General features: G+C 42.4%; 5 protein-coding genes across 10 annotated transcripts in view; 1 reads left to right on the top strand and 4 right to left on the bottom strand.

Annotated features, from left to right (window-relative positions):
* egfra (epidermal growth factor receptor a (erythroblastic leukemia viral (v-erb-b) oncogene homolog, avian)) overlaps window positions 1-11,561 on the bottom strand; it is an 81,833-nt gene extending 70,272 nt beyond the window's left edge. Inside the window, exon 1 of the mRNA XM_079488729.1 lies at window positions 11,472-11,561. Within this exon, the coding sequence (XP_079344855.1) occupies window positions 11,472-11,481 (10 nt within the window). The 5' untranslated portion in view covers window positions 11,482-11,561. The remainder of the gene's footprint in view (window positions 1-11,471) is intronic.
* mmp16b (matrix metallopeptidase 16b (membrane-inserted)) overlaps window positions 1-21,831 on the top strand; it is a gene marked incomplete at both ends in the record, with an annotated part of 27,703 nt that extends 5,872 nt beyond the window's left edge. Inside the window, 7 exons of the mRNA XM_079488736.1 lie at window positions 1,142-1,446; window positions 9,880-10,041; window positions 10,549-10,766; window positions 15,223-15,361; window positions 17,660-17,810; window positions 20,133-20,248; window positions 21,452-21,831. Coding sequence (XP_079344862.1) covers window positions 1,142-1,446; window positions 9,880-10,041; window positions 10,549-10,766; window positions 15,223-15,361; window positions 17,660-17,810; window positions 20,133-20,248; window positions 21,452-21,831 — 1,471 coding nt within the window. The remainder of the gene's footprint in view (window positions 1-1,141; window positions 1,447-9,879; window positions 10,042-10,548; window positions 10,767-15,222; window positions 15,362-17,659; window positions 17,811-20,132; window positions 20,249-21,451) is intronic.
* Window positions 21,832-31,422: 9,591 nt separating this feature from the next.
* Window positions 31,423-52,196, bottom strand: LOC306943956 (uncharacterized protein). Of its 5 annotated transcripts, XR_013792471.1 has the most exons (7): window positions 51,659-52,196; window positions 50,746-50,811; window positions 50,229-50,474; window positions 48,593-48,719; window positions 40,945-41,106; window positions 31,629-31,790; window positions 31,423-31,464 (listed from the first exon to the last, which is right to left on the bottom strand). XR_013792471.1 is itself a non-coding variant. In XM_079530525.1 (5 exons), the coding sequence occupies exons 1-5, from the start codon at window positions 52,049-52,051 to the stop codon at window positions 41,048-41,050; spliced, it is 891 nt and encodes a 296-aa protein (XP_079386651.1). In that variant the 5' UTR covers window positions 52,052-52,196; the 3' UTR covers window positions 39,763-41,047. The 5 variants fall into 5 exon arrangements, 4 of the variants coding, with proteins under 4 accessions (XP_079386651.1, XP_079386652.1, XP_079386649.1 ...); XM_079530525.1 differs by lacking the exons at window positions 31,423-31,464; window positions 31,629-31,790 and having other exon boundaries at window positions 39,763-41,106; XM_079530526.1 differs by lacking the exons at window positions 31,423-31,464; window positions 31,629-31,790; window positions 40,945-41,106 and adding an exon at window positions 45,968-46,380.
* A 1,694-nt stretch (window positions 52,197-53,890) lies between these two features.
* Window positions 53,891-63,031, bottom strand: LOC306943955 (uncharacterized protein). 2 transcript variants are annotated; one of them, XR_013792470.1, is made up of 6 exons: window positions 62,452-63,031; window positions 62,281-62,361; window positions 58,916-61,854; window positions 56,884-56,949; window positions 56,394-56,630; window positions 53,891-55,709 (listed from the first exon to the last, which is right to left on the bottom strand). XR_013792470.1 is itself a non-coding variant. In XM_079530522.1 (4 exons), exons 1-4 carry the CDS (start codon window positions 59,297-59,299, stop codon window positions 54,666-54,668), a joined length of 1,731 nt encoding a protein of 576 aa, XP_079386648.1. In that variant the 5' UTR covers window positions 59,300-59,929; the 3' UTR covers window positions 53,891-54,665. The 2 variants fall into 2 exon arrangements, 1 of the variants encoding a protein (XP_079386648.1); XM_079530522.1 differs by lacking the exons at window positions 62,281-62,361; window positions 62,452-63,031 and having other exon boundaries at window positions 58,916-59,929.
* Window positions 63,032-63,312: 281 nt separating this feature from the next.
* LOC306943426 (uncharacterized protein) lies at window positions 63,313-67,884 on the bottom strand. Its single transcript, XM_079529739.1, has 3 exons — window positions 67,578-67,884; window positions 66,440-66,512; window positions 63,313-66,194 (listed from the first exon to the last, which is right to left on the bottom strand). Exons 1-3 carry the CDS (start codon window positions 67,799-67,801, stop codon window positions 64,812-64,814), a joined length of 1,680 nt encoding a protein of 559 aa, XP_079385865.1. The 5' UTR covers window positions 67,802-67,884; the 3' UTR covers window positions 63,313-64,811.
* Window positions 67,885-68,211: the final 327 nt, after the last annotated feature.

Below are 68,211 nucleotides of genomic sequence, written 5' to 3'. Positions count from 1 at the left end.
AATAAAGCTCAACAAATCACCCTGGGGATTGTCCACCGCTCTGCCTCCGTGCAGTGGTGGAGAAAGTACTCAATTTAGTTACTTAATGGCCTGGGCCGTGGCTCAGCGGTCCAGGCACCTTGGCTGGTAATCCAGTCTGGCAGTGTGCCGCGGGTTCGACTCCCGATCCCGACGGCCTTTACTGCATGTCACCCCCCATCTCTCTCCCCATCTCCTGTCAGCCTACTGTCTGTCCCTCCATAAAAAATATAAAATAAAGGCGAATGCCACAAAAAATGTTTTAAAAAAATAAATAAATTTAGTTACTTAATTAAGTAAAAGTATCAATACTCCAATGTAGAATTACTCCGTTACTAAGTAAAAGTCCGGAATTCAAAATTTACTTGAGTAAAAGGACGAAAGTATTGGCATCAAAATGTACTTAGAGTACCAAAAGTAGAAAGTATACTCATTGTGCAGAATGTCTCATTTCGAGTTTTCAAATGTATAAAATTAGGCGTGCACGATTATGAAATGATATCCGATCTCCGATTATTAACAGAGGACCACAATGGAAACTCTTTTTTCCAAGTGTCTGTTTTCACTACTGAATGACTACTTATACTGAATGAGATGAGTACACAAATTAAATGTATAGAATTTAGCCATTGACGGTCACATTATTATTGCGTCATCAATATCGATGAAAATAATCTGGGTTATTCTGAGGCCGATACGATACCGATATGGCCGATTCCGATACGCTACCGATTATATTATGCTTCTCTATATAACATCTTTTGAAAATAGCAGATCTACAACCTTTGTGAGCTTGTAGATTGGTGATGTTCAATTGCCAGAGAATGTAGGGCTGAAGTGGAAGTGGTTAAAAGAAGTGGTTTCTAATAATAATCAAAATAGTAACTAGCAACTAAAGTTTTTAAATAATTGTAGTGGAGTAAAAGTACAATATTTGGATCTGAGATGTAGTGGAGTAGATGTAAAAGTATTGGAAATACCTAAACATTTTACTTAAGTAAATGTACTTAGTTACTTTCCACCACTGCCGCCGTACACACAGCTCATGACCTGCTCAGCCGTGACTAACCCCCCCCCCCCCTCTGCCCCCCCCACCCCCCTCGTCCTCCCCCCCACCCCGCAGCATCAAGAACGTCACGCCGAAGGTGGGGCCCCAGGAGACCCACAGTGCCATCCGGCGGGCCTTCGACGTGTGGCAGGGCGTGACTCCGCTGCGCTTCGAGGCCGTGCCCTACAGCGCCCTGGAGAGCGGCCGGCGCGACGTCGACATCACCATCATCTTCGCCTCGGGTTTCCACGGCGACAGCTCGCCCTTCGACGGCGAGGGCGGCTTCCTCGCCCACGCCTACTTCCCGGGGCCCGGCATCGGGGGCGACACGCACTTCGACTCCGACGAGCCCTGGACCCTGGGGAACCCCAATCACGATGGTACGTATCGCAGGGATGGAGGGAGGAATGGGGGGATTGATTGATTGATTGATTGATTGTCAGAAATGTAAACAGCACAAGGTACTGTACAGTCACCGTCAGACATTTTAGGCTAAAAGGATACAGTAACATGAAAAGGTCCCGCAGGGACTTGTTTCCACTGTGGGTCCTATGTAATCAATTCATCAACATAGCATCAAATTAACACAGGAATAGTTAAATATCATCAACAAATATAAACTCTCAATGTACAAAGGAGAAAAAAATAATGCAGAAGTATAGTTTAAGTTTCCTATTTATATCACAATGGGAACTCATTTGGCGAGGTTTTAAAGAATGTTACTGCAAAATCTTAGTGTTTTGCAAATTATTTGGGGGCCCACTTGCAATATAGTGTGTGTGTGTGTGTGTGTGTGTGTGTGTGTGTGTGTGTGTGTGCGTGCGTGCGTGCGTGCGTGCGTGCGTGCGTGCGTGCGTGCGTGCGTGCGTGCGTGCGTGCGTGCGTGCGTGCGTGCATGCGTGCGTGCGTGTTGGGGGAGACAACGAACCTGCAAACTGAGATGATATGTGAGAGAGAAGGTGGATGAATGCTATAAGAGGGATAGAAAGAATAAATTATAAGGGAGGGGAAGGGTCAAGCAAGTTATCTTTGCAAGTTGATTTTCATACTGTACTGTCACTGAAATGAATGGGAAAACTTTGGCTTCCTCGAAGACCAAACAAACCACGGCAAATGGTTGGCAGTGAGACAGTGAGAGGTCGTCAATAAAGACAAGCAGGCCAGAACACCGGTATGGTCCTTTAATCAAGTGGGAGGAAGAGGAGGTGGAGACAGCGGTGGAGGAAGACAAGTGAAGGACAAGGAGAGAAAGAGAACGGTGCATTTAGTCAGTGAGATAGCAAAGGAACGGGAGAGAGTAGATATCAGCTAATGGAAAGTATAGATAACGAACAAAGACAGAAGATTTTGCAGAGCAGGAGGTACGCTGGGAAAAAAAAATCAGACCAGTCTGAAGTGAGTGGTGCTGTACTGTACTCGTGCTGTAGTACAAGCCCTCCTCCCTGGCCTCTGCGTGTGTATGTGTGTGTGTGTGTGTGTGTGTGTGTGTGTGTGTTAGGCTGCGCAACAGTGACACTTGGTGGTCAACAAATGCTATTTCCGTACTCAGATGGACAGACATTGCCAGGATGTCTATAGGAGTGGCTAGCACCACTCAAAAATGAAGAATGCAGAAATTGTTTTTATTATTCATATGGAGAATTCTTTAGTTTAGATGACTGTGTCGAAACGGACACTATTTTATGTCATGTTATTGTCTCCACCAGCCGAAGGCATGGGGAGAGTATGTTTAGCAGTGTGTGTGTGTCCGTCCGTGTGTCCGTCCGTCCGCGTACAGCTAATCTCCGGCACCGTTGGCCCAGTCGATGCCAACGACGAACCTCTGCCATGAGGCAGATTTTTGCAAAACACATTTCTTATTACTCATTACACATTTGATCTATACAATACATCACGCAAATCGGTATACACCATCTCTATAGTCATGTGATCAACACGGACCTATCCACTATCCCCATTGGCTAAGAAGTGCCTCAAATCATGAACACAGAGTGCAGTTTGAGGGAAATCTTTCATGCACATTCCCACTATGCCGAGGAAGAAATGCCACTTGAAAATGTACTCATCAGCCTCATAGTGGTAGCCTGGCTAATAAGCCAGACCAAAAAGAAAATTGCCTGCCGGCGGATTACGGTCTGGAGAGGCTCAATTGTACGCCCATTTCCTACACCAGAGAACTGGTGTAGCCAATCGGGACACGGTATGCAATATGGGCGGGCTTTGGTACAGTGACGTTCAATGCTTGAGACCTTTGACTGACAGTAGCTCTGACCAATTGCGTCAAAGAGAACATTTTTGAACCCGCCCCCCAGGAAACAAGATCCATACACAGCATCTCCAGACTCAAATACCACACGACAGTGTGATTTGAGTCTGGCTTATTAGCCAGGCTATCATAGTGGTGCTATAACTTGCCCATTCCTGTTTTTACCTATAACGGCACTGATCTGTGTAAAACGTTTACATGTACACTAGTGTGCATGTAAACCCTAGAGGCAAAGGACAAACCTTTGACCTGCATTTTTCACATATACTCATTATAGCGCCACCAGGAGGCTGACTTATGTAAAACACATTTGTTTTATATTACTCCTTCAGATTTTATCCAAATATCCCGCAAATTGGTACACATGATCTCTATAGTCATGTGATGAGGCGGGTCTGTTTGATTTCTCATAATCCATGCTGATTGGCTACGATTCGCTTCCAAAGTTTTCAGGAGTGGCCCGTTTTGTACAAAATGCCGTAAATCATGAACACAGCGTCCGATTGCGGTGAAACTGTGCATGCATGCATATTCCCACTAGGCCTGAGGAAGAAATGCAACTTGCGACATTTTTCCAAAAACGCTCCTATCCTGCTTATACTTTCTCTTTGGTTTATAGTGAATGTGATAGCTCAATCGTAGGTTCCAAGAGAATTCTACATGGAAGCACAAAAAAAAATCCAATGACTGTAGCAATTTAGCCCATCAAATTGATGTTATTAACCCATTCTGGGCGGGAACCCCTTTTGGTGTTTTAAGCATTATGTAATGCTTTAGCTATTGAAAAATAGCAGATCTACAAGCTCATAGCGCGCCACCGAGTGGCGCGCTATGAACTTGTAGGTCTGCTATTTTTGAAAAATCGCGAGAATATTTATGGGATTTTGAATAATTTTTAAAAATGTTGAGGTCAGGCCTAAATGGGTTAAGATACGTAGGCCTGGCCTGGGCCATGGCTCAGTGGTCCAGGCACCTTGGCTGGTAATCCAGTCTGGCAGTGTGCCGTGGGTTCGACTCCCGATCCCGACAGCCTTTACTGCATGTCTTCCCCCCATCTCTCTCCCCATTTCCTGTCAGCCTACTGTCTGTCCCTCCATAGAAAGATATGGAATAAAGGCGAAAGCCAAAAAAAAAAAACATAAAAAAAAAAAAAAAAAGATACGTAGGCCTAGAAACAAACTGTATGGATGTACATGTTGAGTACCGTAGTGTTACGTTGTGTACTGTTAATGCAGTGCTGTGTAGGCTGTAGCTAGTGGTCACCACTGTAAACACAACAGGGTAGTGTTAAAGAGGAACCGTGGAAGAGCAGCGGTCTGGCCACAGAGGGGGCAACATGTTGCAGTGGGCCCTAACGTTTCATTATACAGTAACCATTGCAAAAATGGATCAATTAGAGCCTACATTCCTCAACCGTATCAAAAGGCACACTATTGATTGATTGATTGATTATTTTATTAGACAATAACAAATGCAAAACAGTACATGGTACAGTCAAAGCACATTGATCCAAAAGGATAGCACCGGGAAAAAAAGACCTTGCGGTCTTGTTTCCATTCGGGTGCCATGCATTCATTCACAACACAATGATGACAATAATCGAGATATCTCAAAAACATGATAACTATGTACAGGTGGAAGTACACATAAAATCACACCCGTGTGAACTGAGTGGTGTAAGGTCTTATATAGCCTGATCAGCTGTGGTCTGACGTAATGTCTGACGTAATGAAATCACACCCGGGTGAACTGGGTGACCGTAGCAACCATGCTCATTTTTTGGTACGAACAGACAGACAGACAGACAGACAGACAGACACGTAAACTAACAAAGCCAGTCGTAGGAGTGGTTTACACCACTCAAAAATCAAAATACAAATAAATCACTCGGAGGGGTGTATAGGGAGGTTGTATAGGGGGTATAGGGAGGGGGTATAGGGAGGTTGGGCAGTCATCTTCCCTCCTTTTGACCCGCTGACATTGATAGGTGATTTTTCAGAGCGGTTTTAAAGGAAGCCAGTGATTTGTTTGTTTTGAGGGAAGGGGGCAGGGCATTCCACACCTGAGTGGCAGTGCTGTGGAAAGTGAATTTACCCATATTTGTTCTATATGTGGGTGGCACCAGATCATTATTTATACTCATTATTTATACTCCCTCTAGTGTTAACCTAACTAACTAAACCGATTAAATGCCAGGAACGTGGGGTTCCGTGCTATATTCTATTCTCCACCCCCGCCTGTGCCAGAACGTAAAAGTCTGTCTTTCTTTAATGTAATTTAATCCGGTTTACTCACATGTCCAACGTGCATGCGTGCCCGCTTATTACAACCTTTTCTGCTCAAAATGATCCAAAGTTTTTGGAAGGTTATTATTCTCTATGCTTACATCGCGCGGTCGATAACTCCTCCATTACGGTTCCTACGCTGCCAACACTGTGTGTGGACACAGTGGGCCGGGGGGCTGCACTTCAACTGCGCATGTTTCTTTCCTTCCATGGAGCACCATGGAGCAACATGGCGTCGCCCGTACGGTCTTCGCGTCTCGTCCTCTTTAGACAGTCCTTGGTTGTTGGAGGATCTCTTCTTCTACTTTGGTATTTTGTACATTTGACTGGCACTGGCCTCCCCTTGTGGCGGGAGGGATTGTGCTAACTATGCAGTATCTTAGTAGACAGTTAGATGGGAATATCCAGAGTAGACACCAGCTTATTAGACAGCAGTTGCCTCCCTCAAAATCACATTGTTTAGTGTCAGTCAGCCCTTTTGGACTGCTCCTCACATACAGTACAGTACACAGGAGGTCAACCAATCAACCTGCTCAATCGGTTCCTGCCACCCCTCATCGCCTCATCAGAAGGGTAGGGGGCCAGTCAATTAATGACTTTTTTGTTTATATTTTTACTGTACCGTACAATGTTTGAATGGTTTGGCCAAAGAGTAGGCCTCTTACCACTTCACCCCGTCCCCCCCAAGGTGGACGCACACCATGGAGCCACAGAGAGGCTAATGAAATGCTCCCTCTCTCGGCTCTCCGTGTATCCACAACCACTTTAATTACCTCGCTTGCTTGTCAGAGCGCCACGAGGCTGCTTCAACCTCCGCGCTCGCAAATACCACATGCTCCGCTAATGCTCCGCTCACACTTCTATTCCACGCGCGGCGGCTGTCAGCGAGAGATGGTAATAGCTATAGCGTGTTTGTTTGTTTCCTGTCATCATCATTTTTGTCCTCCTGCCACCCACAGTATATCAATTCACCCCCACCCCAACCCCTGTCTCTTTTGTTCTCTCTCTCTCTCTATCTCTCTCTCCAACGGTAATTGTCTCAGATTCCCCGAGTCAAATTCCTGTCCAGTGTCCCATATGGCAAGCTGCCGCTAGTGCGCTTAGAGCCCGTACGGGATTCCGGGAGAAAAAAAAATCCCTTTTTTACTTGTGTTTGAAACACTGTGTGCAGCCTTTAATGGGCTTTCACGGTAGTGCACATGTAAATGTTGCATGTTGACATGTATGCTAATGGTAGCTCAGGCCTCGCTCTCTCCCGTGGGTGGTGGTGTTGTTCCTAGAGGCTTTTGGGTTAGCTGGAAGAAGGCAGAGAGTTGTGGCGGCAACGCTGGCAGAGGAAGAGGAGGGGGTATAGGGCTGGGTAATTAACCCCAAATTATCAAAACTGACATTTAAAACCAATAACCAACTTGCTATTGTTTATGTAGGTTCATCAAATAATTTAGTTTTTATATTGTATATTTCTTATATCAACGAATCTACAAAGAATGTCTGTCTGTCTGTCTGTATATATATATATATATATATATATATATATATATATATATATATATATATATATATATATATATTTATTAATCATAATCAAGGAAAAGGTGTGGAATAATGGTGATACAGTATTGATTTGAAGTCATATTGCCCAGCCCTGGGCGAGGGGGTGTAACCTTTTAGCGGCCGCTGGCAGAGAGGCAGCGGTTGTTCTATGCAGCGCTGCTGCTCGCAGCCACGCTGGATATCATGTTTTAAAGGGCAGCAATCTCCTGAGGCCATCTTCAGTCACATGCTGCACCGTTGCACAGACGCGGTATATACCTAAATCAAGCTGATGCTATCAGCTAAATGCTGAGTGACCATAGTATGACATGTGTGTGCGTGTGTGTGCGTGTGCGTGCGTGTGTGTGTGTGTGTGTGTGTGAGCTCGTGCGCATGCAGCTGTATGTACAGTATACATGCACAGCAAAAAAATACCCAGAATTAGATGAGGAATGTGTGAGTATGCTATTTATTATTCTCATGCGGCGGCGCTGACTCGTGCTTTTACCCTGCACCTGACATTAGGTTCAGGTGGACAGGCTATTTGATTCACTGGCTGAATGTACTGTATGTCGACATACCTTTCTTTCTCTCAAGCTGTCTCAGTTTAAGTCTAAGCCCTGCATACATACATTTTACAATATAAATAGGGGTCCCAGAGATAGAGATGCCATTAAATGGGGGTCAGTAGACTAATATGCACGTTGAAAGTGTTAACTTCTTACCTTCTCCATGCTTGTCTGGTTTAGTCACACAACCTCTCAAGACAAATCAAAGCTGGAAAGAGTAGTACGTCGCGCATCAAAAACCATTGGATGTAGCCTCCCTACACTTTCCTCACTCTATTCCACCAGAATAATTAGGAAGGCAAAAAAAATCATTGCAGACAACTCTCATCCTGCACATTACCTCTTCAATCTCCTCCCATCAGGCAGGAGATATAGAAGCATCAAGAGCTCAACATCTCGCTTCAGAGATAGCACTTACCTCGTAGCCATTAGACATCTGAACTAGATGTATGTATGTAGCAATATGCATATTGCACTTTAAAAACTGAATGTAATTCCCTATGCTGCTGGTTTTTGTATTGTATTGTCCTTTTTGTTTTTGTACTATGGTTGTCTGTATATGTTGAGTATGAACCAAGACAAATTCCTATCAACTTGTTGACATGGCAAATAAATTCTTGAATCTTGAATCTTGAATCTTGAAACTGGGGGTCCTTGAAATTAAACGGGTTGAGAATCACTGCTAGAGCAGGTAAAAATCTTCTCTTATATGGGGGTCCCTGGCATATCGTTTCAAATGGGGGTCCACGGGCTAATTAGTGTCAAATGTGGGGGTCATTGACATGAAAAAGTTTGGGAACGACTGAGTTAGGGTCAGGCTCAAGGTTAACACTGTCACACTTGGATACAATGTCGACAGTGCAGTGTCGACTCTGTCGAGTGTGACGCTGATTGGATGAGCGTTCCTTGAGAACAGCCATAACGTGGTCAACAACAGCACTTTCCAGGAGCAAAGCAATCAGTCTTTTCTGAAGGGGTGAACGTGTTCAAAACAGTGGTTGTAATTAGAGGTCAGGGAACGTCGAATGGATGTGAGTCAATGCAATGTCCCTAAACGTTTCCAGCGTGTGTGCTTGTGTGTGCGCGCGCATGTGTGTGCGTGCATGCGTGTGTGTGCGTGCGTGCGTGTGTGTGCGTGTGTGTGTATCCAATTTCTATTATCTTGTACTGTACAGTATATGTCACCTTTACATTTGATTTCACTAGACATGGGCGATGTCCGTTGGGAACGCGCCATGCCTCCGTGTATATGCACTTAAGTGCCCGTTGTCAGAGTACTTAGTGCAGTACCCACTTGGAGGCCATTCTAAGTAGGGATTCATTGTCCCAATCACGTGTTTTTTGCTCCCGATCCGATCATTTGATTCTGCCGATACCGATTTTTCCCCGATCTGATATTTATTTAATGCCATATCACAATAGTACAATATCTAAAATAACAGACAATATCCAGTCTAATATTATGATGTGGATATAATATTGATACTATAGGGATGTCCCGATCACGGTTTTGTTTTAGCTCCCGATCCGATTCCGATCATTTGATTTCCGATCACGTGATTGGATCGGGACAACCCTAATTCTAAGACTTCAGTACTATACTTTGATGGCATGGTGGATCTCCATATGGGACACAGACACATTTATAGATAGATTTCTGTACAACCCTTAGAGTATAAATATAATGGAGATGTCACCGAGAGGAAATTAACCCTGAGGCAAAATGGACATAGTGGGCGAATTTGGTATTGCAGCCAGCTCGAGCCAGCGCTGGGCCGTTGACTATCATTGCGCACGTTCATGTTATTGGGGCAATGACACGTGAACGCTATGTTTCATACGTGAACGCGTGCAAATGGCACAATGATAGTCAACAGCCAGCGCGTTCATGTGTTTGGGCCCAATCCATCCCAGAATGGGAGACGTAAAAATCACCTCATGCGCTTTTGAGCAACGTAATGCAAGTGGATGGGAGGAGAAATCCGGTGACGTCTCTATTCATTTCTAATTTTTAACTTCCCACTCGGCACTGCACTTCCTTGGTCGATCAGTCGGACAGTTCTTGAGATATGCGGACACACACGCGCACGCACGCACACACACACACACACACACGAATGGAGAGTACATTCTTCTCCTCTGTTCTCTCCCCTCGCTAAGGTAATGACCTGTTCTTGGTGGCGGTTCACGAGCTGGGCCACGCGCTCGGTCTGGAGCACTCCAACGACCCCACCGCCATCATGGCCCCCTTCTACCAGTACATGGACACGGAGAACTTCAAACTACCTCACGACGACCTTCAGGGCATCCAGAAGATATACGGTAAAAATGGTAAAATGGTAAAATGGTGCATTTATATAGCGCCTTTATCCAAGGCACTTTACATAGATTGTGCATTACATTCACACACACATTCACACACCGATTGCGGCGGAAGCCATGCAAGGTACCAACCAGCACATCGGGAGCAATTTGAGGTTCAGTGTCTTGCCCAAGGACACTTCGACATGTAGACAGGAGGAGCCGGGATTTGAACCGCCGACCCATGGATCATTGGACGACCTGCTCTACCTCTTGAGCCACTGTTTGGGAATCAGTGCTCTAACCTCTAGAATCTAGAACGAAGACACCGTTGTTGTTTTTAAATATATTTTTTGGGCTTTTTTTGCCTTTATTGATAGATCACGTAGGTAGACAGGGAACGGGGAGAGAGATGGAGGGAAAGACACACAGCAAAGTTGGTCGGGATCGGGACTCGAACCTGTGACACACTGTCATGCTGGACTACCAACTACATACAGGAGCTGATGTCCATCTTTTTGCCTTCAGGTCCACCAGAAAGGGCTCCACATCCTACCAGGCCCCCGCCGACAGCCCCTCCCCCCCGCTTCCACCCCCCGTCGGACCCCCGCAAGCACGACCGCCAGGTTCGGCCCCACCGCCCGCCCCAGGGGGCCAAGCCTTCCAACCCCAACTCCAAACCCAATATCTGCGATGGAGGCTTCAACACCCTGGCCATCCTCCGACAAGAACTGTTTGTTTTCAAGGTATGTTGGTCAGTGCCGAATGTGTTACATACATACTTGCTATCCTCTGCGTACACAATTGAGCAAATGCAATCATTCACATTTATTCATCTTCCCATGTTGGCATATCAGCAGGATTGTCATTACCAATATGTTTTTGGAACTTACTATATATTTGTGCAAATGTTAATTCTGTCGTTATTCAATGTAATGCGCAAACATACTTTACCTGGCAATGAAAATAGTTCATGATATTGTTACTGTACGGAACAAGTCAATACCAGGCCCTGGGGTGGAGCACAGTGCACAGTACGAAACAATGCATTCTGGTGCGATAGAATAATCCATCAAAGCTTGACGTTACATCGCTTTCAAACAAACACATCCCCGCAACTGCGGGTCTTACAAGCCTCGGCTACTGCAGTTTTCTCTCACACAAATTAAAAACAATTGGGAGTTAAGAGTTCAGCACCACAGTGCACAGCGGACCCACTTCAACTAATTAACTCAAATGTTTATAAGAATTGGCACGGCGGCCAAACAGTTCCAAGTACAAGCACTATTTAAGGGCATGATAAACAGACTACTGTAAGTCAACTTCAATTTAATGTCACAGTGTGCAGTACTGTACTGTAGCTTACCTGTTAATGTTTTTTTGGGCAGCTGTTCTTGATAATGATTTTACCAGCGTGAGCCAGCATGAGACTTATACAATGAACTACTCACCTAATGCCATGGAGGTTCCATGTTTAATAGAGCACCGAAGTCCTGACGTCACTCGCTCATCCCCTGGTTCTGTCTGGTTCACGGAAGTAATTTCTCTATGGAGAATAACATGGGGTCATCTTAAAATCGTTTCATATAAGCATTGTGGGCCACAAATAAACAAGCTGTCTCTGCGTTATTGTCAGGGAGGTGTCTCTGTATCGTTTGCGACAGTCAGTCACTCATATTCTGTTTCTAACGAAAATTAACTAATTCAGTAGCAGTAACAATAGTGTTTTCTCTCAGTCAGTTGATTCTTCATATCAATATGAGTGAAACGGCCGGGATGGGTGTTTATTTTGCAAACACAGTTCTTATATGAGGGCCGCGGTCTAAAATCCCCCTGTATGGGGATTACAATGCAAATAAAAAGTACATGAACCAGTGGATTTGCGCCCTCTACCAATACTGGGCCTCATGCGCCAACCGTTCTTAAGAAGTTCTTAAGAGGAAATTTGTTCTTAGACCCACTTAGGAAGTTTTTAAGAAGGTTTTGGGATCCCTCAATCTTTTCTTAGCTGTGATTTGTTCGTAGGTAAGAACAGAATCTACGCACACTGTGGAGCACTCTTAGGGTGCCTTTTCCGTTCTTAAGTGCAATCTGAAAACATAAAGGGAAAACAGCGCCATCTGCATGATGCTCAAAGTTTGGTCTGAGGACCTCAAGGGGTCCTTGAGGAAGTTCCAGGCAGTCCACAGCAAAATATGGAATATTTTACCACTTTAATCCCATTTTATACTTTGAAAATAGCCAATATACAAGCTCACAAACGCGTCCCATTACTGCCCATTTTGAGCTTGTAGATCGGCTATTTTCAAAACATTTTGATAAATCTTCAAAACATTACCCTAGCAGAAAATATTTTCATATGGGGGTCTGCAGAATGGTCCTTGACATGAAAATGTTTGAGAACCACTGGTTTAGCGTTCACAACCCAACCCAAACAAACGCACCATACCCACCACATAACCCCCCCCCCCCCCCCCCCCCAGTTGACTATTGTGAGATAAATAATAAAATACATTCATGAATATTGAAAATATTAAAATATTGAAATATTGAAAATGTGAAAATTTCTGTTCACTTCAGTACCTCCACAGTATTATTGATTTTTAATGTTTGGAGTCTGGTGTTCCACCATATTTAGACTTTAGTTTAGGTATTCTTGACTTCACTCAACTTTATTTCTATGTGTGAGGTCCTGTGAGCTGCAATCACACACAGGTGTGACTGCAGGCAAGGCCATGGAGTCATGCAAAACCACACCCACCTGGGTGAACACAGGTAGGAAAGTGAATTCCCAATGCCTTATATGGGATTGGTGGGGCGGTTCCCTATGGTAATTAGGATGCTAATTAGGATATGTGGGGCGTCTACCTATGATAATTTGAATGAACTGGCACACCCCTTCAAGTTACGAGGATTTGGATTCATCATCATAAGAACATGCTTACGAACAATTCTGCCTACTTAAGAACGTTTCATGAATCTGACTGGACTTCTCTTAGGAATTCACTTAGGAAGAAATGTAAGAGGAAAAGTTAGGAACTTATTGGCGCATGAGGCCCACAGACGTCAGACTTTGGTGCTCTATGTAGGCTACTTCCAAAGTGTGTACATTGTCTAAGTCACAGATGCATCCGAATCAACTTTATTTTCGTATCACAGTTGTCAAGTAAAATAGTGGGTGAAATTATTTTCCAATTATTATCGTTTCCAAGAAAAAACAAGAAAGGGAAGAAGCAAGAGGGTGGGGGGAGTAAGGATATCAAGGCAGGAAAGAAGAGGGTAAAGGGTAAAGGGTTTCAGATCATTTAGGAACTTGTTCCACGAACGGCACAGCCGTTGGGTTTCTCTTAGCTTCACAACCTATCATGGGGCAGCTTGGCTACAACCGAAACAGACTTCCTCTTCAAACTAAAAGCCACTTGTAATGATTAGTCAACACTAGTTATCTAGTCTACTTGAATGGGCCTGCTGCTCGTACCAAGATACAGGGCTTGCAAAGTGCGAACAAGTAAAGGTCTATGACTTTGTGATCGCGATCATCCGACAGCTGGAAGGCCAGCTCCCCCTGACCCCTGGTCAGGGCCGGTTGAGACCTAGGTGGCGCTGCAAAAGAGATCCGTAGCGGCCGCCCCCGCACATGCACGCACGCACGCGAATGCAGGGAGTCGGATTTCTAGAACCATCTATCCTCGTGGAGAATTTAATACATTTTATTTTTGACTTACCATTTTTTGTATTATTAGTCCTTTTCCATCTGCAAACAACTAGAACAAAGTGAGCCAACTGTCCATCTTGGTCCGAGAGTAACTTTTTAACTCCTTTTAACGTTCAAACGTCCACACTAATCCTCGTCGCCAATGTTGTGTGCCTAACTTATAACTTATTAGTTAGTGCAACTTGCATTGAGTCATACTGTCATACACAAATCTTTTCATTCATTTATTAAGTAAGCCACACTTCTCTCGACTGGTCTCATAACATACCATTACGTTACATAACATTGTGTGTATCTACACAATTCTGTTACCTGCTTCCTGGTACCTGTTTCTGGTCATGTGACCCAAGCAACCAATACACAATAGACTAACAGGGCTTTTTTTGGGAGTTGCCAGTTTGGTTAAGTGTGTGACGATATCCCCCACTTGCAAATAGTGCAGCAAATGCAACATTGTTGTTGTGAGGAGCAGAACAGGGGTGCAAAGTGTATTTATTCTTGTTTATTTAATTATTTCAAAAATATTTTTTTTGTGCTTCAGCGCCGCCCCTATGGACCTGGCGCCCCAGGCGGCTGCGTGCCCCGCTTGCTGTTTGGGCAGGCGCTGCCCCTGGTACACCGTCCAGCACAGTAAAATCCTCAATTCATGATTAGTTCAACATAACATAACATAGTTTAACATTGAGGAGTGTTGAGTACAGTATGCCAGGTGGAGACTAATATGTAGCATAACGTCAGTAAAAAACACAGACTATTCAAAAAAGGCCAGGAGGCAGCCATGGGCTTGGAGAAGAACTAAAGATTTTTAATTGCATCCAGGCCAGGACAACAAAAATGTACAAGAAGATGCAACGCAGAATTCAAACTACTTAAATTGTAATGAATGAATTGGCAGTTTCAACCTCTCTCCATGGCAGCCTTCACTCCTGCTGTTCTGTTCCCCTTACGTATATACTCTGCCAACTCCACCCTTGGCTTCTAATCAACCAGACACAAGTACAATAGCAATCCACCCAAGATGCTCCCCATGTTCTAATCAATCAGCTAGGCAGCTCTCAATAAGCTCTTCAGGCACCAATCACCCAACTACACGGCTAAGGCTTCAACAGGCCGCTCCCATATAACAGCATCTTCCTGTGCAGATAAACAAAAACACATTAGCGATTCCAGTCACAACAGAATGTGCACCTTCTGTCTGTGGGACTGGGGAAAGTCACAAGCATGACATACATTTCAAATTCAATATGAACATGTGCGGCTGAAAATAGAGAAAATTAGTCTCAGAGAGGCTGCTCTGTGACACATTTTAAAATAGTGAAAATAGCCGACCTACAAGCTTGTGTGCTATTTTCACAATTTTAACCAAACATTGGTTCATATATCATATCATATATCATATCATATAATGAGAGGAGTTTTATAATTAATTAAATCAATTGATCTGATGAACTGTTACACCTCTTCATAAGTCATGTCCATTTCTACAGGACCAGTGGTTCTGGAGAGTGCGCGACAACTCGGTAGTCCCAGGCTACCCCATGCAGATCAACTACTTCTGGAGAGGACTGCCTTCCAAAATAGACGCCGTCTATGAAAACAGTGAAGGGAAGTTTGTATTTTTTAAAGGTAAGAAACAAGAAACAGCAAATCTACAATACAAGCTGCACCGTGCGTCACAATGCGATGCACTGTAGCTTCAATGTTACCCTATTAACCAACATGAAAACTGACTGTGGCATATAGTCAGTTATAGTGGAATCTGAATGCGTCGTGTCCATCTGTTGGTGTTTTAACCATTTAGATTATTGATCGATTATTTTATGCAAGCATTGATTATTTTCCTTCACAATCAGTTGTATCCGTGGTGAGGTTGCTCCGTTGTTTGCGAAGCTGTTTGCATGTGAGTGTGTGTGTGTGTGTGTGTGTGCGTGTGTGTGTGTGTGTGTGTGTGAGTGTGTGTGTGTGTGTGTGTGTGTGTGTGTGTGTGTGTGTGTGTGTGTGTACTATAGCTGTATGCTAGCAGAGCGGGTTGAGGGTCCAGTTCGTCCACAGCCCATCAGGCAGATTAACATGACATCTGTCACGCAGTAGGATCAGAAAATGCCCCATGCTTTATTTATTCCCTCAGGGGGGGGGGGCGTAACTCGGTGTGTGTTAGGGCCTAAGCACACTTTAGCGGACAGCCGCGGACAGAAGAAGCTGTATTTTACGTAATTTCCGAGTTTTTAGACAGCTGGTGGATGGAAAAGAAGCTCCACCCCCGCGGCTGACTGCCGCGGAGGAGAGCGTTTCCGGGAATCTGTCCGTCGCGGAAGTCAGCCGCGGGGGTGGAGCTTCTTTTCCATCCACCACCTGTCTAAAAACTCGGAAATTCTGCCCATGCAGTTAGTGTGTGTGTGTGTGTGTGTACTTAGTCCAAGTGCAATACCATAGTGGCCCTCTTCAGTCTTCACCCTGCCGGAGGCACTTATGATCAGGCTGAATGAAATGCAACAGTGGTGTCAATAAATCATGTATGTGTCTCTGTGGAATTGCCTTCAGACCTCGACATTTATTGTATTGTGTAAAATACTGCATACTACGCATATTTTGTAAATTAGTATAATGCATACAATTTAGAATTTTACAATTTAGGCATTTAGTAGATGCTCTTAATCCGGAGCGACTTACAGTTAGCAAGGACAACACAGCAGATGCATAGAAATGGTATTTGATGATATATGCATACAGTGTGTGTGTATACAGTATATATAAACTCAGCAACAAAAGTTCGGAAACTTTAAGTTTGGTCCATTATGTCTCCACTTTAATAATACCAATTGGTATTGTATTTTATATCATTTCAATCTTTGATTAGTCACCTTTACAACGATGTATAGATTGTAAGGATTGGGTGTTCGTGTAATGAGCAACACAGCTAAACCTGTAGGTAACGCCAAAATGGGCAAAATGGCAAGTGGTTGGTATTCAACCCTTCCTTTGAGTTGCTCAGTGCATTGGATGATTGCACTCTTCCACAGTAATCAGGAAAAAACAACACATATTGTATCACTTTATTAATTTTACACTCAGTGTTAGGGAACTCGGTAGCAGGTGGAAGATCCATAAGCAGCTGCAACAGCTTGGCACCATGCTGGTCACCAAACCTAGCCACATTTGGCTGTGAGATGGCATCCCATTCCTCGACCAGGTTTTCTTGCAAGTCATCCAACATGGTTCTGTTGGTCACTCCAGCAAGTAGAGCACGCCAGCTGATCCCACAAGTGTTCAAATGGGTTGAGGTCTGGACTCACGGCAGGCCGCAGGCCATTCCATCCTCCACTCCCAAATTCTGGAAGTAAGCTATACTCTGTGATGATCTTGGGCTCTGTGGGGGCGAGCGTTGTCATCCTGGAGGATCGCCACTGGCTCCAGAATCTCATCCCGATATCTCACTGCATTGAGATGGCCTTCAATGATGACAACTTCAAGTTCTGTCTTGCCTGTGAGAGAGATACTGCCCCATACCATGCCAAGCTGTTACAGCTTCTTTTGGATCTTCCTCCCGCTATTGAGTTCCCCCTAACACTGAGTGTAAAATTAAAGTGTAAAAATGGCCAATGTGTGTTGTTTTTTTCCTTATTACTGTGGGAGAGTGCAATCATCCAATGCACTAAGCATATATATACACACACTGTATACTGTATACTGTATACACACACACTATATCGTATATATGAACACTTAGACAGGAAAAAAGAGAATATCAGCAGAACTGCAAGATGTTTTCCCCAGAGCACGTGAATAGATTCTGAGCCAGCAGTGCTTGCTTGTTGTAACGTGTACCAGTGGATATTAGTTTCAGGACTCAGTTTGTGACTTTATTCTGTCCCCAGCTGCTACTGATATGACTGACGACGGGTGCATGGTTTCCTTTTCTTTCAGGGAAGCACTTCTGGGTGTTCAAGGACACCACTCTGCAGCCCACCTACCCTCAGGACATCTCCTTGTTCGGGAGTGGCATGCCCACACAGAGCATTGAAACGGCCGTCTGGTGGGAAGACGTGGCCAAGACTTACTTCTTCAAAGGAGACAGGTTAGTTTCCGGAGGGGGGAGGAGGGAGCGGTGTTATTATTGTTAAGTAAAACTTGTTTTAGTTAAGGGAACTAAAAATCACACTCGTGTGAAGTGAGCGAGTGAGCGGCGCTGTTATCATCATACGTCATCATACATCACGTTCCGTGCTCAGCCAATCAGCTGAGCACATTCCGTGCTCAAACGGAAACGGACAGACAGACAGACAGACAGACAGACAGACAGACAGACAGACAGACAGACAGACAGACAGACAGACAGACAGACAGACAGACAGACAGACAGACACACACACACACACACACAGACACACACACAGACACACACACACAGACACAAAGCTGTGCATGGGAGCCGCTCAAAAAATAAATTATAAATAGTATTTCTCCCCAAAATAGCGGAAAGAGCAGATTGGTTATCCTCTCTTCTTTTTGTCAGCAAATCAAACCCTGCACGTCCTCTCTCTCTGTGAAGTTTAGTGTCGTCATCAGTCACAAATTCAACCCTGGCCAGCACCTGCTCGGAGTGGCAAAGAGCTGCTCAGATTCTATCACCGTGTCCCCCAGAGCCATTGATCCTGTCAAAAGGCTACTGCCCGTTTCCATTAAAGTAATAGTTCAAGTTCTCCTGTCAATATTTACACGCCCTCATGCCAGTTGGAATGCAGGTTATTATAACCTTTTTTCTTTTTAGCTGGTAAATTCCTTGATGTGTAGATTTGACTCTATGATTATGGCGTATTCTTTCATTATGTAATTTGTTTCATGAATATACACGTGTTCATTACTGAAGCCACGTACCCGCATCGGAGGATCTGTTGTTGATGTACTGCGTGTGCATTCAACTGCGAGGGAGTTGGAGGGCAGATCAACGTGACTCAGATGTTTGTTCATCTGTTGTGATAAATCATATCATATCTGGCTATGGATCTCATGGTGAGAGCACATGGACCGTTTTGTCATGACGCTGTCATCGCATCCCTCAGCCTCCTGTTGCACAGAATCACAAAAAAGGGACTTCCTGTCAATCTAAAAAAAAAAAAAAACATGATTTAATCTCTGACTGATACAGCAATCGTGTGTGTGTGTGTGTGTGTGTGTGTGTGTGTGTGTGTGTGTGTGTGTATTCCTATACTGTATGTTTACTGTATTGTAAGACATCAATAACAAATCGTTCACTTAACCACTTAAGCTACTGCACTTCCTCATACAACGTATAAGTTAAAATAGCCAATCTACGAGCTCACAATGTTGTCAGAGATTTATTATTATAATTATTCATTTTGAGTAGCCAATTATTTTTTTACCCCTTTTTTCTCCCAAATGTGGTCGTTATTATATAATTAATTCCACCTGGCTCACCTGCCATAGCCTGGAAACCAAACGAATCTGCCAGGGGGGGGGGGGGGGGGGGGGGGGAAGAGCCCTCAGCAGATTAGTCTGGCCCCGCTCGGTTGTAGGGAACCAATCAGGGCAGAGTATGAAAATATGGGTCAGGTTCCTCACCAGAGGCGTTTAAAAAAAAAATGTATCCGCCCCTTGGAACTGCAGGTTCCAGAGATTCCAGACTAATATCTACAGTAGTCGACTAGCCGATTGTGTGCAAAGTTCATATTTTGGCCTGAGGATAAAGCCCAAACCACACCGGAAGGGACTCCTTATGTTATACTTTAGCTATTGAAAAATAGCAGATCTACAAGCTCATATCGTTAAATTGTGGCGCAAATCTTTGAATATATATTCTTTCACAGCAAACGTTTTTAACTCAAATCTTTGCTTCTGGGCGGTCCCTGGAACAACATATTTTCAGATGGGGGTCAGCGGCGAATTACATATATTTTTGGGGTTCCTTGACATGAAAATGTTTGAGAATGACTGACATAGAAACATAAGGTTTTTTTGGGGGGGCTGTGAGGTTGTTCTTATTATATTATATTTTGGAACTGGGTTGCTGATCCTGTTGAAGCAGAACAACAGAAAGAGACTGAAGTCTGAAGCAATCTGTCTGAATTGGTTTAATGTTTTGTGATGCTTCACTGCACATGGATTAGGTGTCATGTCACTGTGATGATATCAATGTGTTGGAAAGCGGCACTGTCGTTTTGTGTGTGTTTGCGTGTATTTATAGCTGCCGGTGTGTGAATGTTGCGTGCCTTTTGTTTTACCCATATTTGCATACACAGCAAAATCCAGGGGGATTATTTTAACTGCGAGTGTAAAAGAAAAAAGGAAAAAAAGGGATTGTGTGTGTGTGTGTGTGTGTGTGTGTGTGTGTGTGTGTGTGTACCTTCACATTGCTCATTGTATTTCTATCCCACTGTAGATATTGGCGGTACAACGAGGACATGAGGACAATGGACCCTGGATATCCAAAACCCATCACCGTATGGAAGGGTATCCCTGATTCTCCACAGGGAGCCTTTGTGGACAAGGCCAATGGTATGTCCTATTTACAGTATCTGCAACTGCTTAAGCTGTGCTTATCTGCCCTACATTCCCCGCCACAGTCCTCCCTTTTCACACAGCGCTGCTGTGGCACTTGGCACTGCATGCACAAGGCGCTATGCTCATTTAGCAGGACAGTTCAAGCTTATATTAACAACACGGACAGTGGCAAACATCTTGACAAAAATAGTAGATCTACAAGCCTAGGACACATTGTGTTTTTGACTAGTGATGCGTTGTGAGCTTGTAGATCGTAGCTTGTAGATTTTGACGAAGATATAAGTGTAGAGCAATAACAGGAGGGAGCCTATAGTGACCATGCAGGGACTCCAGGCAACTAAGTATCATAGGGTTTTGTGGTTAACCTAAAATGTAGATACGCAGTTCTGCCTACTGTACATGCTCATAATAAACAGGTGCAAAGAAATATGTAACGTTACAGTGTGACAATGTCAATTGTGGGCGTGTTTCATTTGGGGTGTTTCTGTGTGCCAACAACAATACGTTTAAATGTACAAGAGCTGTCCATACTGGCAAACAGTTAACACTGACACCCGCAATTAATGTTATTGCCTTCAGCTGTGGTTAGTGCTTGTTTACCCATCGAAAATGCCTGCTGTGAAAAGGGCCTATTGATCAAGTTCTGGGATCTGAGAACAAACGTCTCATTCTATTACACTGCCGCTGCACCATGAACTAGTCACTGGCGTGGCTAATTGCAAAATCTTTGCCGGTCAACCATAAAGCTGTGTGAGTGACTCTGCTGTGGGTGCATGAAGTGTTTGGTCCGACGTACTAACAGTCCCACAGTCATGAGTCCGACACCCTACCCTGCAAAACCCAACCCTAAACATAACCTCACAGGAAGCCACAGGTTAGTTTTAACCTGCCACGGGTTAGATTTAACCTGTCACGCATGTCGGGAGCCAGGGGTGAGTTTTAACCCGGCCACGGGTCGGTTCCCGCCGCGCATGTCGTGAGTGTCAGACTAATGCCTGTCGGACTGTTAAGCTGCGTTCAGACTTGGATGGTTAGAACGGCGCGATTACACACAAAGTCAATGCAAAGACGATAGTTGCGCGAACGGGAGCGGCGTGACCTGGCGAATATAGAATATATTAGTATGTCTAACAAACCTATGCACCCCCTCTGCTGTGCCCCCCCCCCCCCCCCACACACACACACACACACATCCAGGCTTCACCTACTTCTACAAGGGCAAGGAGTACTGGAAGTTCAACAACCAGCTTCTGCGGGTGGAGCCCGGCTACCCCCGGTCCATCCTGAGGGACTTCATGGGCTGCGACGGCCTGCCCGCCGACCCCGACTGGGACTGGAGCCCCACGGAGGTGGAGGAGCGCCACTACGACAGCGCGGGCGGCGGCGGCAACGGCGACGTGGACATCGTCATCAAGCTGGACAGCGCCGGCGGCACGGAGAAGGCGGTGGCCATCGCCATCCCCTGCGTCCTGGCGCTGTGCATGATGGTGCTGCTCTACACCGTCTTCCAGTTCAGGAGGAAGAGCACGCAGCGCCACATACTGTACTGCAAGCGTTCCATGCAGGAGTGGGTCTAAAAAATAAATTAAAAAAAGGGGAGGGGGAGGGGGGGTGACCGTCTCCGCGCTGTACAGGAATGGGACTGGTGGATATAAGTTCCGTTTAGCGGTGTAGGTATTGTTCAAAGCCCCCCCACTGAGTGCAGCTATAACAGTGGGAAGCAACACAGAGGGGGGGGGGGGGAGGCTGTACCTTTAGGGCTGCCATGCTGGCAGGTGTTAAAACTCTGTGTTCGAGGCCCCCACCACGACATGCAAGTCATACAAAACCCTTCAAGAGAGCTCTGCGGAAGACACTGAAGGAGCCGCGGCTCTGAAATCTCTACTAATACTGTATGTGTCTGCATTGACTTTCCTTTGTGTGTCGGAATGAACTCAATTAAGTGAGACGAGAGTTGAGCTCAGCGGGACCTCCATCGTCTCCCTCGTCTCTGCACGCCTCTCTTTTAAAAAGACCCTTTTTTGCGATAACTTCAGTTGACACATTAGACACGTAGGCTACAATTTTGCTTTCCGTTCTTAATTAACTTGCCCTCAAGTTGTGCTTTTTTTTTTTCTTCCTTTTTTTTAAATTTAGGTCCCTGTTAAAAGATTATTCATTGTGTGGAAGACTGATACACAAACCAAATAGGACTTTTCTTTTTCTTCCAAAGAGGATTTACTGCTCAATGTTGTTTCTGGGTTATCTTTGTTCATGAATCATGGGTCTAACGATGTCTAATTGATGTGGCATCATTCTCACATTTCTGTTAGCCATCTCTATTCATATCTTCCCGTCTGCTCTGTCATCTGTGGGAAAAATGTAGGAAGCGGCAGTGAATAATAAGAGCTGGGAACTGAAGACTGTTGTGGCAGTCTGTCTCCAGAATTGGGAGCCAAAACCTCTCTGCAATATTTGAGACTGCCTTAATCACAGATTAGTTTTAGTCACCCGTCTCTCTCTCTCTCTCTCTCTCTCTCTCTCTCTCTCTCTCTCCCCTACTGTCGTGTGTGTGTGTGTGTGTGTGTGTGTGTGTGTGTGTGTGTGTGTGTGTGTGTGTGTGTGTGTGTGTGTGTGTGTGTGTGTGTGTGTGTGCGCGTGCGTGCGTGCGTGCGCGAATATACACTGAGTACAAATGTTGAAGGGTTCAAAATGCGTATTTCATAAAACATTTTTGATGTGCTTCTTTTTAACGACTGCTACTTGGTTTATGAATCATCTTTTTACATAGTGTGAGGAACAAGTACTGTAGGTGTTGTAAAAGAAAATCACAGACTCCCTGTGATAATATGAAGACATGCAGGGTGGAGATATTAATTTGTGAATGCAATATAAGGTACTGTATAGGTCCTAAAACAAATATACATGGTCTTGCAATTGCCTATATTATGGTTGGTTTCCATAAATATTACAGTGTGTTTATGTGTGGTTTAGCATTTCTCTCGGAATTTGTCAGGCGATTCAGTCAGATGCCCCTATCTGTGAATGTTCATTATTTATTTATTATTTATTTATTTTTAATTTGTGCTTCTGATATTACAATTTCCTCTTACTTGAAATGGTTTCAATAGTCCAACATCTACTGTACAGGATATCTATCTAAAGAACTAAACTCTCACAGGCATTTAACACAAAAGAACATTAGGATTATTTCAAATGACAAGAAACTTGTGTTTGGTTCTGTGTCGAGGCTTGATTAGATATGTTGTTTTTGTTTTTACTTATAGTGACATGACTTTTATTAGTAAAGGATTAACACTTGCACAAAGGCAACTGTGGATTGAGGTGTCATCCTTTCATTGCTGAACATTGAACATGGATCATTTACAGACTCTTGTACTATTCAGCCTTTTACCGACATGACCAGGCCTCATTGCAGTGACTGCGGTGACTGATCGACGTTGCAGAGCGGCTTGGTGGATTAAAGCTGTCATCTTTTATAAACTTTGTGAAAGGTTCTGCCTGCTTTCAGACGCTCTGCACTGCCTCTCCGTTCTCAGGCGAAGAGGATAAGACCGTGACAAAATGATGACAGATATTGTGTACATTTCGAAAGAAATGTCTTTCGCTTTCTTCGACAACATTCAAGTGCTGTGCATATCAGTTCATGACGATCCATGACCCTTTTTGATTTAAGGGGGAGGCCTAGCTCCATGTCCTGTCGTCTCTATGATGTCTTATTGGTTTGCGTGTTTGCGGTGAGGATCTGGTTGCATAGTGTGTCTGAATTAAGATGGCCAGTAAGGCAGGTCAGTACTGTATTTATTGCTGTATTTATTCCTCTGTGCTCAACACTTCAAATCTTGTTGCATTGCATTGTACCGAGGGCAAGAAACTGTCAAATAAAAGTGGGTTTTAAAATGCTATAATTTTTGTTCAGTATTTCCTGCTGCACTTTTAAGTACTTTTAACCCTGTTGTATTTTCCCCATCAACACAACGTAATTCATAAGAGTTCACATAAGAGTTTACATTTTATTAAATGAAATATTAAATACTATGGATAGGATTATATTATTATTATTATATATTATGTTATATTATATTTTTTGTCTTTTGTGTCTTGAAGTACAGTAACAAGAAATTATCACATAGTGATATTTGTCAGATGAAAGAAGTGCTGTGTCCGTTGTGTTCTGTGCCCGTTGTGTTCTCCCCCCCCCCCCCCCCTCATATTAGTATGCTTATTATTTTAATAACGTCACTAACGTGTATGTTTGTGTGTCACAACCTCGCTCGCGCCTCACGGCCGTTGTTTGCGTTCGTTTCCGACGTTCTGTGCGTGGTTCAATGACTGTTTTGTTGTGGCTTTCCTGCTGTCCAGCTCATAACATTAGCAGCTGTTGTCGCTTCGAGGCTGCGGTCGGACAGCTTGCTCGCTGCGGTGCGGAAATCAGCCCTTTCCCGGTGCGTGTGGCATAGCTTAGGGAGGCTTCTTTTTCGCAGTTAAGTGAGCCTGGGACCGAGGCTAGGGAGGCAGGCAATCATACTACACTCCCATTGGCTTAGGCAGTGTGGGTGGCAGCCAATCGGGACTAGGCATTAAGTATCATGACTAGGTGGTGATCTAGGTGTAGGTCGTCTACATTACATGAGCTTTCATTAGTCAGGTTTCACCTGACAAAAACAGGCTGCGTCAAAAAACAGACTAATAATATACTTGCAGACAAATTGGCTGCAATCAATGTAGCCATCACCATCACCACCGTGGTCCAGTACTTAAGCCGCACCTGATATCAGATGCGGGCTAGCTGAGTTTAAGTGGGATGGCTCAGTGTTCCCGCGGCCCTGTCGAAATAGATCCCTGTTATCACTGAGCTCTTGAGTGGCTGCTTCCTGCCTTGACACATGCTGTTACGCCATTAATGATAATGTGGAGTGTCATTAATGGAGGTAAATGGAGGCCATTAAGCAGCAGTCGATTCCCAAGATGTGAGGAGGGAGAGATATGGTGCAGGTGGTGCAATCATTGCAATCAAAGTCGCACACTGAGACAGGCAAATACACGCACGCGCGCAGGCGCGCACGCACGCGCACACACACACTCATCTATTATTAGTGTACTCCAATAGGCCTTCTAGCGCCCTATCAGCTTATCTGGCCATCACTGAATGTGACAGCCAAAAGTGGACATGTGTGCATGCGTCATCCGAAGGCTATGATATTGAGATATAGCACAAATTATTAACAGAACCTTTGGGTGCCTATTTTCTTCTGTCTGTACAGTAACTACCATACAGTTGCTTATACCTTCAGCCTTCGGAATCTGTTTGCGTTTGCCGGGGGTGAAATGAAAGGTCATACTGTTGTGTTGACCCTCTCTGGGTGTGCTTGATTTGGAGGAGACTGGGACTGGGTCATTACTCGGCTGTATAGCTGTAGTGGCAACAAGGAATAAGACATGTCAGCCTTCTACAGTACATCTCAAGATTGCTTTGACCGTATGTCACATTTCCATTAATCATTAATGTACTTATTTCAGTATTTATCTTCGGTGTTGTTGCCACAGTATCACTGTTACAGTATTTGTGAGGCACTTTTGTACCTCTCAAACCCACGCAAGTCGCAAGCAGTCCAGCTAGAGTAGCAGTGCCTACCTACTACTGTGCATCCACTAGTTCTATAAATAGTGCTATATGAATAAAGATGATCATTCTTTAATAGTATAGACGTTTTTACGTGCTTGGTTGGTAGCAACTTGACCCAATCTTTCTTCCTAGCATTAACGTCACTAGAGCGGTGCCCGGCTGTATAGAGCACAGAGTCGGTAACGATAAAGGTTGGAGATCCATGGCCCACCCGGCGATGCAATACCCGTTGTAGCCGTGTCAGAGTACCCGTTCCACCCATCTGCCTGTGTCCTTGGCAGGTAGATGGGGTGGATTACAGACGTACACACACACACGTACAGAGACGTGCTGCATTTTTGGAAACTAGATCGGTGCCCGTCGGGCACTGGCCTACTTGGAACGATCCAAGTTGGAAATGCATACCCCACCCAGTTATTATGTCTGTGTCCCTTTTATGCCCATATATGGAGTTTTTTGTCAAATATGGAGTCTATGCAGATGTCAGAATGATGTCAGAACACGCCAGCGCATATATGGAGATATAGGGGTGCTGATCAGGTCAGAGTAATATAGTAAGAGAGTGGCGACACTAGCGTTGACTCCCATTGTAACAATGGAATGCGGAAGTGCTCATTCAGTCTCAATGGAATAGTTCCAGCCATAGGAGCAATGTTTGGAACTATAGCCCATAAGGCACCCGCTTTGCGGCGAGATCAAAGCGTGTCGCTACTCTCCTACTCTACACTCTGGATCAGGTGCAGTGACCGGGCAGAGGCGTTTGTGCTGGTTCTGGACAACCGGCTATCCGACGGACTCGACACCGGCCACTGCAATCCCTGTGGGGGTGTGGAAGGCGTGTGTCGAATTTGAAGACGTACACACTTGGTGAATTTATAGATAGATATACTAGGTGCTCATATAAACTGAACTTTCATTAGGCAATTCAAGTGACGGGAAAGGGCAAGGAATACAGTCCATCAAGGCAGTGCTTTACATAAGGCATAAAAGGGCATTTAAAAGCATAATATTTCTTCACATGACATGTCATGTGTCTAGTGTAGTTTGGGTTTACATGTGGTCCAAACAGGGCTTCACTGTGTGGTTATTTTAGAGTGACAAATGACAGTCTACACATCATCTACGGTTGACACAATGCATAGCATCCACATATACATTTATTTTTGTACCATTACCAAAGAAAATAACATTGTTAAAAACTTTCATTGAAAAACAGATCCTGACACAAAGAGGTATACTGTAGGCCTATAGACAAAATGGAAATTAAGAACTGATTTGATAGTTGCTCAATTTCATGTATATTCAGTAGACTAAACAATTGTTACAATGGCATATCAATTGGTTATGTTGCAGGCTACGAAATTGAAATTGTAAAATATCCAATGTACAATCAAGAAAGTAAGATATACAGACTGAACATCCAGCTTCAACATTGCATATAGCCTATTATGATGCAATATTTTGCAATCACATGGAAATATTCTATTCCATGAAATATCTCGTATCTAATATGACACAGATGTCCTTACATTTGCTGGACTGCTTTAAATGTAATTAAAACACAAGGTTATAGTTGTGCGGGTTTCAGGTCTTGAATCATTTTTTTACCAGCCTGGAGAAAGAACAGTGGCATTGCATGAACACATGTGCCACTCTTGACTAACCTTCACAGTTCACACTATTCTGTTAAAGATCCTCGAGTGATATAACTCCTTTCAGAACTGACACAAGAAAAGGACAGAGAGTGGAATTGGACCAGAACAAGAAGCCATGCCAAATTGAACTGCTGAGGCCATGCTAAGGGGCTCGAACATGCAGGCTGTCGGAGGCCAGCAGTCCCACAGAGAGAGAGAGAGAGAGAGCGCGAGAGAGAGAGAGAGAGAGAGAGAGAGAGAGAGAGAGAGCATGGGCCAGAGCAGAGTTCTGATGTACATGAATGAGATCAGTTCTAGCCAGTGTTGATTTCGTCGACTAAAACTAAGACGAAGAATGTTCGTCGACTACCTTTTTCCACTGACGAAAACTAAAACGGAAACTAAATGAAAACTAAGCTATGATGACTAAAACCAAGACTATACTGACAATTTCATCAACAAATAAAAACTAGAATAAAATGTTAGGTAGGGACTAGTGGACAAGAGATCCAGTATAAGTAATTTTACAATTGGTTGCATGCTGAAAATAGCAGATCTACAAGCTTGTAGATCGGCTATTTTCAGCAAGTGTAAAAAACAGTCATTATTACGACATCAAGACCCGCCAAAATACATTTTAGTCGACTAAATCAACTGTAGATTTAGTAGACTAAAATCTTATGATATTTAGTCGACTAAAACTAGACTAAAACTTGCTGCCAAAAACAACACTGGTTCTAGTCTGGTGCTGATCGGATCTGGTCAGTGTGATTATTGTTCTATGGACTCTAAGATGCAGGACCGGAGTAGACCAAACTTACAATACATTTTTTTTTGTATTTATGTTTCATCATTATAAACAAATCACATGCATGCTAATGTCAAACTAGCCTGACATGGCCAGACTAATATCTGCGTAGATAATACTATAGATATCATAATTATTATAGTCTGGAATCTCTGTTGTGGAACCTGCATTTCCCCCAAAACAATGCCTCTGGTGATAAACCCGCATGCCCCATTTTTGAGTGGTGCAAACCACTCCAATAACCAGCTTTGTCTGTATCTATGTATCTATGTATGTACCTGTACGTGGGGCCACGTACAGATGAGCATGGTTGCTATGGTTAGTGTGTGACGTAGTGTGTGAACAGTTGCACCACTCAGTTCACACGGGTGTGATTCGTTACATATAGGCCCTTCTTGGTGCTTCACAACTTCGGGGGCAGCGAAATCCTATCACAACCGAGCGGCTGCCGAGGGGCTTTTTGTCATAAGCATCAGTAAAAGATGATTGACCTTGATTATGTCCAGCTGGGTTTGCACCACCTGCACCATATCTCTCCCTCCTAATATCATCTGGGTCAGTCCTATATATGAGGCACTAGCTTTGCAATATCATGTGGCAAAAGAAAAGTGACAGATAACAAAGATAACAAAGATAACAAAGCCAAAGGACACACACTTAATGAATAAATAGTTGCACACTACTAAAATATATGAAAGGCTTCCTAGCCAAAATGTTGGCCCATGGATAAATGTCACTGTAACTATGATGAGGAAAGTGTAGACGTCAACAGGTAAGCATGGGTATTAATAATTATGGATCTGTTTATTATACGTGTACAAAAGAACCAAATCATTGAATTCAACTTGTATAGGTGTTCAAATCCTTGGCTACAAAGAAATTATTATTAACATGTGTTTTTATTGTCTTTTATATTGTGTTTATAAATATGTAGCATTTAATTAAGAATATGTAGCATTTAATTAAGCCTATAAGGTGTATATATTAACTGAACAACAATATCACAATAAGTCAAAAAAAAAAGCAAACTCATACAATGACACAGCATTCTTTCCACATACTGTAATCAACAAACAGACACACTTATAAATAAACACTTTCTCCATTGGCATCGAATAGCAAGTGAACAATTATTCATTATCATTAGCATTCATGTAAGGATTTGAACTCAAGTTAAAAACACAAAGACACAATTCACATTACTGCAACATCTTCTCTAACCACAAATCTTTACAGGGAGCAAGTGAATAGCCCAAGCAGGCCCACTCATTGGTCATCTCCAAGAAGCCTGGTGCTGATATCAGTCCACTTGCTAGATAGGCAAGAACCAAAACATAACACACAGACACAGACAGAAAGTAATTACATTTATTACACTCCCACGCCACATTCACACACATGTACAGCAGTTTATAGTATTAGCGTAACACAGTAGGCTATCGGCTACAGTAGGCCTATACTTATAGTTTCTAATACTAAAATAATAATAATAGTAATACTAAACAATAGTGGTGGCATTATGTTGCTGAAAACATAAACATTATGATAAATTGAATTTGGTAACACATGACAAAAGAAGATACTCACCAAGCAGAAGGTTGTACAGGTTGCAGTAGTTGGTCCCGGTATCAAGAAGAGAGGTAAAGGAGAGAGATCTGGACTCACCCTGGCAACGGAAAAAATATATATAACAAACTATTGTTTCAGGTAAATTTAGGATATCGGTGCCCTCTCTTGGTCTGTCAATATTCATTAACAATTACATTTTTTCACATTAAAAAAAATATAAATAAATAAAATAGTCAAATTTTCTAAATAAAATATGTATGAAACAATCAATCTCCTACTAGTGCCTGTCCAACAGTCTCACTTACACATGAAATAAAGCTAAATAAAACCTCACGACTGAAATCCGAATCTGTGATTTGTGAAACAGCATGAAAGGAGTCCCTCCACACTATAGTGCAGCCGTTTCCTAAACAATCAACTATAGGACTGCATGTGATGTTTAGATGCCATCACTTCTTATATTTCTCGAGATTGAGGCTTACATTTTATGATTATGTCCGAGACCATTGCGGTTTTATTGACGATATTTCTGAGCATGTCTTTCATTTCTAGTATGGCCACTTCAAATACTAAATCTTAAGCGCAAGATACAGTTGGAGGCCATCGATATTGTCCTTTTCTTTTTGCTGAGGTTTGCGTGATCTGCGCAAAAGGACAGTTAACCCATTTTGGGCGGGAACCCCTTTTGGTGTTTTATTATGTTATAATTTAGCTATTGAAAAATAGCAGATCTACAAGCTCATAGCGCGCCACCGAGTGGCGCGCTACGAGCTTGTAGGTCTGCTATTTTTGAAAAATCGTGAAAATATTTATTTCAGAAAACTGGAGGATTTAGAAGGATTTTTTTAAATTTTGAGGTCAGGCCTAAATGGGTCAAATGATAAGGGACAATATCGGTGGCACCCAACTGTATGCTTCTATAGTATAGAGTGGCTGCTGTGGAATCCCAATTGACTGAAATCAGTCGTGGCGACTGAGAACTGAGAACTTGAATCCATGAACTTACAGACACACGGCAGCCCCCGGGGGCTACGGTGGGACTCAGGGCGAAGCTCAAGATCTCCACCTCAAGGCCATCTGTAGACGTGTGGTTGGCGTTGATGATCACAGCTGAGGATGATATGAGCTGCATGGAAGCAACAGATGGGATGACTTATTATAGGAGGCTATAACTGAATGTACCATTTCTGTGGTCGTAATAACACTGATAGACACATCAAAAGAGTAAAATCAAGGATGTTTTGAAGAGATGTTTTGTTCTCTTAAAGAGGAATTTACAATTCTACTGCTCTGTGAAATGGTTGTCTTTAAAATGTGGACCACCGCAATGTTTAAATTACATTTAAACAGAAGCATGCGGTGCACAATACAACTCTTCAGTTCATTTAGGCTACTGTATCCATTTGTAACAGCAAGAGTTTACAAATGTTATATTTGACTCTCAAGAGTTAAATTAAGATTTTACAGTGTTCTCACCATATATTGGCATTCTGCACACATATTTACAGGACTGAAGGCTTCAATCTGTTCTGTCAGTTTTGTAGTGATTACATCACAGGGCAGCCCAAAGAGCCTGAGGAGAGAACATTTAGTATAGCACAGTACCGAACAGTACAGTATGGACCCTAAAACTTATAAAACAGGCATTCATTATCTGTGATTAACTACAAAACCTCATAACTTTCTGAACAACCAAACTGAGAAACTGCAATAGCAACCAGAATAAGACATCCTTACCAGAGGACTTCGCAGTAGGCATGGAAAGGGCCAGAAACTGCAGGGGATGTGGATGAAGGGGCCGGCATTCCCATGAAGAGCGCAGAGGACAGGAGCAAAGCTGTGATAGACATGGTGGTGGTGGTGCTGATGGTCAAACTAGGAGACTGCCCGGAGTGTGAGCTGCACCAGAAAGGCAAGGTATGTTATGTATATAATAGATCTACTGTATGTCCGTCCCACAAACATCTTCACACCAACATGTAAGCTTGTCATCCAGGATCAGTAAGGATGGATCATGGATGAAATTGATTTATTCCGAGGTGTGACCACTGGGTCATCTTGCATACACCGCATTCTCGGTGTTAGAAACCGAAAATGGGTCAACGGCAGTGTGTGCATGTGTGTGCGCTTGCGAGTGCGTGCACGGTGTCTTTGACCTGTGGTGACTATACTAGAATTGTAAATCATAATCATGTACTGTATATCACATACATTTTGAGGCACACCTATGAATGTATTTCTCTCATACAATAAATTATTCTTCATTTTATATAAACCAAAATGTCACCAAAAGGGAATGTATTCATTCATGTGGGGGTCCATGACATCAACAAAATCCTGCTATAAATTATTAAAGAGCATGCCCACCTGGAAAAGTAAAGCCCTTTGATTCGTTGCTTATGATTTTGATTGTCTAGCAATCGTGATGGATTGTGATTGTTGCTTGATAGCTTGTAATTTAGGGCTATAGGTTGAGTTCAGAAATAGAATTTCAAGAGTTATTGTCAGGTGTGTTTGCACACAAGGAATTTGTGTCAGTGAGATTGGTGCAACAACTGAATAACAGTATTAGGAAATTATTTACAGGGGCGCCTGCTGGCCAAGTGGTCCAGGCGCATGGTTAGAGTGTCCGCCCTGAAACTGGGAGGTCGGGGGTTCGATCCCCGGCCAGGTCATACCAATTAAAGACTGTAAAAATGGGACCCAATGCCTCCCTGCTTGGCACTCAGCATCAATGGCTTGGATTGGGGGTCAACTAATGATTCCCGAGCGTGGCGCACGCCGTTCCAAGAGATGGGTCAAATGCGGAGAACATATTTCACTGCGGTGTGACTAATACGACTTGGTCTATCTAAGACTGCTTAACAAGCCTAAATGAGTTCTTTTAAACTTTTTAAAACTTTTAGACTTAGTATCGTTATTTATTTACTGTTTTATATGTGTATTGTGGAGCATCACCCAACCTAAGTTTTTCACAATGCTGTACTTGTACATCTGTGTGACAATAAACACCTTGAACCTTGAACCACTTTGATACTATCAATAAAGGCAGAAAAGTCACAAAAAAAAAGAAAGAAAAAATCATTTACAAATGGTGGGTTCCTGGTTGCTCGGTTAGTGCAGTGGTGCTTTTTCAAGTCAAGGACCCCTAAATTGATATTTGTCAGCAGACCTCAATGTGACATGCTGCGAGCTTTTTATTCTGCCTTCATTTGATCGTAACAAAGTAAGCTGACAGGAAATGGGGGCAGAGAGATGGGGAGTGACACGCAGCAAAGGTTGTCGGGAGCGGGAGTCGAACCGATGACACGCTGTCAAACTGAATTAGCAGGTCCTGGGTTCGATTCCCGCTCGGGGTGCTGTGAGTGCTGGCGGCGTGTTTCCTCCTCCGCGTCATCAGTGCCCATACCCGAGGCGGGGTTGGCGAAAGGGCCTTTCTGTGTGGAGTTTGCATGTTCTCCCAGTCCCCCAGTGTCCCCTAGGGTAGGTACCCTCACAAAAAACATGCAGTAATCCTGGTCTCTAAACTGCCTCCCCCTGGCCAGCCGGGGCGCCTGATGGAGGGGAAAGGAACTGGTTGGAATAACGTGTTCCTTCCACGCGCTACGTCCAACCAGGGAAACTCCCCCCATCAGGTGTAAAGGAGCAACTTGGACACTCAGGCATGAAGGAAGCATGAGTTCAAGTCCGTTGCTCTCCCCATGTCCCCCATATATGGGGACTAGGTTGGCAGAGGGTGTGTAGAGCCCAGGATCACATTAGATAATTGACACAGGGGTGAAAAATGGGTTACAAAATCGTGGGATAAAAATCATAGAAAAAAATATGAAAAAATTGATTAGCAGCCTAGATGGACCGCTAGGCCGGCCCGGGCCAGATGTGAGATTTTTGAATTGCCAACGTATAAAGTGGTTAAAATGATGGTCATGCTAAATTAACTACTTTTGCTGGGGACCCCTTGGTACCCCCTCAAGGACCCCTGGGGGTCCCCGGACCCCACTTTGAGAAGCAATGAGTTAGTGCACATTGTGCTATACTTTTGAGCAGGTCAAACCCCTGTCTCTGCTCTCTCTCTCCCTGACCATGGTTTCTCGTCTCTTCACTGCAGACCTATCCGAAATTAAAGCATAAAAATGCAAATAAAGAAGAAAAAAGACACTTCATAATAAAACATTGATATGATATTTAATATATAGCATGTACAACATATAGAAGCTGATAGGTAACATGGGTAGATAAATAAATAAATGCTGAGAATGTACACAAAGTAGCATACATTCCACATTGCACTATACTGCGTGTGTGTACATGTATACACCCACACACACACATGCATGCACGCACGGCACGCACACACACTATAGTATACAGTATATATAAATATAATGTTAATTGTGTTGATATGACTTTGACACATACATGACATTTATATATTAAAACAATGCATCAAAGTGGAAAACGTTTTTTTATTTTATTAACTAAGCATACAAAATATATTTCATTCTATAATTGCTTAAAACATCAGTTTAAAGTATAAAATTAAGAACATTAAAGTGATAATTATTAAAGTAACCATCAATGTTATTATATGTAGAACAGTGGTTCTCAAAGTGGGGTCCGGAGGAGACCCCCAGTGGTCCTTGAGGGGATTGTAGGGGGTTCCCAACAAACTTAGTTAATATATAGCATACAAATCTATTTAACCACTTTAAACCTATATACACTTGCTATGTGAATATAATAGCAGATCTACAAGCTCACAGCGTGTCACAATGCGGCCCGCTGATGTTGTGAGCTTTGCAGACCGACCGGCTATTATAAGAAACTATATATTTTTTTTTTCAGATGAAGGTCTGTGGCCAAATACATATTCATTTTGGGGTCCTTGACAAGTTTGAGAACCAATGATGCAGAAGACATGAAGAAATGTCCAAATCCGGCAGTGCTTCGACTGCAAGTCACTGCATTAAAAGAATTTGCAGGTGGCGAGGTGATATCCAAGGCAGAGCCACTCATTGGTGTACTCGATGAAGCCTGGAGCCTTGTTGAGTCCCCCATCTGTATACAAGCAGGAAAACACCGTAATGAGGAACTTTACACGGACAAAAACCCATATGAGCATTTTAATCTTAGCTTTCACAGTCAGACATGGGCTTGCATCAGTCACATCAGTGTGAAGAAAGCAAAATAGGTCACTACTATGTAATCAGCTATACCACAGTATGAGGAAAGTAGAAAGAAAGCAGGAATGAAATGGTCAAAATTGCTGCTCTGCGAGGACTGAAGAATATAGCCTATACAGTATGTGATTAATCTTCAACAATTCCAGATATCCACAATATGTCCTTTGCAAAGACAATTATGTTCATAATAGATGTATTGATATTTGTTATGCAAGTAACAGGTGTTCATTTTGTTTAGTAACTGATAGCCATCCAGTGAAAAATCTGTGACAAGACTTCTGAGCGTTAACGTGATGAGCTTAAAACATACCTCGAATGATATCGAAGAGGTTGCAGTAGTTGGTGCCATTGTCAAGAAGGCTGAACCAGGTAGTAGCAATGGAAATACCCTGAACAACATCAAAAGGAGATAGACATTTTACACGTCTAATTTTAAGGTCAATTTAAAGGAACAGATTTTTACATGATCCTGTGATTTGGGATCTTATCAAAATGAACAGAATTTACTGGGAGTAGTTAAGGCAAACACAATATAACGTACGAAACAATTAGACTTACACCAACACGGCAGCCCAGACCCATTGTTGTGTTTTTCATGGTGAAGTTGAGGGTCTGAATCGAACCATCAACTGAAGTGTGGTTGGCCTCAATGTAAGCCGGAGTCACCGCCCCAAGCTGAATGAAGAACAGAGAATATTATAGTCAAATTATTGTTTGATTATTAATACGCAAGTATTGTAAACTGCAGTTTTCTGTCACTTAAATATGCTACTTAAGACATTCTTTAGAGTTGATGTTAACTTCTTTCCAAGCAAATCACAGTGACAGCAGCATCAGAAGATTCGCTACAGGGCAGCTGGTATCTCTTGACCGTGAAAATAGGTTTGTACTGCTCCTAAGTTTCCCATGAAACAAGTTCCTTACCTGATATTGCTCTTTGGCCTTAATTGCAGTCAGTATGCCCATGTTTACTTGAGGGCAAGGGACTCCAAGCAGCCTATACAGGGAAGGAAATAACAGAATGGCATTTTACACGTCATTATCCAAAGATTTTGTATAATCAACAATCAATAATCAACAATCAATCCAAATGAAAGTCTTACCAGACAATCTTGCAAAAGGGCATTGGTATCTTTGGCGATGGCACGGGCACGGCACATGTGAGGATGCACAATCCCACAAGGAGAGCAGAGAACAAAAGGAGATGTCTTCCATCCATGGTCAAGTTGGTGTCTTCTTGTGTCTTGTGAAGGGAACCGTGTGAGAGTGCTGCCGATCACTCAGTCTGAGGCATCTCCGCGTGCCATTGGCGGTTTATATATGTATGTAGGGCACCGTTCTGTTGTCATGTGTGTGTGTTGCTGTAGCAAAGACTGTGGCATGTCATTGATTTCGTATGATGCAGGGGAAAGGAATGTCACCACACATTGGTACCTTTGGATTTGGATTTAAAAATGTGTGTCAGCACAGAAAGCATGTTCAACATATTTACAGTGAAACATGTACAGCAGTGAGGCATTCAAAAGTAATCTCACACCGATCATGCATAAATAACCAATATGAATACTTGTACTACGAATAGCCTAAATACTGATACCACCACAACTACTACTATACTACCACTACAGTAATACTAATAAATATCACACCTGTGTGAAGTGAGGGGCGGTCTTATCATCATACACATTGTCAATGGCATTCAATGATTGTGTTAGGACAATGTTTGCGTTTACACAAACCCTCAAAGCTGGACATAGGAGGGCCTAGCGCCCCTCAAAAATAAGGTTAAGGATATTATGTTTATATACTGAATCATCTATCCTCATTTCAACCCAAGGCAAACCATTTCCAATTATCCAGCTCACACCAAGTTGTGCATGTAATACATCAATCCATGTCCAACAACCCAATAAACTATAGCCTGATTTAGAATTTTATCTGAAAGGTGGTTCATTTTTCTAATGTAAAATGTTTTTTTTCAAAAGAGCATCAGGAGAATATGAGAGCACAACAATAATGAGACCAGCCTCACCCTGAATGCCCAATGGTAAAGCTTTAAAACTACTCAAATAAAATGTTTTGTATGTCTTAGATTAAAGCCATTTAATCTAACATGCCATGTGATTGTAGTCACAAAGCGTAGGTGTTAATTTCTGCATCCATGCAGACCATAGAGTATATGATGCAGACGGTAATCTTAATGATTCATTTAATAATGCATCCATTTACAGTTGGAAACGGTGTATCTAAGCAGTAGCACATGAGGCTGCAGTTTCAAAAGTTGATGTACAACCCAGATTCGGCACAAACAAGGGACTAAATTATTTTCGCTCCTATGCCACCAAAATGTGGAACGCCCTACCAACAGTCATTAAGACATGCGAATCCCTTGACTCCTTCAAAACGGCTCACAAAGGGCACCTACGGATGGCTGCAATTCGAAACTGGCCCCCGTAGAATCTGAATCCCCCCCTACCGCCACACCCCCCCCCCCCCTTTTCCATATGTTTCTTTTCCCTTTTTACCTCCATTATGAAGAATTCCTGTTCTGTTCTTTGTCTATATAGAAGTGTCTAGTTGTACGTCTCTAAATGTTTTGAAGAAATTGAACATGGTGGACCCTCTTGTAAACAAGTGTAATGCTTAATTGGGTCGTCCACTCACAGTTAACAGCCTTTGTATTGAGTTTGTGCTTGAAATGTACTGTAATTCTGCAAACTGTTAATGAATATTTCAATCAATCAATCAATCAATCAATCAATCAATGTTTGCATTTTGCAAGTTTTTCTCACTCTCTCCTTAATCAAATCACATCAACGACAACATCCACAGAGCTGTCTATTGACTCCTATGATTACCATATCTCGTTTTTTTGTTTAAAAACGAAACAGGCCAGGCTTCAATAATGAGTGCCTAAACACCTGGATTCTTTGGATAGTTTGGCCAAAAATAAATAAACAAAACAAGAAAGGGTACTGGCCATTTTCACATAAGGACCTTGACTTGGTAGGCTAATCCTTGTGAAATGTAAATCTATATCTAAAATGAAATAAAAAAAACATATCAATAAAGAATACGAAATATAGAGTCATACCAGACCGAAGTAAAAGGACGGCTTTGTTAGCCAATACCAGAAACCCAACCAGTCAATTTACCTTAAAGTTCCCTTTAAAAACCTTTAACCAAGATATGAAAACATTTAACCCTATGAAAGATAGAGGTTAAAACCCTGAAAGAATTTAACACAATGACACCGAAAGTAGAGTATATCACTCAAGTTGGATTTTTAGTTCAGATTCAGAGAGCGTTACAGTTGCAAAGAGAGGTATCCAAATGGTACAAGATGAATCTCTATAGTATACAAGCATTTTATACCAAGGAAATTATCAACATGTGAGTTAAATATCATAAAGCTAGATGTCCATAGACTGACGTATCGTCATAGAGAGTTGTCATCCAGCGACAGTATGTCTGAAGTTTGTTTTTTACTCCATTCATGTAGAGTCCTTGAATGAGACTGGCTCAACCCGGTTTGTCTCTTTATCATTGTGGCCAGTTTGTTCATATAGGCAGCAAACAGGTTTCTTTTGTTCAAAGTGGGAAATTTTGTATATAGTTTTTTAATTGTCTATATACATACATTCATGAATCCACTTGCCGACCTGTCTGTATTGAGCAATTTCTTTTATAGGGGATATATGGGACCATACCATTAACATCCTATATAAGGCAAGAGTTTCATATCTAAGATTCCCGTCATCACAAATGTGATGAGGTCAGCACATTTTGGGAACATTTGGGCAAATGGCTATGGCCATTTTTAGCCCAACGAGTTAATTTACCATTCCAAGCATTAGTTAATGCTTGGAATGGATTCAGAATCATGAAAACCCACTAGTTTGACATGCTACATAAAGCATAATGCAATTTTGTTATTTTTGCCTTATAAGGATGTATGGTCAGATACCCTGTATAAAACCCCTATGAAACAAATTGCTCAATGCTGACAGCCGGTCGGCAAGTGGATTTAATGAATGTATGTATGTAGACAAAATTTTAGGCCAATAAAAAATATATATATATACCAAATTTCCCACTCCACAACCCCGGCTGGCGGACTATCACTCATTTAACTCATAAAACACAAAATAAAACATATAAAATAAATGTTTCTATCAATACCATACGTGCCCTTTACAGTATCAAAACTATATGAGCTGAATATTGCATTTACTTCTCTGTAAACAGAATATGTATTTGTAAAAGACATTACAGTACAGTAACGTTACAGTATAACGGTTACAGAGGCTATATTGGGTGCCACCATGTCAACAGGTAATCCTGACCAATATGATCCTCTCATAATGTTTACACTCAAACACTACCAAAGCGCCCAGGCGGTGGCGTAACCGTCTGGGCACCCGACTGGTAATCCAGTCGCAGTGTGCCGCGGGTTCGACTCCCGAGCCCGACACGGCCTTTACTGCATGTCTTCCCCCATCTCTCTCCCGTTTCCTGTCAGCCTACTGTCTGTCCCTTCAAAAACCAATAAAAGGCGTAAGCCGCAAAAAAAATATCTTAAAAAAAAAAAAAACACTACCAAAGCTAATACCACAATCTCTAAATGAGTGGTGTAAAGTAACTAAGTACATTTACTTAAGTACAATTTTGAGGAATTTGTACTCTTACCAATTTCGAATACTTTTACTTCTACTCCACTACATCTCCAGATCCAAATATTGTACCTTTACTCCATTACATTTATTTGACAGCTTTCATTTACTAGTTACTTTGTAAATGTGGATTGTTATCACAAAACGCACAGTAACCACTCCAGCCCTATAAACATTTCAGCCATTTGGAAATAGCTGATCTACAAGCTCATCGCGATGCATTGTGAGCTTGTAGATGTGCCATTTCCAAAAGACCCCTGTACATTTGAAAACATGAAATGAGACATTCTGCATAAAGAGTACTTTCTACTTTTGGTACTTTTACTTGAGTACATTTTGAATACATTACAGTATTGATACTTTTACCCAAGTAAAACATTTGAGTACTTTTTCCACCACTGTCCTCTCATAAGGTTTACACTCAAAACGTCATCTTTTATCTGAAAAGTAAGCAGAGTTCTTCCGTGCTGCCTGCAGAGGGCACCAGCTGCTAATATAATGAACAGTTCCTATCCACAATTTCTGTGGACTCCTCTTTTTGAGTGGTGCAGCCACTCCAATGAACAACAATGTGTGGCCCCTGTGTCTGAGGGCGAGAAGCCCTTTAGGGCGAGGTTGCGTGCACGCATCCGCCTGGGTGACGGCAGACTACTGGGTGAGTGTCTGGCGCTTTGGCATGGGGGGGTCAGATCAACATATGGAATGAATTCTGTACTGGCCATATATGGAGCGTGTCTTGAGTGTACAGGGTCTGATGAGGTCAGATCAACATATGGAATGTCAGAACAGGTCAGCTCCATATATGGAGATCTAAGGGTGGCAGCGGGGGCAGTGTCTTGACAGTGTACAGGGTTTGGGGCCTGTTGAGAACTTTACTAATAACTTAATTGGAGTGGGCCTGTCTAGAGTTTGAATGGACAGGTATCAGTCAAAAGGAGACATCGAGTATAGGATCAACATATGGAATGTCAGAACAGGTCAGCTCCATATATGGAGGTTTGAACTTTGAGGTCAGATGTAGAGTTGCTGGAGGGGGGTCAGAGCAGCAGAGCAGTGGGATATCCAATTAAATTCAATGTTCAAAGAAGGGGGGTTTTCAGAGCAGTCCAGGTCATTAAAAGAAAATTAAATGTACAAGTTCCAATACTTAAAATCCAAGATGGCAGATTAAAGTGGCTTGTGCATGAGGGTTTTTACTTCCCTTTCCAGTGGGGGACAATTTGGCTCCTTCTCAATCCAGGTCCTCTGTCCTTGCAGGAGTCCTCTGTGTGTCATCAATCGTGTCTAGGGCCAAACTGGTTCAGTCTTCAACAGCGGCCCTTAAATAGGGAGAGCCTTCCAGCCAGCACCAATGGCAGCCTGCAATTCATTCATTCAGTCATGATTAGATCATGCCCTGCACCTGTTCAACTCACTTCTCTAATTAGATGAATCAATGATGGTCTGCTGCCACTGCCACTATAGATTGGCTTCCAAAACACTGCAACTCAAAATGAAATGATAAAGAAAAGCATGCCTGCACACAAAATCAACATCAAAAGGAATCAACATAAAACCAGATAATCAGTATGTCAGTATGACATCTATCACTCCCTATGTATGTATGTAGCCTATGTCTGTTTGGCGTACCAACAGGTGAGCTTCACACTGTGCACAGGTGCAGATGAGTTTGCCATGGACAAGTTGGCAACTTGTCAGAAGATACAGCCTTAAAAAAGGGTACTGACAGCAAAATAAAACTAGAACTTCGAGTGCCTACTGTGACCACTACAAACTTTCAAATCTCAGCCTCTCTGTAAAACATTGAAATGAAATACTAAAGTCGGGTTAAAACTGGCTGTGAATGGTGACGTAATTACGATATGTTTCAATATTGGTTGGGTAACAGGTAACGTATGTATACTGTTACCTGTTACCTGATACTGTTACAACTTACAATAATGTATGTAAGTTGAAAGTACTATACTGTGGTCGGCTGGATTTTTTATGTGCGTATGCTCGGAGGTATATATACTGATGTTGATGGTGACGTAATTAAGATATGTATCAATGCCGGGTTATAACTGGCTTTTGATGGTGACGTAATAAAGATAGGTGAATTAAAGGTAATGTCTGTATACATGTATGTAATCTGAAACCTGACACTGAAACATATCCTAATCCTGCTGCTACTGAAAACAATACAGTTGTCATGCGCCAACCGTTCTTAAAGGGACACTTCACCCTTTTTGCCAAAAAATATATATCAATGACGTTTATAAGATGTAGAACACTTTCCTGGCATTATTTTTTGTGTAATCTCTGGGTTTAGATATTTTAGATTAACGGGTGGCTCTGACGTCAGAGACACTCTTCCGTATTGCTACCGGACTACATTGTCTCCTCACACTGCAGCTAGACCAGCCCCAAAACACAGCCGTCACGGACACTGCGATTTGTTCCACCTACAACCTTCGTTGACTCCACCCCCACATGCGCATTTGTTATTGTGTTTGTGTCATGTTGCCCTCGTCAGCAGAGCAGCACCAGAGTATACAGAAAAAAACAACTCAGAGGAGACGCGCTGTGTAGTGTTGCCACGAATTGTAAGATGCAACCAATGTTATTTGTCAAGGGTTCCCAACCGTCCCGTAAAATACGGGATCGTACCGTATTTGGCAACTAAAAGACCTGTCCAGTAATGAACCGATACGGGACGCACTTAATCCCGTATTTGGGGCTTGTGGAAAAATGACAGCGCGTTATGGTGATTCTCAGTCACTCGCTCCCATGCAGACGCACAGACAAGTAATAAGAAGGGGCAGCCGACTGAGCTATAGGAACAGGAAAGCAAGACACTGAAACCTGGTGTCTGGAAGGGCGCTAGGCTCAGCTCATTGGTCAGTACTCTTCATAGGCATGCAGCAGAGCCAATCACTATGCAGTATCGTATCTTAGCAACTATTTCACCACGCTCCGGTCCACAACATTGAAAAAACAAATGGATGCTGTTGACAGCCAAAAATCTTATCTACCTCAGAGTCAGAAAGTTCTAGTAGTGAGATAGAACTAAAAAAGAAGAAAAACTAAGTGCAGAGCTGAGTGGGAAAAAGATTCGGTGGATTTTTATGAAACAAAAGCTTTGCAGTTTGAAAGTGGATATTCAAGCTTTCCCTACAGCTGCAATGTTGGTGAGTTTAATGTTGTTTAATACAAGCAGATGCAAATTGGATGAATGGGGAGTTAATGGATGGTTTATGGCAAGTCACTTCATATCATTATAATAAATCTAGAGTTGGGGGGGGGGGGGGGGGATTCGTGGCAACATAGCGCGTCTCTCTGGTGCTGCTCTGCTGACGACGGCGACATGACAAACACAATAACAAATGCGCATGTGGGGGTGCGGTCAACGAAGGTTGTAGGTGGAACAAATCGCAGTGTCCGTGACGGCTGTGTTTTGGGGCTGGTCTAGCTGCAGTGTGAGGAGACAATGTAGTCCGGTAGCAATACGGAAGAGTGTCTCTGACGTAAGAGCCACCCGTTAATCTAAAATATCTAAACCCAGAGATTACACAAAAAATAACGCCAGGAAAGTGTTCTAAATCTTATAAACGTCATTGATATATATTTTTTGGCAAAAAGGGTGAAGTGTCCCTTTAAGAAGTTCTTAAGAGGAAATTTGTTCTTAGACCCACTTAGGAAGTTTTTAAGAAGATTTTGGGATCCCTCAATCTTTTCTTAGCTGTGATTTGTTCGTAGGTAAGAACACGATCTACGCACACTGTGTTCTTAAGTGCAATCTGAAAACATAAAGGAAAAACAGTGCCATCTGCATGATGCTCAAGTTTGGTCTGAGGACCTCAAGGGGTCCTTGAGGAAGTTCCAGGCAGTCCACAGCAAAATATGGAACATTTTACCACTTTAATCCCATTTTATACTTTGAAAATAGCCAATCTACACGCTCACAACCACGTCCCATTACTGCCCATTTTGAGCTTGTAGATCGGCTATTTTCGAAACATTTTGATAAATCTTCAAAACATTTCCCTAGCAGAAAATATTTTCATATGTGGGTCTGCAGAATGCATGTCAATTTGGGGGTCCTTGACATGAAAATGTTTGAGAACCACTGGTTTAGAGTTCACAACCCAACCCAAACAAACGCACCATACCCACCACATACCCCCCCCCCCCCCCCCAAGTTGTCTATTGTGAGATAAATAATAAAATACATTCATGAATATTGAAAATATGAAAATATGAAAATGTCTGTTCACTTCAGTACCTCCACAGTAGGCCTATTATTATTTTTAATGTTTGGAGTCTGGTGTTCCACCATATTTAGACTTTAGTTTAGGTATTCTTGACTTCACTCAACTTTATTTCTATGTGTGATTTCTGTGTGCTGCAATCACACACAGGTGTGACTGCAGGCAAGGCCATGGAGTCATGCAAAAGTGAATTCCCAATGCCTTATATGGGATTGGTGGGGCGGTTCCCTATGGTAATTAGGATGCTAATTAGGATATGTGGGGCGTCTACCTATGATAATTTGAATGAACTGGCACACCCCTTCAAGTTACGAGGATTTGGATTCATCATCATAAGTACATGCTTACGAACAATTCTGCCTACTTAAGAACGTTTCATCTACCCACTGAAATAAGTGTACCATTGCTGAAAATAGTTTAAATATATAATGTACCTGGGGGGGCTTTGGAATAGGGAGAAATTATGACAGGCAGTTTCTGCTGTCAAAATATGTCCCCCCAGTATTTAACTTAAACGCCCAATGCATTCTCAATGGCAATAGCACAAACTTTGGCATGCTACTAGTCCTACATACTTACACCTAGAAACCCCATTCAAACCTATTTAGGTTCATCTTACGGTGGACATGTTTGCCTGAAAATAAATCTTTGAAATGTTTCATAGTTTTAGAAATATAGTGCTTTCAAATTTGAGAAATTCACAATGGGGCTCAATGGCAGATATTGGCACGTCAAAAAAGCACTTTCACCTAGAAACTCCATTCACACTTTTTTATAATTCAGCTTACTGTGGAGACACATGCTGGAACTTTTTACTTTGAAATGATTTGTAGTTTCGGAGTTATTTAACTTAAACGCCCAATGCATTCTCAATGGCAATAGCACAAACGTTGGCATGCTACTAGTCCTACATACTTACACTAGAAACCCCATTCAAACCTATTTAGGTTCATCTTATGGTGGACATGTTTGCCTGAAAATAAATCTTTGAAATGTTTCATAGTTTTAGAAATATAGTGCTTTCAAATTTGAGAAATGTATAATGGGGCTCAATGGCAGCTCTATGGCACATCAAAAAATTACTTTCACCTAGAAACTCTATTCACACATTTTATAATTCAGCTTACTGTGGAGACACATGCTGGAACTTTTTACTTTGAAATGATTTGTAGTTTCTCAGTTATTTAACTTAAACGCCCAATGCATTCTCAATGGCAATAGCACAAACTTTGGCATGCTACTAGTCCTACATACTTACACCTAGAAACCCCATTCAAACCTATTTAGGTTCATCTTACAGTGGACATGTTTGCCTGGAAAGAAATCTTTGAAATGTTTCATAGTTTTAGAAATATATAGTGCAAGGACACTTCGACAACAACTCTGGGGGAGCCCGGGTTCGAACTGGCAACCTTGCAGTTACCATCCAGCCACTCTACCCCCTGAGCCACCGCCACCCTGTTTTGGTTTGACTATAGTTTATGACAGAATGGAGAGAGAAAGCTAAATTCATTGACAAAGTACATTTGGAATTTGTCACCCATCCTACACACCCTATACTATAGTATATATAGCACAGTAAAGTGCCGCGGCACACAGGTTGGGAAACACTGCATTAGTAGGCTAGTACTAGTGATTCTCAAATGTTTTATTTGCAAAGACCCCCTTAACTCTGAGTGTTCGAATGGAACACTCTCAGAGTTACAGACCTGTTATGGTTATTAAGGGATATTATGCGTTTCTGGTAATATTATTGTCCACCCATTTTGTATGTCTGTGCAAAAATGGAATGTTGACAAAAATGTCCAGCACAAGCCAACATGGCGACTAATTATCATTTTAGGTGATCACTTCAACTCCCACCATCATTGTGCACCTGAAACACTTGATATATTAGTCTTCTCTACACAAAATTGCAACAGAACACTATCAAAGTGAGGGTATGCACATGCATAAAGTGAGTGGCAAAGTGAGTTTAACGTCGTTTAATGCAATCAGAAAGTAGTTTTTTGACACTCAGTAGGTGTAACTTCAGGGTAACAAAACAATCTATATACACCAATGTTTACTAAAAGTATAGCTTTAATTTTTTCGTTTAACAAAATGCTTTTTGTTTTAACCAAAACATATCAGTTACAGCACCTTTAAGAAACAATTTAATGAGAAATTTATTGTACAAAAGTATATTATTTACTCTTATTTCAAGGATTAAAAATAAAGACGAAAACAAATAGTCTATGCATCAGCTGTTATTGGTCATCGGTATATTTCAGCACCACAGAACTTTCCAGTCTCGTCTCTAGTCTTTAGAGTTGTTCAATGTTCTCCTGGGACTCCATTTAGGACTGAGGCCGATTCTAAAAAATGCCTTCTAAATCCTTTTCTGAAAAACATTTATTAAAAAAAAATACAAAAATGTTATGCTACTATATATTGTACATAACAAGAACCCCAAAAGGGGTTCCCGTCCTGAAGGATAAAACCACTAAAGGGGTTTAGGCTGTGGAAGGAGGTAGACAGACAAACCTCCTTTGACCCTTCTTTTGATTTTATTACCCTTTTGTTTTTATTGTACCCTTGTTTTGCCAATTAATCTCCTTTGCTGGAACAAACAAATAAAATGTTCAAACATATGCGACTTATTCAGCAACATTCAAAGTAATGTACACTTTACAGGACGGAATGTTGTTTTTCTTTCTGCTACGTCTCCCTCTGTCCTTACAGGTTTGAGCCCCACTTGCTGTCCTTTTCCCCATTGGGTCAAAATCTGTCACCGAGGCCTGGGCCGTGGCTCAGCGGTCCAGGCACCTTGGCCGGTGGTCCGAGCCTGGCAGTGTGCCGCGGGTTCGACTCCTGATCCCAACGGCCTTTATTGCATGTCACGGGCGGCGGTGGCTCAGGGGTAGAGTTTCCGGATGGAAACCGCAAGGTCGCCAGTTCGAACCCGGGCTCCCCCAGAGTTAGTGTCGAAGTGTCCTTGAGCAAGACACTGAACCCCTAGTTGCTCCTGATGTGCTGGTTGGTAGTACCAACCATACACTGATGGCAGCGGAAACCATGCAAGGTACCAACTTGGTACCTTGCATGGTTTCCGCTGCCATCAGTGTATGAATGTGTGTGTGAATGGGTGAATGTTAATGTAATGCACAATCTATGTAAAGCGCCTTGGATAAAGGCGCTATATAAATGCACCATTTACCATTTTACTCCCCCATCTCTCTCCCCCATTTCCCGTCAGCCTACTGTCTGTCCCTCTATAAAATATAGGCGAAAGCCACAAAAAGAAAATCTGTCACCGATATGCTCTACACTCTACAGTCTACACCAGGGGTTCGCGACCCCTCGGGGGGTCCCCAAATTATTTTGGGGGGTCCCCAAATTATTTTTATTTTTTTGCAACTGAATGGCTGTTAAATGGAAATTGAGAGTATACATAACACATTTTACACTTTCCTTAATATTTATATCTGGTTTCAGAATTTATTTATGATGTATTTTCTCTATTATTAAGGTTAATGTAGCAGTCAATTTGTATTGGGGGTGGGGGCGGGGCAGGGGTCGCGAGACATGGCCAAAGCATTTCCGGGGGTCCCCAGCCAAAAACATTGAAAACCCCTGGTCTACAGCATCTTTGGTATTCTGTTATATCTCCAAGTGGTATCCTCTTCTTTAGTCTGCTGAGTCAGAGGCTAAATCTCTGTTGCTCCAACTTTCATCATTCTCATCACCATTGCATGACTTTATCTTCAATTTGTCTGAGACATCTGAGGTAATCAATGTGTTAATTTGCGGCCTTCCTTTAGGTCTACCTGTTAACCTCTTCTTTCTGTTTACTGTTGCATGCAATCTCCTTTTCTTCTTTCCCATCTTCATCAGAGATACACCATGCATCTCTTGTACATCGACAGCATTGTTCTCCATTTCATTCATCTCATTTTTTTCGGCCTCAGACTGACTCATAGTTGTCTTCTCCGGGACTTGTTCATGATACAACTGGATGTGATTCTTCAGGCTATTATTGTGATTAAAGCTCTTATCACAATGCAGACACTGATAGGGTCTCTCTCCTGTGTGGGTGCGCATGTGGGATTTGAGGTGACCTGCCTGGCTGAATGATCGCTGACAAACTTCACATACAAACTGCTTTTCTCTTGTGTGCACAACAACATGTCTCTCCAATGCATTGCTATATGCAAACTCCATGTTACATAGGTGACAGATGTACTGTTGGGGTCCTCTGTGATTCCGCAGGTGGTCACGACGTGCTTGGATCTTGGCAAACACCTCTGGGCAGTCCGGACACTGATAGGGCTTTTTTACACGAGGATGGCTCTTCTCGTGTGCAAGTTTATGTGGCTTCGTTTTGAAAGTTTTGAGGCAGAACTTGCACTCATGCTTATAGCTTTCCTTGTGGACCCTGCCATGAACTTTTAGGTGATGCTCACTGACAAATCTCTTGCCACACAAATTACAAGGATAGTGCTTAAATTTGTTTTTACATGTGTGAGTTTTCTGCGTGTTTTTCTGTATGAACTTTCCACATTCAGGACAGAGTTGGCGAGGTGCATCATCCTCTGCATCAATCTCATCTGTACCTGAATCACTGTCCGTAAACATGCTGTCTGTACCATTCTCCAGGGGATCCCAGTTGCTGTCTGAACTGTCCTCAGGCACCATCACATCTTCATCTGATAAGTCTTCAGGACTGTCAGGATTCTCTACCTGTAAAATAAAAAAAGAGATAGATTGATCCCAAATTGGGTTCAGGTTTCTCATCATGACATCATTACAAAGCACTGGTCTCTTTTCCGCAGAGCAAGAGAAGGTTTCATAGAAATTAGTTGCCAGGGATTTTCTGTGCACTCTACAGATAATATACAGTACAGCACATTTCTGTTTCCTATAGTTCCGGAGATTTAATTCAGCCTCTACTAGTCCAGCACCTTCACAGTGACACTCCCACAATAACTTCAGAAGATATGTAAACACCATCTAAAAAGCAGTAATATTTACAGACCCAATACAAAAGACTATTTAGTATAATACAGGTTAAATCAAATGCATAATGAACTGAAGACAAAAAAAGAACCCTCCAACCACATCTCTCTCTTCCATGACCACTTGATACAGCCTGACAAGGTAACTAACAAGGTGATTGGCATCAAGGTAACTAACAAGGTGATTGGCATCAAGGTAACTAACAAGGTGATTGGCATCAAGGTAACTAACAAGGTGATTGGCATCAAATGGAGGCAACATGAAAGCACGACAGAAGAACAACAACACAGCTGTATTAGCCCGTTTGTCAAGACTTTAACATAGTCAATATTCATTGACTGTTTTCACATTAGGGAGGGTACACACACTGACCACGTCGGCATTTAAACTTGTAGCAATTACTGGGTGTGTACTCACCCAGTAATTCATTCAAGACTTGGAGTCAGATAATCACATACATTTGAAAGTTCTGGCAGAAAACCCGTGTTAAGTCAAATATTGCCACTTTTCCATGAGGAAAAGCTGGACTGAAAATATGAAATCTTCCTTCAGGAACAGTCGATGTTTGGGAAGCACAAATGTATGGGGCACACAATTGACATGCGTGTTGCGATTGGTGTGGGATAATTGATCACACCACCAATTTTGTGTGCCCCATACATTTGTGCAGTTTGGATATGTTCAGTCATGCACTCATTCCGGCCTTCCGGGCCCCTCGCCGGAGAGAATGTTGTCCGTGTGCAGCTCGTGGAACGTTTGACATATTTTACTAAATACTAATTTTCTGCCAGAACAATCAAATGAATATGAAATGAAACTAGTCTTCAAAGTCTTAGGAATACATTATTGGGTGAGTGCACACGCAGCGCTACAAGTTTAAATGCAGGGTCAGTCTGCTAACTGTGCACGGATAGGACCGATCTATGACTGTGTATTTGGAATAAATTAAATGTATGACATTCTAGGGCTATTAACTTGTAAACTGAGAATATTCATCTAATATTCAAATGTTTATTCACCAAATCCAACTTACAGTTAGTTGATTTAAAATGTATTTGTGTGTGCTTGTGCTCCGGACAAGTGACATTTTGTGCCCGGACAAGTGAATGGGAAATGTACTTGTCCGAAGGACAAGTGCCTCAAGATAATGTCAAGCCCTGAATAGTATTTATTTGTAAAGCAAATGAAGTGTCATGGACCCTGGTTGGACCACAGCTAGTAGGGCAGGCTGACCTTCAACATTGATTTGACTCTCAGCATGGACTTCCATGTTCCTGCGTGGCCACCGAAGCAGTCCCACTTGACACGCATCTTTCCACGAACGTAGCGAACATCTGTGCTGTAAATTGGACATCCACAGATTTGGCACCTCATGAAGAGGGACAGTATGTTTGCTTCATACGTTTCATGGGCTGCTGTGAATGTCCGAGGCACATGGGGGGAGGAGGCATCTTTTGTTGCACTAACTACAACATTGATCTGTAAAAACAAAACCAATTAAATGTTAATGTAAATAGGGCATGGAAACAGCACAAAAAGTGTTATTTCTAACTTTTTGTTACACTTCTAGTATTATGTGCAAAGGTCAAGTCAGAAGCTCTGTAGTACCATTCAAAACATTGATTTCGAGCACACGGCAAATAAGTCATAGCAGGCTTGGCAATAGCCAACTATATAACACATTTAGTATGATCAATGCAGAAGCTATAAGAGTGTATTATAGAACTGTGGATGACAGGAATTAGCTCACCTCTGGTTCCAGACTTGTGGATGAAACCTCTGTTATGTTCATACTATCCACTTCTGGGAGTGAGGCCTAGTTAGATGTAAACAAAAGTTTAGTGACAGGCCAGGCTAACGTTTGCCATTCAGCGACCCTTCTAATACCTAATAATAGTTAGGTTTGCTATAGTTAGCAACAAGATAGATAGAAGGAACAGCAGTGTCTATAAGTGTGTTTTTTAAATATAGCCGTGATCCACTTTAAATACTGATCTGCGTCCTTTACTGGAACGACAAAATAACTGAACCCAGGCCATCGGATCCAGATTTGCATGTACAACGGGAGAGTACTGTGGAATCTGGGAAGTTGATGAACATTTTGAGGAGCTATAATAGCTGAAATACAGCTGCCTAAGCCTGCCTTATAATTTTCTTTTGTTTGTTTTGTAAATAAAACTTTGAGATTCTTCACATTTTGGCTGGAATATTAATTTGATATTCATTATATAATAAGCATTCACGTCGAGCAATGTATTTAATTTCATTCAACTTTGAAATATCCCCATTTGATACCATTTCCAGTTGTGGGGCTGTTGCCTCACGGACCAGGCGTTTTGGGACTGTAATGTTAAGGCTCCTTTTGAACGTCTCATTTGGCACAGAATTACTTTTACTGTCTGGCTGTCTGCGGTACATAACATAACAGATCAGTGTAAGTCATGACTCATAATAAGTCCATGTGTTTAGTCATGGAGATAACGGTGAAAACTGCCCAAGAACATGATTCTTTGTTACTGTTATACATGCAATTGGTAAACATCAAGGAAGAGGAAGAACATCCGCAGTTCCGCACACCAGTGTGTAGAGCTGAGCTCCGAGACTTACTTATTTTAAGGCAACAAATTGCAACGTTTTATCTCTGTGATACATGTAATTGGTACCTGTGTTCGACTCCTTTTCGTTGGCGGAGGTTCAGCTGACTCGGCTTCGTCCAATTCGATAGAAGGAACCGCGGTGGTCGACAGCACTGCTGGAAGCTTTCCACCTCTGCGGTCTCTACCGCTACCTCCCATGAGACGGTGCTTCATCATCATCTCGGCGCGTTCAAACTCCTCTGGTTTGAAGTGCAAACTACACACTTTCATCAACCGTAACTCCGCGAGCGCTGTGTTTTCGTTAAACTTCGGGTTCTTTATTGCTCTGATCCACTTCTTACAACGCTCTGGGTCCTTGACTGGAAAGTTGAAGGCGCTAACACCACCAGGATGAATCCTCCTCTTCCAAGCTAAACAACGTGGTACTGCACAATTGCACACATATGGCAATAATGGCATGATTGCAGTAATGTCGCTGATTGTAGGAACACGAAGCTTCAGTTTAGTGTGGTTTATTCCTTATGCTAAATAATCCTGCACCATGTCCTGCACTCATAAATAAGGCCGCTGCAACTTCTCTAGAACAATAACATCCTGGTTTCCCATTCCCACAATGCGCTGCGGCTGATGCTGCACCCCAGCATCCTTAAAAAAAAGGACCACTTCACCACTTTTCAACCCATCTTCATATAATAGGTCCTCACCATAGAGGTCCTCACTAATAATCATGATAAAATGGCACACATTTTTTGAGTGGTGCAAGCACTTCTATAGACAGCTATGTGTGTCCCTGGGTCTGTCTGTCCAAGCACGAAAATAGCGTTGTAGCGTTTGTTCACCACCAAGTGTCACTGTTGCACAGCCTAACACACAGACACACACAGGCCAGGGTGAAGGGCTTCTACAGTACAGTACAGTACAACTCACTTCAGACGGGTCTGATTTTTTTCTACTCTGTCTGTGTCTCATAGGAGGGCTGTGGGCAGTTCAGAAACCCGTTCACCAGTGACATCATCATGTTTAGATTTGTATTATTGTGAGAGCGATGGCTTCCATTTTTGCATTGCAACTTTTCAGGACTAGAAAGCCTGCCGTTTCTATTAGCTTGGATTCCCCATCAATGATGTCACTGGTGGACAGGTTTCTGAACTGCCCAGTGCCCACAGCCCTCCTATGAGACAGACTGAGTAGAAAGAAGACTGTGCTATTTTATCATGATTATTAGTGAGGCCCTATTATATGAAGATAGGTTGAAAAGTGGTGAAGTGGTTCTTTAATAGATGCATTACCGCCCCCTTCTGTATAGTATCTGTACTATCTATACTATCCCACAAACCAGTTTCTTTAATAAATCTAAACACTGCCCAGCGGTCACCAACATGTCCGTACACGGACAAATGTGTCCGTGGCAAAGACTTGATCTTGTCCGTGGCAAATTTTAGATTTTGTTTTACACACCAATTAAATTACTGAATGTCAAGTCTCCACTCTACAGGTTTTCTTCAGAATATGTATGACAATTATTTACTACGACTCTATGGCACATTAGGACTCCACTAGTAGGCTAGTACTAGTGGTTCTCAAATGTTTTATTTGCAAAGACCCCCTTAACTCTGAGTGTTCGAATGGAACAGGTCTATTTGGTTCGATTTGAACACTCGAGTTACAGACCTGTTATGGTCATTCAGGGATTATTCTGCCATTCTTCCATATTACTGATTTAGCCTCTTCTTTACTCATGTGGATAAATACCTGTATCTCCTCACTAGCAGTTCCTTGGCTAACACATCCGTTTAATTTCCACTCAATCCCCACATATGCTGGAACCCACATGAATTTTACTTCAATTCCCCTTTGAATCAAATTATTGTGCACCTGAAACACTTGATACATTAGTCTTCTCTACACAAAATTGCACAGAACACTATCAAAGTGAAACTGATAGTGATAAATGTGTTCTCTTCTCTCCTGACTGGATGATATAGATAGAGGGTATGCGCCTGCATAAAGTTTAACATCGTTTAGGACATCAGATAGGACTTTTCTGTTTGGATCTATGGGCTGTCAAGGCCAGAAAGTAGTTTCTCAGTAGGTGTTCCCGCATAACTTCAGGGTATGATTTCACGTGCATACCCTCTATTGGTGACCCATCTAAAAGTGTATTAGCTTGAGAGATGGGGAGACCTGTTACTGAACAAAACAATCTATATACACCAATGTTTACTAAAAGTATACAGAGCATTAACTTTTTCATTTAACAAAATGCTTTTTTGTTTTAACCAAAACTTATCACTTACAGCACCTTTAAGAAACAATTTAATGAGAAATGTATTGTACAAAACAAATTAGTAGATTGTAGTATACTATTTACTCTTTATGTCGAGGATTAAAAAGAAAGACAAAAACAAATAGTCTATGCATCAGCTGAAATTGGTCATCCGTATATTTCAGCACCACAGAACTTTCTAGTCTTGTCTTTAGAGTTGGCACCAGGACACCTGTTCACATGACACCTGACACATGTTCTCCTGGGACTCCATTTAAGACTGAGGCCGATTCTAAAAATGCCTTCTAAATCCTGACGTAAGTTTTCTGAAAAACATTTATTCAAAAAAAAAATACAAAAATGTTATGCTACTATATATTGTACATAAGAACCCCAAAAGGGGTTCCCGTCTTGAAGGGCAAAAACACCAAAAGGGGTTTGCGTCCTAAATGGGTTAAGGCTGTGGAAGGAGGTAGACAGACAAACAGTCCCTCCTTTGACCCTTCTTTTGATTTTATTAACCTTTTGTTTGTATTATACCCTTGTTGTGCCATCTCCTTTGCTGGAAAAGACAAATAAAATGTTCAAACATATGACTTATTCAGCAACATTCAAAGTAATGTACACTTTACAGAACAGCCATGTTGTTGTTTTGCTTTCTGCTACGTCTCCCTCTGTCCTTACAGGTTTGAGCCCCACTTGCTGTCCTTTTCCCTGTTGGGTCAAAACCTGTCACCGATATGCTCTACAGTCTACACCACCGCAGAGTTCTTTGGTATTCTGTTATATCTCGAAGTGGTATTTTCTTTAGTCTGCTGAGTCAGAGGCTAAATCTCTGTTGCTCCAACTTTCATCATTCTCATCACCATCGCATGACTTTATCTTCAATTTGTCTGAGACATCTGAGGTAATCAATGCATTAATTTGCGGCCTTCCTTTAGGTCTACCTGTTAACCTCTTCTTTCTGTTTACTGTTGCATGCAATCTCCTTTTCTTCTTTCCCCTTTTCATCAGAGATACACTATGCGTCTCTCGTACATCAACAGCATTGTTCTCCATTTCATTAATCTCATTTTTTTCGGCCTCAGACTGACTCATAGTTGTCTTCTCCGGGACTTGTTCATGATACAACTGGATGTGATTCTTCAGACTATTATTGTGATTAAACTTCTTATCACAATGCAGACACTGATAGGGACTCTCTCCTGTGTGGGTGCGCATGTGGGATTTGAGGTGACCTGCCTGGCTGAATGATCGCTGACAAACCTCACATACAAACTGCTTTTCTCCTGTGTGCACAACAACATGTCTCTCCAATGCATTGCTATATGCAAACTCCATGTCACATATGTGACAGATGTACTGTTGGGGTCCTCTGTGATTCCGCAGGTGGTCACGACGGGCTTGGATCTTGGCAAACACCTCTGGGCAGTCCGGACATTGATAGGGCTTTTTTACACGAGGATGGCTCTTCTCGTGTGCAAGTTTATGTGGCTTCGTTTTGAAGGTTTTGAGGCAGAACTTGCACACATGCTTATAGTTTTCCTTGTGGACCCTGCCATGACCTTTTAGGTGATGCTCACTGACAAATCTCTTGCCACACAAATTACAAGCATAGTGCTTTATTTTGTTTTCACATGTGTGAGCTTTCTGCATGTTTTTCTGTATCAACTTTCCACATTCAGGACAGAGTTGGCGAGGTGCATCATCCTCTGCATCAATCTCATCTGTACCTGAATCACTGTCTGTAAACATGCTGTCTGTACCATTCTCCAGGGGATCCCAGTTGCTGTCTGAACTGTCCTCAGGCACCATCACATCTTCATCTGGTAAGTCTTCAGGATTCTCTACCTGTAAAATATAGAAGAAATAGATTCATCTCAAATTGGGTTCAGGTTTCTCATCATGACTTACAAAGCACTGGTCTCTGGTCTTCCGCAGAGCAAGAGAAGATTTCATAGACATTAGTGTCTGGGGATTTTCTGTGCGCTCTCCAGATAATATACAGTACAGCACATTTCTGTTTCCTGGAGTTCCAGAGATTTAATTCAGCCTCTACTAGTCCAGCATCTTCACAGTAACACTCCCACAATAACTTCAGAAAAAGCTGCAATATTTACAGACCCAATACAAGACTATTTATTATTTACATAATAGAGGTTAAATCAAATGCTTAATGAACTGAAGACAAAAAAGAACCCTCCAAACACATCTCTCTCTCTCTCTCTCTTCCCTGACCACTTGATACAGCCTGACAAGGTAACTAACAAGGTGATTGACATCAATTGGAGGCAGAAAATAAAAGCACAACATAGTTCTACAAGTTGAATTAATACACTTTCCCACTACAAATAGAGCTAACTTTTAGTGACAGTATATTATTCCAGCAGTGAAATGCTCTTCTCTCCCCTACACTAAGACTGAACGAGATATTGTCAGTATCAACATGTGCATTGTGCAATAATAGTATTTATTTGTAAAGCAAATTAAGTGTCATGGCCCATGGTTGGACCACAGCTTGTAGGGCAGGCTGACCTTCAACACTGATGTGAAACTCATCATGGACTTCCACGTTCCTGCGTGGCCACCGAAACAGTCCCATTTGACATGCATCTTTCCGCGAACGTAGCGAACATCTGTGCTGTAAATTGGACAGCCACAGATTTGGCATCTCTTGAAGAGGGACAGTATGTTTGCTTCATACTTGTTTGCTTCATGGGCTGCTGTGAATGTCCGAGGCACATCGGGGGAGCAATCTAGTACAACATCGACCTGTAAAAACAAAACAAATTGAATGTTAATGTAACCAGGACTTGGAAACAGCACAAAAATGGTGTTGTTTCTAACCATTCACTCTGATTTCTAGCACACAAGGCAAAGAAGCTACTGTAGTGTATAGCAGGCCATGGCAATGGCCAACTAGCTGTTAGAGAGCAACTATATAACACATGGCACAGACAACCAATAAAAACTGTAGCCTTCAAACACTCCGCCTTGCTTTTTAGTGATGGACGAATCAGCTCACCTCCGGTTCCAGACTTGTGGATGAAACCTCTGTCATGTTCATACTATCCACTTCTGGGAGCGTGGCCTAGTGAGATGTAAACAAAGGTTTAGTTTTAGTTACAGGCCAGGCTAACATTTGCCATTTAGCAACCCTTCTACATTAGGTTTGCTTTAGCTTGCTAATCAACTAATGAATCACTAGATCGAGTTTATTACCTCTACTATTATCTCTACTATATTTATTCTTTGCAGGCACTGGTTGGGTTGAGTACGCTGATGGTTCGTCATCATTTTCATCAAGATATATGAAGGAAGGAACGGCGGTATCCAAAAGTGTTTTTGAGTACGACTGGCTTTGTTAGTTTACGTGTCTGTCTGTCTGTCTGTCTGTTCGTACCAAAAAATGAGCATGGTTGCTACGGTCACCCAGTTCACCCGGGTGTGATTTCATTACGTCAGACATTACGTCAGACCACAGCTGATCAGTCTATATAAGACCTTACACCACTCAGTTCACACGGGTGTGATTTTTTAAATATAACTGTGATCCACTTCACCGATCTGCGTCCTTCACTGGAACGACGAAAATAACTGAATCCTGGCCGTTTATTGCTCACATAGGCCTTGCAGTACATTAAAAGGCCACTTCACTGATTATGCACCCAGATCCTATTTGAATGACATTTAGGACACAAGAAACACACAAAAAATGTTTTGTTGTTTTTTCAATCTGTATTTTTTACATATTTTAGTCATTTGAAACTTGCGGATGACGACAAACTCGTCATAATGCACTGGTCTCACTTTCTTTCCGAACTACATGTTGTCTCAGTCAGATAAGCCCCAAAGACAGCCCAGAGGGGTGTCACAGAGATTTTGTTCAACCTTGAACCAGACTCCACCCCATCACTGCCATCAGATTTGTATCATGGCAATCTGCAAGCCGCAAGGACACCAGAGTCTGCACTCTGCATTCCATGGAGGAAGATGACTATTTGCACGTTAGAGTCAGAAATACAGCAGGTCTGACCCTGGATGCCCAAGATGCAGGCACCTTCCTTTCAACAATGGCTGAAATGCCTCTGGAGAAGCTCAGGTATAGAGTGGACAGAGCCCAAAAAAACTTTGTCCTGGCTTGGAGTGCCTTTGTGGAGTTTGTTGAGGACTTTCCATTTCAGTGAACTGTAATCCGGACTGTGTCCGACTGTCCCTGTCTTGACTCTTTTTGATCTATGATTGTCCGCTGCTTTGTCCCACCACTTTGTTTTTGTTTTTTGTTTTTTAGCCTAGGGGGGAGGGGGGGAGGGAGGGGGGGGGTTGTATATGTTTGTGTGTTTTGTGTTTTCTTGCATACATGTGTATTGTCATGTGAAGAAATGTAAAAATAAAGTTTACAAAAAAAAAGAAATACAGCAGGTCTATTTATTTGAACCCGAATATACACGAGGAACAGCTCCAGCGCAGGGACGGGGAAGAGGCAGCCAAGCGGGCAACAGCAGCTTCTTGAGCAGACGAGGAGCAGCAACCAACGCATCGGGGCAGATTTTTGGTGCCTTGACTCACGAGTTAAGTAAATAAATATTGCTGTATATGGCCTGCGTAATAGAGCTATAACAGCTGAAACATAGATGCCTTGTATTTTCTTTCATTTGTTTTGTAAATAAAACGATCTTCACATTTTGGTTACAATATTAATTTGAACTTGAAGGCATGCCTATAAACATTCATGAGCAATGTATTTCATTTCATTATTAAACAGTAATTCAACTTTTTCAGACATATTCCCATTTGATACCATTTCCAGCTGTGGGGCTGTAATGTGAAGGGTCATTTTGAACCTCGATGTTCAAAAAGATGAAAATACCGTTATTCATCATAAGAATGATGAAGTCATAGGCATAGCCATCCGATAGTCATAGTCTCACTTGGCACCGAATTGCTTTTAGGTTTAACATATCAGTGTAAGAAGTCCAGGACCATTATATAACAGTGAGTGAAGTATTGTCCAAGTACAGAGTTCTTTGTTACTCATACATGTATGAGTAGCCTACCTGTGTTAGACTCCTTTTCGCTGGCGGTGGCGGAGGTTCAGCTGACTCGGCTTCGTCCAAGTTGATATTAGGAACGGAGGTAGTCGACAGCACTGCTGCAGGCTTTCTGCCTCTACCTCCCATGAGACGGTGCTTCATCTCGTCGCGTTCAAACTCCTCCGGTTTGAAGTGCAAACTACACACCCTCTCATTCTGTAGCTCCTTCTGTAGCTCCCCGATCGCTGTGTTTTCATTGTACTTCGGGTTATTTATTGCTCTGACCCACTTTTTACAACGCTCTGGGTCCTTGACTGGAAAGCAAAACGAACTAACACCACCAGGATGATTCCTCCTCTTCCAAACTGTACAATGTGGTACTGCACAACGGCACACTTGCAATGGCATGATTGCAGTAATGTCGCGAATTGTCTGATTGTAGATGTACCGGTATATCTGCTATTTTCAAAATATTGTTTTAATACCTTTTAGACATAACTAGTGAAACGGGACATTTTAAGGTCTACGTTTGCGCCTCTTCGGTTTCTTCGTTCAAGTTGGAGAGAACAGCGGTACGTTTCCCCCATGAGCTGCCGCGGCCGCGTAGAATCTCCTCCGTTTTCACAAACAACAGTACACAATCTGCTTTCGTAGCTTCTGCAGGGCAGCGGTGTGTTCTCGTTCAACTTCGGATTCTTTATTGCCAAAATCCACTTCTTGCAGCGCTCTGCATTCTTGACTGGAAAGGCAAAGGAACTACCCCACGTTGGTTCTTTCCTCTTGCAGTCTGTACAGGTTTACAGTAACGTCGCAATAATACACAATGTGAAATACGTCGTGTTGTTATATATACCGATGACACTTTTACTGCGTCAGTATAAGTATATAACCCTTAAATACCAGGAACACGGAGCTTTAGTTTAGTGTGGTTTATTCTTATTCCTGAAGAAAATGCTACAATCTCTTTACTCAATGACATCCGGGTTTCCCATTCCCACAATGCACTGCAGCCCGGCCGAGCCGCCTACGGCAAGTACTATTGTGCCAAAATACAATAACACGTCTGAATCGCCACATTCGTTTTGCTGTGGACTAATGCAAACATAGAATGCAATGTACATTTGTAATAATTTAAAATGTAAGTGCATGCACATACAAAATAGTAACATTTATATGCGGTATATAAAAAACGGTGGGCTCTCTAGCACTTGCTCCTGTTTTCTTATTAACCCCTGAAAATATATCAATTATTTGATTGTATTCTTATTCGTACATTTAAAAGTCAAGCTCAACAAAAAGAAAACAGACAAGTTTCGCAGTTATCAAGATGTTTAACAGATAAATGGTTTGCACTAAACAAAATAGTATATAGTATTTTGCTATCATTCATATGGAGACAAAATAAATGAGTCTTACATGGTATTATTGAACACCATATCTGGTATATTCCAAGTAAATCCCCCAAACAATCTTATGCACTTCTTTGAAGCTTTTTCTCTCTCTCTTCGGTTTTGTTTTAATACTCTTTGTGTTCCTATCTCAGACTGCTGGAACAGAGACACACATTCAAATATGTGTTTATGACTTCTTCAGCAACAGCTGCCTTCCTCATCATCACCTTCTGTCAGTACAGTTTTGAGCACCACATTTCTTTTGGTTCTCCCACCTGCTGGATCAAAATCAGAGTCACTGCTTTGCTCTTCACCCCCATAGATCTGTGCTCTTCCTTTAGATCTCCTGGTGGTCTTTTTCATTTTCTTGCCTCCCCTCTTCTCCTTTTCCTCATCTGCGTTTCTTTTAGGCCTTCCTTTGGGCCTACCAGTGTACCATTTATGCCCTTTCTTTGTACGCCCCTTCTTCTCTTCATCCTTCTTTTGCTCATCATCATCATCCCATTTGAATGAATGTTGGCACGCCTCACATACAAACTGCTTTTCTCCAGTCTGCACAACCACATGTCTCTCAGGTACACCGCTATATGGAAACTCCATGTTACATATGTGACAGATGAATAAAGCAGCATTGTTCTCCATTTCATTTGTCTCATCTAGTTCAGCCTCAGACTCATTCCTTCTTGGCTTCTCCAGCTGCACTTTTATCCCAGGGTCAGGGACTTGTCCATGGTAACGCTGGATGTGACTCTTCAGGCTAACATTGTGATTAAAGCTCTTATCACAGTGCGGACACTGATATGGTTTCTCTCCCGTGTGGACGCGCATGTGGGATTTGAGATGGCTTGCCTGGCTGAATGACCGCTGACACACCTCACATACAAACTGCTTTGCTCCTGTGTGCACCAACACATGTCTCTCCAATGCAGCGTTGTGTGGAAACTCCATGTTGCATGTGTGACAGATATACTTTTGGGGGTCTCTGTGAGCCAGCAGGTGCTTGTTGCGGTCTCTGCTTTTGGCAAACACCTCTGGACAGTCGGGACATCTGTAGGGCTTCTTTACACGGGGATGGCTCTGCTCGTGTGCAAGTTTGTCTGGCCTCGTTTTGAAGGTTTTGAGGCAGAACATGCACTCGTGTTTGTAACCGTCCTTGTGGATCTTGCTGTGAGATGTAAGATGGTGCTCAGTGACAAATCTCTTGCCACAAATATTACAAGAATGGTGCTTGAATTTGTACTCACAAGTGTGAGTTTTCTGAATGTTGAAAAACTTTCCGCATTCAGGACAGAGTTGGCGGAGTTTTAGGCCAACTGCTGTTCCATCCTCTTCATCAATCTCATTTGTACCTGAATCACCATTTGTACCTGAATCACTGTCTGTAATCTCGTTTTCTACACTGCGTTCCTTTGCCGGATCCCAATCACTGTCTGAATTGTTCTCAGACGCCATACTATTTTCTTCCTCATCTGAGAAATCACTTTCATCAGTAAGACCAACAACTTCAGTTATGGCAGCAGCAGGACTCTCTGGACCATTGTTACAGCTGTGAGTATCACCCGAGGACACTACCTGTGAAAGATAGAGAAAATATGATTTCATCCAGTTTAAGTTTCTTATCAGCACTTGTCCTCTCATTTGTGACCCCCCCCCCCCCCCCCAGTGCACTCCATGGAGGACCAAGATGGCAAGATGACCTGTTGCATGTATTATAGGATGACACATTCTATAACAGCGACCTTTTAATGACTTTAGATGGGGCCATTGAGATTTTATTTTCACATATGTCAACTTAAGCAATGATGAAAGTAAATTTAACAGTAATGTATGTTGCATTATAAAACACCTTATTTGGTGGGCTTATTTAATGGGTCATTTTATTTACCTTGTATTCTCCTATCTCTGAGATACATTAACACTCAGGATTGATTAGTTTATATTAGATCTGCTACATGGTAATAACAATGTTATGCTCATGTCATAGTGGTCAACACTTACCTCTGAAACAGTCTCTAGCAGGAATGCAGTGGTGCTTGTACTTGCTGTTAACACAGTTTCAGAGACTGGTGCAGTAGCGTTCTGATCAAGAAAACAGTAGTCTATTAGCACTTACAGTTACAGTAAATCATATCTTTGTACTATCATTTGGTGAATATTTGTCTACCTCACCTCATCTGTCCAGCTAGGTTCTTCGAGTGGTCCAGGAACTTCACTCGTTTCATATTCACCAGTACTGCTATATTGAGGGAATATTGAGGGATTTGCATCCGTTTGTAATGTTTTTTTCTCTGCTGTTCCCATTATCCTGGCCCTCATGCTTTTACAGAAGTCTTCCTCTCTGAAGTGCAAGCCGCAGACCCGCAGGTTTTTCAGCCTACTTGGTGGAGTGTACTCGTCATACTTGGGATGATTTATGCGCCTGAGCCATTCCCTGCAACGACCAGCATCGTTTGTTGGAAAATGGTGAAAACTTACTACTCCACTCGCCGCCGATTTAGCGCCCTTACAGTTTGGTACTACACACCAAGCCACCATTTTACCCCTACAACTATTAAAAATGACACGTTAAAACCTTAGAGTATAAAACTCAGATAATGTTAAGGCACGGGTGATGAGTTCTTGCCATTGATGTGATTGTAGCTTTTCACGGAAGTCCTCTTCTCTTCTATTTAATTTCCAACAGAGTAGGCGTATCTAATTGTATGACTGCCCCCACGTGTCCGTTTTTGGTATTGCACAAGTTTGGGACCCATACATTATCTGCTGTCCCTGATGAAAGCCCCAGGCCGAACGGAACGCGTTGGTCGTTAATTTTTTAATCCTTGTTTTTTTTTAATAGAATGAAATAAAGGATTTTTCTACCTCAACTGCACAGAGCTGCCTTGTATCCTCTTTAAAGTTCGCCACCTTCTTACCTCCTTCCACATTGATCTTTACTGATTCAAAAGTATAGAACTTTTAAAGAACTCTTGTCCTGCATTATCTGCTGTCATTTAGCCTCAATACCCAGGCTTTTATTTTCGTTTGCATTCGGCTAAAACAAATGAGACAATTATACAGTTCAAATGATCAGCAATTATCTTATTACAGTATAATGGGAATAATGCAAACATACTTTATGTACATTTTATAACATTAATCAAATCAGCATAGCCTATATTAAACTATAACAACCCGGGGAGAAATGTATGCACATTCAAATTATTAGAGCCTAATAAAAAAAACGTGCTCCCGTTTCCTGTTCTCTCAATTGTTTGCATTGAAAACATAACATGTTGGCTTATTCTTACATTGAAAATTCAAGAAAGCAGACAGTTTCTCATCAATAAGTTTACTTGAGACTATTCCACACTAAACACAACAGTATATTTTAGTATGCACTCTTATTTTAGAGACAAATAATAGTCTATAAGCACCAGGTATTACTGGGCATCCATTTCTGATCCATTTCAGAATCACACAACTGTCTAGTCTCATCTTCTGTAGTTTCTCTAGAATAGTGGTTCTCAAATGTTTTGATTTCAACAAGAACCCCCATAAGTATGAGAGGTAAGGGTCCCTTTGGAACTCCATCAATGAACCCAGAGGGTCCCTGGCACCCCACTTTGAGAACCACTACTCTAGAGTTGGCACTTGTGACCTTCTTTTCAATGTTCTCCTGGGAGACTGAAGGCTATGGATAGAGTAAGAGGTACAGTCATGCCCTTCTTCTTTGAACATTCAATATGGTTTTACATTATGCCTTTTTTTCCCTTTCTCCTCTGCTGAAACAGAACCGCCAACATTGTCACTGTTCACCAACAAGACCAAAGGAATGTCCTTTTGCCTTCCTCTATGTCTTCCTCTGTATAGATTTGGGCCAAACACTTTGACATGACTCCTTTTTTAGCCCAAATATAAACACAATATGTAACAATATACTCGGGGGTAGCACGCGGAGCATGATATCTACTTTGTCCTTTTCGAAGGCTGTAGATCTGTACCAACCAACAGCAGCCAAGCATACAGTTAATTGGTCAGCACTTACATCCTACTGCTAATGAGAATAACTTAAACATAGGATAAGTACATCATTTTGGCCCCATCCGTCTCCTCCAGCTTGCACAATGCGTTATCATTTCACATAGCCTCCTCAGCATCTCCAATTCACTTCATTTTGACCTGTATAGGACTCACTGTCTATACCACTGCTTCCCAAACACAGGGTCAGGACCCATTTGTGGGTCGCGGACACATTGTTATGGGTCCCCTTGTGTCGCAAAGTGACACATTGTGAGCTTGTAGATCTGTTCTAGTTTGGGTCCCGGGGAGACATCAAATTACTCTTTTGGGTCACAGGCTAAAAGGTGTGGGAACCACTGGTTTATACTAGACTCAGTATGATTCTCTTTTGACCAATGTGGCCCCATCCCAAAATGAGATTAACACCCCTCGTCTATAGGCTTGTGGCGTGCGCACGCTTATCCGACACACCAAAGGTCTGTCATGCTGAAATCACCCGTCGCTCCCGACATGCGTCCTGCTTGCGGTTAGGGTTGGGTTTTCATATCTTCTAGCTTCTCCTCTTGCTCTTCTTCAACCGTTGAGGCTAAATCACTGTTGCCCTGACCTTCATCATTCTCATCACCAACGCATGACTTCCTCTGCAATTTGTCTGTGACATCTGAACAACTGATGACTGCATTTCGTTTTTGCCTTCCTTTGGGTCTACCTTTGTGCCTTTTATTCCCTTTCTTTGTTTGCCCATTTTCATCTACTTCCTTCTCCCCCTCATCGTCAACATCCTCCTCCTCAGGAATGCACGTGTCCTTCTTACTTGACTCAGCCCGTTCAGCATCAGCAGCATTGTTCTCCACTCCTGTTCTGTTATTCATCTCATCTAATTCAGCTTCAGCCTCTTTCCTTTTGGTCCCTGAGCGAGGGACTTGCATGTGGGATACGAGGTGGCCCGATTGGCTGAATGAACGCTGGCACGCCTCACATACAAACTGCTTTTCTCCGGTCTGCACAACCACGTGTCTCTCCAATACACCACTATATGGAAACTCCATGTTACATATGTGGCAGATGAACAAAGCAGCATTGTTCTCCATTTCATTTGTCTCATCCGTATCCACCTCAGACTCATTCCTTCTTGGCTTCTCCAGCTGCATTTTCATCCCAGGGTCAGGGTCGTGTCCATGATAACGCTGGATGTGACTCTTCAGGCTAACATTGTGATTAAAGCTCTGATCACAGTGCGGACACTGATAGGGTTTCTCTCCTGTGTGGATGCGCATGTGGGATTTGAGATGGCCTGTCTGGCTGAATGAGCGCCGACACACCTCACATACAAACTGCTTTTCTCCTGTGTGCACAATAACATGCCTCTCCAGAGCACTGGTATGTGGAAACTCCATGTTACATATGTGACAAATGTACTTTTTGGGGCCTCTGTGACCCATCATGTGGTTGTTCCGCTCTTTGCGCTTGGCAAACACCTCTGGACAGTCAGGACATTGAAAGGGCTTCTTTACACGGGGATGGCTCTGCTCGTGCACAATTTTGTCAAGCTTTGTTTTGAAGGTTGAGAAGCAAAACTTGCACACATGCTCACAGCCTTCATTGTGGATCTTGCTGTGAATTTTTAGGTGATGCTCAGTGACAAATCTCTTGCCACACACAGTACAAGAAAACGGCTTTAATTTGGATTCACATGTGTGCGTCTTCTGAATGTTGAAACGTTTTCCACATTCAGGACAGAGTTGGCGGAGTTTTAGGCCAGCCTTCCAATCACTGTCTGAACTATGATCAGACACCATAGTATTTTCTTCTTCGTCTGAGGAGTCACTTTCATCAGTATAACCAATAACTTCGGGAGCAGAGGTGTCTGGATCACTGGTGCAGCTGCGAGTGGCACTTGAAGGAACAACCTGTAAAAGATAGAGAAACGATGATTTCACCCCACATTTACCACAGGTACAGTTCAAGATTATCATTCATGTGCACAAATATTTAATAATAAGAACCTTTACAGCACTTTACAAACTAGTAGACATAAACAGAATAATAATCCCCAGAAACCACATGGATCCTAGCATCCCTGTTCTATGCATGTCATAAGAGAATAGATCAGCTAACATGTTAAAAACAGTTATGTCTTTAGTGGTCAGCTTACCTCTTGCATTATCGAAGTAGTGGCACTTGCACTTGCTGTTAAGGGTGTTGACTGAAGGTCATTCCTCTCATAACTATAAAGAACAGATGAACATCATTACTTAATGATTCATTTCTAACTGTTGCGTAATAAACTTGGGCAATGCTGGGTGCCGACAGACATACACACAAAATGCTGACAACAGAAGACCCCATACATACACTGGCTTCTAGGTACTCTCACAATGGGTACAGACAGTATACATTTCCACAAGCTTATTAATGTGTCACTTGTCTTCTGTAAAGTTGAAGTTGTCTGTCTGTCTGTGTGCCTGGATTATTGGGTCCAAATCACACATGCCTGGATGTTGCAGTTAGATAATATGAAGCGTTGCCCACTAGGTTCAAGGCCAGTTACTGATATAACTTGGGCAACGCTTCGTACCGAACATAGACAAACATGCATGCGCGCGCGCACACACACACACACACACACACACACACACACACACAAATAGCCAACCTTCAGGCTCACAACGCATATGATCTTGTGAGCTTGTAGATCACTATCTGTGATTTTGTGCAACATGTTCATATTTGGGTTGGATACCTGTGGGCTGTGGAAAGCTTGATCTTAGGCTAACACGCACGCACACAGCATATAAAGGTTTAGACTCTCGTCGTGTATTTTATCTACAAGAGAATACATCTTAGGCTAACACACACACACACACACACACACACACTTTATGCTAGAAACATACACTTTCCCTTTCTCTATGCTAGAAGACCCTGACAGGATCAGCAACCTGCAAATCAACCTGAAAAGCGGTATGATCCTCCCAGCTCCCATAGTCAGTGCATTTCATTGTTGCCACTAGCCAGACAGACTTGCAACCAGATCATGATATTTGAAAATACTTCTCCCGTCCGCCAGACATGACATCATCACCACATGTTCTAATGACATGATGGACGACAGTGTTGTTGTTGGATTAATTTGTTACGCCACTGCACCAAGCTGACGTGGTCCACCAAAAAATAAATATGTATTCAAACACCAAAGGCAGTCGTAAACTAACGTTAGCTACCATAGTAAAACAAAAACCACACCGACAAACCAGGTCACGAACTAAATCTATTAAATAAATATATCTCACCAGTCCAGAAGCAGTACGGCTAACTCGGCATCACTTTTCAAACGCTTCGAAAGCTTCAGGGTTTGCCAGCGATCGAAGGCCACGCCGATATAAATTCGGGTCTTGCATGTCTCGCGTTTCCTTTGTTGACTGGCAGCTTTCTTTTCTTGGACCATCTTCATTTTCTTGGCGTATCTGCTCGGCACTGGCAGTGCTGGAATCGGTAGCTTTACCTGTTCCGCCATTGTTTTGTCTGAAATTAAACTGCCTGTGGTGGACTGGAATCAAGCAAAGAGTATGGAAACCAAAAGAAAGAGACGGTCCTTACTTTTTTACATCGCCGCTAGATGGCGCAGTGGTATAGCGCTGGAGTGAAAAGGCCAATACAGAACAGTAGGCTACACTACAGAACCTGAACATACACAAAGGACGAGATGAGAAATGTGACAGACAGTCCACAGTCCTCGCTCTGCTGTTTGTAATTCAAAAAATAAATACAATAAAAAAAAACACTTCCTTTACATTTGTAATGTAATGACATGCCCAAAATTGGGAGGCCAGTTTTGAAGTGATTAATGAATGTATGGTTGCAGGAAGAAAACATTTGTTTGTAAGTATCAAGCCAAAATCTGATTAATCTGCAAACTAAATTCAG

The sequence above is a fragment of the Electrona antarctica genome (assembly GCF_951216825.1).
Source record: "Electrona antarctica genome assembly, chromosome: 19".
In the NCBI taxonomy this organism is placed as follows: domain Eukaryota; kingdom Metazoa; phylum Chordata; class Actinopteri; order Myctophiformes; family Myctophidae; genus Electrona; species Electrona antarctica.
The sequence above is the reverse complement of the archived record's forward strand: the minus strand, read 5'-3'. Positions and strand labels throughout refer to the sequence as shown.

Coding starts and splice junctions, on each gene's coding strand:
- LOC306943426 (XM_079529739.1), bottom strand. CDS start 67,801: ATGGCGGAACAGGTAAAGCTACCGATTCCAGCACTGCCAGTGCCGAGC. Junction 66,513..67,577: donor GCCGTACTGCTTCTGGACTG/GTGAGATATATT, acceptor TGTTCTTTATAG/TTATGAGAGGAATGACCTTC. Junction 66,195..66,439: donor CTACTTCGATAATGCAAGAG/GTAAGCTGACCA, acceptor TATCTTTTACAG/GTTGTTCCTTCAAGTGCCAC.
- LOC306943955 (XM_079530522.1), bottom strand. CDS start 59,299: ATGCCATTGCAAGTGTGCCGTTGTGCAGTACCACATTGTACAGTTTGG. Junction 56,631..56,883: donor CCACAAGTCTGGAACCGGAG/GTGAGCTGATTC, acceptor TTGTTTTTACAG/GTCGATGTTGTACTAGATTG. Junction 55,710..56,393: donor GTTTCACATCAGTGTTGAAG/GTCAGCCTGCCC, acceptor TATATTTTACAG/GTAGAGAATCCTGAAGACTT.
- LOC306943956 (XM_079530523.1), bottom strand. CDS start 52,051: ATGCCATTATTGCCATATGTGTGCAATTGTGCAGTACCACGTTGTTTA. Junction 50,812..51,658: donor CGAAAAGGAGTCGAACACAG/GTACCAATTACA, acceptor ACATCTAACTAG/GCCTCACTCCCAGAAGTGGA. Junction 48,720..50,228: donor GAGTCAAATCAATGTTGAAG/GTCAGCCTGCCC, acceptor TTTATTTTACAG/GTAGAGAATCCTGACAGTCC.